The 72,089-nt window shown below is 33.4% G+C and overlaps 1 protein-coding gene, 1 long non-coding RNA gene and 1 other non-coding gene across 3 annotated transcripts; 2 read left to right on the top strand and 1 right to left on the bottom strand.

Moving 5' to 3' along the window:
* Positions 1-25,707: 25,707 nt before the first annotated feature.
* LOC130938469 (small nucleolar RNA R71) lies at positions 25,708-25,811 on the bottom strand. The gene has a single exon (XR_009069632.1). It is a non-coding gene; the product is annotated as a small nucleolar RNA R71 (small nucleolar RNA).
* Positions 25,812-28,881: 3,070 nt separating this feature from the next.
* LOC130935059 (uncharacterized) lies at positions 28,882-30,365 on the top strand. Its single transcript, XR_009067787.1, has 3 exons — positions 28,882-29,838; positions 29,905-30,023; positions 30,135-30,365. It is a non-coding gene; the product is annotated as an uncharacterized LOC130935059 (long non-coding RNA).
* A 33,674-nt stretch (positions 30,366-64,039) lies between these two features.
* LOC130936011 (hydroxycinnamoyl-CoA:piscidic acid hydroxycinnamoyltransferase-like) lies at positions 64,040-65,601 on the top strand. The gene has a single exon (XM_057865975.1). The coding sequence runs from the start codon at positions 64,119-64,121 to the stop codon at positions 65,484-65,486; it is 1,368 nt and encodes a 455-aa protein (XP_057721958.1). The 5' UTR covers positions 64,040-64,118; the 3' UTR covers positions 65,487-65,601.
* Positions 65,602-72,089: the final 6,488 nt, after the last annotated feature.

Genomic DNA, 72,089 nt, shown 5'->3' with positions numbered 1-72,089 from the left:
AAAAGTTAATTATCTTTGATGGTTTATATGAATCTTTTTGGTCGAAGTCGAATATTTGCATCTTTAGTTAAACCTAATGATGAATGACAATATGAATAGACAGAAGAACATCAAAAAGTGTTTGAATTGGTCAAAACTTATTTGTTCAAAGCACCAGTGATGACAATTGTTCGTCCTCATGAGCCTTTAAAATTGTATATTACAGCCTCTATGAATACTATTGGATGCATGTTGGCTTAGGATGATGAGGAAGGACATGAACACGCCATTTATTATCTTAGTAGGATGTTAACCGATATAGAGACAAGATATTCTCTTATCGAAAAATTGTGTTTATCTCTTTATTATGTTTGTACGAAGTTAAAGTGTTAGATGGTTGCAAAAACTGTGAAAGTGTAGATTTCGCTCCCAAACTATTAGATATCAAATCATTTTTTATTTGCTAAAAATCGAGAAAACATATATATTTCATGAATATATAATTATATATGGAGCTCTGCATCATAATAAAAATAATAATTAAACAGGTGTGATTAACACAAAGTTTTCATTAATTCTTTTATATGACAATAATACTTTTAATTATTTTATATCGCAGAGATGTTGCTACAATTTTTGTTTTTTAAAAAATCATTTTGAATGCAATATCGAAAATGAAACATTATTGGCCATATATATGTAAACCAGTGCACTTATACATACCGTACCACAAAGATTTCATATAAACCAACAACCATTAATGGAGTGGGTACCTCTTTTGCTCCATCAATATTTTTTTCTTCTTATTCATATATTTTATTTTATTTTTGATAAGATGGACTATTTATCTTCATCAATAATGCTGCCCTGAATAAATGCATGATATTGATCTGTACATTTCTGTACCAGTTTCCGGACGGGGGATGTGGTCCTATATAATTTATATAGTAATATTGTTATTATCACGGGTGTTATTTATTTTGTTTTTCCTTTTAATTTCTTCCTCTGTTTGGAGAACTATATATATTAGATACGACAACGATTTGCTTGAAAACGAAATTGAAAATTACATTGAGATACAATTTTTGTGGTAATTTTTTTCCGTACACGTAGTTGAAAGAGAGACCTTGAAAATTGAAATCTATTGTCTATCTATCATATATTAAATATTCTAATTACGATGACCATTTGCTTGAAAACGAAATTGAAATTATGTTGAAATACAAGTTTTATGGTAATTTTTTTCCGTACACGTAGTTGAAAGAACGACCTTAAAATTTAATCTCTGTCTATTGTATATATATTATTAATTTTATCATTAAAATATATCATATATTATTGTATTATTGTAATTAAAATTAATTTTTTATAATTAATAAATTTTTTTTCTTTATCTTTTTTATTCTTTCATCCACTTCTCTCGTTTATTCTTATACTATTCTATTTCTTTTATATATAATTCTTTTATATATAATTACTAATAACTAATTATAAATTTAACAATCAAAATATATAACATAATATTCTCTAATTATAATTAAGATTAAAAATAAAATATTAAAATTGAAATTGAAATATAACTATATTATATTATATTACTAATTTAACGATCAAAATATGTTACATGACATTCTCTCATTAAAATTAAAATGATTTTTTTTTCAAAATTAATAAACTCTCTTTCTCCATCCTCTTATATATCTACTTCTCTCCCCTTCTCTATTTTTTTTACCCTTTTCATTTTATATATAACTTATAATTTATATTTTGTAATACTAATTTGATAAATCAAAATGTATCACAAGATATTTTTTCATTACAATTAAAATAAAAAAAATTTATTCATCAAAATTAACATATTCTCTCCTTCTTTTTTATCTTTCTCTCTCTTTTCTCTCTCATCCCGGTCTCTTTTTACATTTCTGTTTTACAAAAAATAAAATGAATAAAATAATATAATTCAAATAAAATAATAAAATTATAAGATATATGTTATATTTATAATTAAATATAATTAAAAAATTAATCTCTTAATATTATTCATATTAAAATATATTATTATTATTATATGTATATTTTCTAAATTTTTTATTTAGTTTCAAATTTTTACTGTTTAAATATATATTTTTACTTTTTTTTAAATATTATTTTTACTTTTTTTTAAATATTTATTACATATAATTTAGAAGAAATACTAATGATGTGATTAATAATTAGTTAATTAAGATTTGGTTGTTTAAAAAATTTAATTTTGAGTTAATTTTTATAACTATTAATATAAATTTTTTTATACCGATATCTAATTATATATATAGTATTATTTTTAAATAACAAACATAAAAATTAATTATTTTTATTTGTGTAATAAATTTAATATCTAATCAAATATAAAAGTATACACATTAAATTCTTTTAAAATATAGATATCGAATATTAAAATTAATTATTAACTAAAAAATTTATTATTTAATTTTTTTTATCTATTGAGATCTTGATCTTCTTAGTCTATAAAGACTTCTTCTTTTATATATATATTTTTATAAAAAGTAAAAACAATTTGATTATATAGTTTTTTAATTTTTTTTATAATCTACTATAATGTCAAGATAAAACTGATGTAGTTAATATTAGGTTTAATTACTCTGTTGGTCCCTATAGTTTGGTCGAATTTTTAATTAGGTCCCTATAGTTTTTTTCCTTTTAATTGAGTCCCTATACCAATTTTTTTGTTTTAATTGGGTCCTTAGTCGCAGTCAACGTTAAATAAAACGTTGACCTGTGTTAAAGTTACGAAAATACCCTTGTGTCTAACCCTACATAATCCTTGGCCTATCCTGAAACTCCAGAATCGTATTCTGTTCATCGTTCTCCTCTTCTCCCTTTCTTCTGATTTTTTGCTGAAATTTTCTCATCTTGCATGGATTCCACCCAACGTTCTTCGAGAATATCGAGTTCAAGAACTCTCAACAAGAAAAGACATTTGTGTTACTGTGGGGAGGCAGTTGTTGTTCTGTCTTCTTCTGAAGTGGCCAGCCATGGAAGGAGGTACGTAGCTTGTGGACGAGTGCCAAGGTGCAGTTTTTTCGAGTGGATTGACAATGAAGATGATATGAAAGGTGAGTGGTTGAAGCAGAAGGAGAGGAGGAGTCGTTGCTTCTGTGGAGACTCTCTGATTCTGAAAAGTTCTAATACACCCAAGAATCCAAACAGAAGGTTCATGTCTTGCCCAAGTAGAAGATGCAAATTTTTTGAGTGGGTTGATGAAGAAAAGAAGGTTCGTGATGCTTGCTTATTGTCTTCAGAGTATCACTCTGGTCAGGTAGAGGGTGAAATTAGGGGTGAAAATGCACAAGAAAGAAGGGTTGATAGACTTAGTGTTGACACGGAGAGGTTGAAGGTTGAGATTGGAGAAGTTGACGATTGTGTTGGAAGAATCTGTGTAGAGTTGAATTCAGTCTAGGAGGAACTTCAAAAGTTGGAAGAAAACATGAAGAAGCAGACCAAGATGCAGATGATGTTTTTTTTTTGTGTAATCCTAATAGTTGCAGTGCTATGTGGTAAAGTTTATTGATGAAGTGGTCAATGTTGGCTTTAAAAAGAGCAGTTACTGTGAAGTGTATGTTAAATTATTTAGATTGAATGGATGAATTTTTTTTTGTTTGCTACTATAAATATAATGTGATATTGAATGAAAATATACATAACTAAAAACAACTGCTATCAGCCAATCACAGATGCATCATTAGCATAATATAATTCACAAAAGTGGTCCTTAGAGTATTCCACACATTACATAAGTTCAGTAGATCCAAGTTGCACTAGAGACAAGATAAATGCTCCACCTAAAATGAACTACCAAAAGTGGTCCACCACAAAGCAAAATAAACTAAAAAAGTTATGTTCCCAATACCAAAATACTTCCACAGTAGACTATAATTCACAAAAAAGCCCTACATAAATCCATAGTAGGAGGAGCTACATAACCCTAAAAGCATCAATCATCCGTGAGGTCTATGTGTTCAGCAGGTTTGGCTACTCCATTTGTTCTTCCCATCTTCAATCTTTCACTTCTTCTCATCCCAAAAGTTCTAATCTTAGGCAAAGGCTGTGTAACTGGTGCTACTTGTGAAGTTGGCTGAATGAGTGGTTCAATGAAGGGAGTTGGTTGAGTTGCTGGTGTATGTGGAGGATTTGCAGCAGCTCCAGTAGCAGGTGCACCAGATCCAGCAAGGGGTGAGTCATTTGCAGAACCAGATCCAGTAAGAGGTGACACAGTTGTAGATCCAAATTCAGCAGCAAGAGTATTTGGTGCAGGGGCTGATGCAACAACAGCTAAATTTTTAAATCATTCCATCACTAAATCCAAACAATTATGTAGTATCGAATAACAAAATATAGTTATACCTGTGAAACTAGTTGTTTTTCCTCTGCTAAGTCCAACACCCCTTCCTCTGCCTCTCCCCCTTGCAGCAGATCCAGCAACTAATTCAGTAGCAGTAGTAGGTGAGCCATTTGCAGCATCAGATTCAGCAGCAGCAGTGTCATTCGTAGCAGCAGATTCAGCAACAGCAGTAGTTGGTGCAGAGGCTGATAGAACAAAAGTGTAATGGTTAATTCATTTCATAATAGAACATTATCAATCCTCTAGTACCAGCAACAAATCCTAGAAGTACCTGTTACAGTAGTTCCTCTTCCTTTACCCCTTCCTCTACCCAGTACCGCACCCCTTCCTCTGCCTCTCCCCCTTGAAGCAGCTCCAGCATCTTGTGCACCATCAGATGCAGCAGCAGCAGGTTCAGGAGCTAATGCAAGTTCCCAAGAATCAAGACAACATTATAGAAAAGAACTGGTACAATCAAGACAACATTAGAGCTCCGTGATGGAGCTCTAATGTGAACTCTGATTCTTCCATTGCTACACAACAAAAAAAAGAAAAATACTGATTAGTCATCCCCTAATCAAACATCACCAACAATGATAATGACTTCAACGCCATAACGTTCGGCAACTTTTGAAAGAATGAAGAATGAAAAAAAGGTGTAACTCGTACCTTTGCAACAACGACGACAGTAGCTACTCCGATAAAGAAGGCGACGATAGACAACAACAAACCTCGATCATACAATGGTGGAATGCAAACTCATTCTCCAACTATCAGAAACGGAGAGGGAGTGAAGAAGAAGGGTTTTTTTTTGCCTCAGTGAAAATGAAGAGTTATTCCTTTATTAAGGAAGGGGCAATTTTGACAATACATAATAAGTAAATACACTAAGAATAACAAAAAACGTTTATAATTGGGTATATTCTATTTTGAAACAGAATATTCCGTTACTCCTAACGTTTCTTGTCACTGTAAGGACCCAATTAAAACAAAAAAATTGGTATAGGGACTCAATTAAAAGGAAAAAAACTATAGGGACCTAATTAAAAATTCGGCCAAACTATAAGGACCAACAAAGTAATTAAACCTTAATATTACGAGTAAAAACACTAATAATTACATAAGTGAATAAAAATAAAAGTTAATGCTAGTGCTTATTTATCACACAAAAAATGAGGTGATCTTTCTACTTAAATAATATAGCTCCATTTAGTTTATTAGGATGACATACAATAATTTAAAATTATTTTATTTAATTTAATACATATAATTTTATATATGTAAGATTTATAATTATATATTTATTATATATAATAATTGTTTAATTATTTTAATAATAATTACAAAATATAAAATAAAATAAAAAATAATCAAATAATATAAAATAAAATAATTTTTTAATTATTTTTTATTATTATTCAAAATTTTTTATCAATTAATTATAGCTGCTGCAATACGTACTTAATATAGTCATGTTAACTTGTTAAGTTGTTAACTGAATCCGGCCTCTACTTAATTACTTTGTTTTCTAATTCTCTATTCAATAATTGAGGTATAACGAGCTAGAAAAATATAATCATTATGATTTGAGTATTAAACCAAGGTAGCTATATATCTGTGAAAAAAATTATATTCTAATAATATAGTATTTATTATTTTTTAATATGACTAATGTTTTAATAATAATTTTAAACTAAGAAGATAAAATAAATTAAACAAGGAACATAAATTAAAAACAAAGATATAATATATAAAATTAAATAAAAAAAAAACACCCACGCACACCCCACAATATAATGTGATGTTCGTGTATGCATTTATGATATATACATTAAACATATACTTCTAAGTAATAAAGGTAAACTTAATTAAAACGGAAACATTAATTAAAATTATTAAAATTTTAAAAATTATGATTTTTATATTTAAATTGGTTGTTATAATAAATTTTTGCTATGATAAAATTGAACTTTAAAATTAATTTTTTTCTTTTTCTTGAACTTTAAGATTAATTTTTTTTCTCTTTCTTTTCATTCAGACATTTATCAAGATAGCAATTTTTTTTATGTTTTCAGTAAAATAAAAAATATAAAAATATCGTATATTATGGATAGAAGGAGGATTATCTTTATATGTATCATTATTTTTTTTTATCTAAAGCGTCTATCAAACATTAGTATTAACGAATGAGATTAAGTCATTAATAATTTATAAATAATTACAATTAGATTATGATAGAAGTTTAAATTACAATAAATTTTTAACATTTTTTCACTTGGCTTAAGTCTAATCACATTTTCATGCCTTATATAATTATTTTAATATAGTAAAATATTTTGTGTGAGTTACTGTAGTTATGCATTAAATATGAAACACATTTTCTTCTATATACTACAACCACTAGCATTTTACTATACAAATTACATAAATAGCACAAAATTTTATATCGGTCCCATTAAATTTTTAAATCACTATATTATAACTTATAAAATAATATTACTTTAATTAAAAACAACAAACTATCAATGTTCAGAAAATAAACAAACATAATGAGCTTGGAATGTTAACATCATTCAAAAGAATAAATAAGACCTGTTTTATGTACATGTTTTTTAAATGTCTTTGGTTGCAATTCTTTAGTCAATGGATCAGCAATTATAAATTCTATTCTAACATGTTTTATGAACACTCTTTGTTTTCAAACTTTTTTCTTAACGTCAAAGTACTTTATTTCCATATGCTTGGCACCTTTAGAGTATCTATCAGTTTTGGAGAAAAATATTGTTACAGAATTATCACAATAAATTTTCAATGGTCTAACAATTGAGTCAACAATACCAAGTCTTGAAATAAAATTTCACAACCATAAAGCTTGATTGTAGTTTCAAAACATGCTACAAATTTTGCCTCTATAGTAGATGTTACAACACTTTGCTTAGAGCTTTTCATGATATGGTAGCTTCTCAAAATAAGAATAAGTAGTTAAATGTAGACTTTCTTGTATCAATACACCAAAATCTGAATCTGAAGAACCAATTACTTCTAATTGGCTAGACTTTTTATATACGAGCATATAATTTTTTGTACCTTAAAGATACCTTAAAACCTTCTTTGTAGTTTTCTAATGATCCATTCTAGGATTATTGTGATACTTTTTTAGCATTTCTACTGCAAAAGTAATGTCCGATTTCATGCAGATCTGCACATACATAAGACTACCCACTACACAACTATATGAAATTACTTCCATTTGCTTCCGTTCTATATAATTCTTAAGGCATTGCATAAAACTAAATTTATACCTTTTTAAATTGATGCAATTCCTACAAAATACTTTTTCATATTAAACTTATTTAGAACCTTATTTATATAGGCCTTTTGAGACAATCCTAACAATTCTTGTGATCTATCACGAAAAATTTCAATTCCTATCCCATAAGATGCCTCCCCTATATCTTTCATTTTAAAATTCTTAGAAAGATATTCTTTAGTCTCACGCAACATTTCTAAATTATTTGTTACAAACAAAAAGTCATCAACATATAAGACTAGAAAGATGAACTTACTTCCACCGACCTTTCGGTATATATATACATCAACAACATTTTCTTCAAAATCAAACGAAAAAATGATATTATTAAACTTAATATTCTATTGTCGTAAGGCTTGTTTCAGTTCATATATTAATTTTTTAAATTTACATATGAGTCGATCTTTTTCTTTATTTAGAAAACTTTCAGGTTGATCCATATAAATTTCTTCATCAAGATTACCATTCAGAAAGACAATTTTACATTCATTTGATGTAGTTCTAAATCATAATGAGTCACAAGTGCCATAATGATACGCAATGAATCTTTCTTAGAAATAAGTGAAAATATTTTTTTATAATCAACACCATTCTTTTGAGTAAATTTCTTAGCAATAACAAGTCTAGTTATTTATCGTTTAACATTGTCTTTTGAGTCTTGCTTAACTTTTAAAGACCCATTTACAAAATCAATATATTTAGCACATTCTAACAATTCAACAATATCCCAAATTTTGTTATCTTCTATGAATTTTAACTCTTCTTTCATAACATCAATTTATTTTTCGAAAGCATCATTATTTATGACTTGTGTAAATAAAACTAGATATTTAGATATTACAATGTCTTTTTTTTTTGTAAATAAGGCTCATAATAACTTGGAATAGCTGACTATCTTCAATAGTTAATTTTTTCATTAGAAATATTATTATTTAAATTTTGTTTATCACTACTAATGTGTTTAGCAATAGTTGGAACAATTCTTTGAATAGACATGAATAAAGGAACACTAATATGTATAGGAACATTAATTTTAATTTTTTTTATTTTCACATATTGATAATTTTCACTCTCATTAATTTTATCAGTTTCAAAGATTTTGGCATTGCCAATTTTTATAATTCTTGGACTATCATTTGGATAATAAAAAATATACCCTTTAAACTTTTTTAGATAACCAATAAAATAGTCACTCACTGTTTGAGAATCTAATTTTTTTGTGGATTAAATATTCTTATTTTTGTTGGATAACCCCAAACATACAAATGTTATAAACTAAATTTTTTATTAGTCCATAACTCAAGAAATTTTTGAAATGGTATTACTAGAAACTCTATTTAGTAAATACACAACGGTCTTTAATACATATATACATCTACAAGAATTTGGGTAAAAAAAATTGCTCATCATACTTCTAACTATATCTATTAATATTTGATTACGCCTTTCTGCCACACTATTTTGTTGTTATGTATATGACATTGTGTATTGTGCACATATACCATATCTTTCTAGAAATTTTGCAAATGAACCAGGACATTGTCTTACTTCATTATATTTTACATAATATTCACCACCTCTTAGGCATGGAAACGGGTCTCCATGGGGGCAGGAACATGTCCCCCGCCCCCTGCCCCCGCCTCCGTCACCACAATTCCCCCACGGTTCCTGTCCCGTCCCTGCCACGGGTAATGGGGACCCTATATCCACCGGAGATCTGGATATCCGCAAATTTTACAAATTAACAATCTCAAACACAGAACAATAAATAATTTCAAATACAGAACATTAACAACTGAACAAATCCTAAATTTTCAAATCAAAATTCAACAACAATTGCCTAAACAGAAATAAAACTCAGAAGATTAACAATTTCAAATACAGAAAATTAGCAATTGAATAAATCCTAAATTTTCAAATAAAAATTCAACAATAATTACAGAAATAAAGATACAAACATAGAAGATTAGCAATTTGAAACATTAAACAAATCCTAAATCCCAAATGTTGAAAAAAAATCTCGAAAGAAACTAATAAGAGAGAAAGGGCCTTATTGATGCGGCGACGACGAGGCTTCGGCTGGCAGCGACGATGAGCGGCGAAGAGGCTATTCGAGGTGATGACAATTGTGCTGGTGGCGGTGACGATTCTGCTTAAGGAGGCAGCGACGAGGAAGACTGATTAGGAGACTGCAATGATGATGAACGAGCAAAGAGCAGGAGGCGGCATGACGAGGCAGCAACAATGAGTTAGAGGGTGGTAATTTGCGATGTGAATGAGGGAAGGAAGCGGTGATCAACGATGAGGCTTGTTAGCAGCGGAGAACCTTGGCGTGGCTAGCCAGGTGACATGGTAAGAGGAAGACGGCGGCGACACTGTTGTTGGAGAAGAGAAACAGTAGCTAGAGGTAAAGGAAGAAGGAAGTGGCTACTGGGTAACATTTGGGGCTGGGCATTTATGGGCATTTATGTAATTTTATATTTGTGGGTATTATACGGGTACCCACGGGGCGGGTGCCTCTTCCCTGCCCCCGCCCCATTTAATAGACGGGTACCCGTCCCTGCCACCCACCGGAAAAAAACGTTCTCTGTATCTACTCTCCGGCGGGTAAATCCCCGCGGATACCCGTCCCGTTGGGGAAAATTGCCATCCGTACCACCTCTATCTAACCTAACAATTTTTACCTTTTGTCTAATTGCCTTTCAACTACTTTAATATAAATCTCAATAGTATCAATTGCTTGAGACTTTTCTTTAAGCAAATAGACATATCTATAACGTGAAAAGTCATCAATGAAAATGATGAAATATTTTTTTACACTAATAGATGGAGTGTCAATAGGTCCGCATATATCAGTGTGTATAATTTCAAGAAGCTGACTATTTCTTGTGGCACCTTTCTTATTTTGTTTGGTTTATTTTTTCTTAATACAATTCACACATAAATCAAGATCAATAAAATTTAAATTTTGTAAAATCTCATTCTTTATTAATCTTTTCATTCTTTTCTTGGATATATGACCCAAGTATTTATACCACAAAAATGCATAACTTTTTTTGGGCATATTTAGCCTAACTACATTATTCTAGTATTCAATAAGCAAGAATTCAAAAACTTGATCAAAAAATTTTAATCTATATAAGCTATCAATTAAAACACCATCACCAACAATATCAGAATTTTTAAATAAAGTAAAGCAACCATATCCACTATAAAAAAACATAATTGTTTAACTTTAAAATAGAAATTAAATTCCTAGACATTGAATGTACATAAAGAGTCTTAGATAAATCTAAATGAAAGCTTGTATCCAACACCAAGTGAAAAGTTTCTATTCCTGTAATTGGTGCTTTCACATGATTTTTCATGTAGAGGAATGTCTTACTTTAGCTTGTGGTTTGGATCGTAAAGAATCCCTGCGTTACATTAGATATATGAGTTGTAGCACTAAAATCAAGACACCAAAAATTATGAGGAATATCAATTAAATTTGATTCATAAGTACATACATATATTTTAAATATACCTTTTTTTTCGAACCATGTTTTACGTTTAGGATAATTTTTTTGGAAGTATTCTTTCTTCTTACATAAATAACACTATTTTACATAGGCATGTCCTTTCTTCTTAAAATTATTGGGCTTTGTATTTAATTTATTTTTTTATTTTCCAGTTCCTTGAATCAAGCTGACAGAATAACCACCACAATTCTTAAGTCTATTTTCTATCTGAATGAACATTCCAATCAATTCATTAATGTCCTATTTTTTCTTCGTGATATTATAATTAATTTGAAAATGTAACGATGTAACTTCTAGCACGTCATGATCATACTAAAAGTACGGTGCTACTGACTTGCTTTCTTTTATTATCTATTTAATATCGAGCCTTTATATCAATATCGCATTTTAGTTTTTAAGAAAATTCTAAAAAATTTTGGTTTTTATTTACTAAAGTCATATATCAAAGATTTATAAGTAATAATAATCACATAAATATTATTAACAATAAATGTTATACAAAAGAAATAAAATGAAATTTAAATACAACATACTAAACCTACCCTTCTATATAAAATAAAACTTAAGCAACAAGAGCAATGGGAATTTATAAAAGTATCAAGAATCGTAAATAAAATTTACTATTTGTCCATAGTTTCATATTGAGTCTTCAAATTTGTATCATTGAAAGAGTGAAAAATTTTTGGGGTGAGAACAAACCACATATATTCTCAGTAGGAAGAGCGAATGCCGTGAGAATAAAGAAATAAAATACAAATAATTTTTTTATAACTTTAAAATAGATACTTTTATTTAGCCTTTAGAATTCTAAACTTACTTTAAAGACTTTAGTTAGTTTTTTCAAATTATGCTACTTTAAATAAATTCCAGTCATGTTACTCAGTTTTAAATTACATTGATCAGTTCTCAATTACAAAAATCAGTTCATTTTTTACCTTAATTTCATTAGTCATTCCTCAATTACACAAATTAGATAGTTCACATATCAGTTCTCAGTTATTTTAATGCTTGACATATTCAGGAACCAACAAATACAAGTAGACACACAATAGAAACATACAAACAATTAACACATAAATCAATTAGCAAGGAATCCACAAATAATACAACACTGCAACACATGAATACGCAAACAATTCAGACTAATGCATATGATGAATGCGTTTACTATGTAGACCATGAGCTCATGCGTCGATTGTCTACTCGCAACCCAACGTTACCCAGGGCGAATTTCGAGTATGATTTCTCTACTGAATTAGTCAGCATGGGTATCACATGTAAAACCCAGAACTTTTAAAAAAGGGCTATCATGAGCTAATTTCAAATTCAATATTTTTGTAACTTTAATTTCAGAAATTTCTTTATTAAAGATAATATTAGCAAGTTTTGATTAATTGAATTTGAAATAAATTAGGATTATTATCCAATTTTATAATTATTGAATTATTTTCTACATTTAAATTATAAAGTTGATAGTTATGAAATAATAAGAATTTTATATGATTTTGATTAAATAATTAATATTTTAAATATTAATACTGTTGTTTTGGAAAATAAAGAAATTAAGTATATTATTTCTAATTTTTCAATTCGAACATTTTATTGAAAATAATTTGTGAAATTGATGAACGAATAGTATTTTTATACACTATTATTGTTGGGTTAAAATTTATTTCTAATTACTATATTGTCTCTATTTTTATTTGAAATTACAAAATTACCCTTGTACCTAATTTTACCCTAATCCTAAAACTCAACACACACAACTCTAACCCTAATTTCCCTTCCTAGCCGCCACTCCATAAATAAACACTCTCCACCCAAACTTGAGTTACACGCACAGCCACCAGCAGGAAAAAAAAAAGAAAGAAAGAAAGGGAGAAGAGGGATGACGGGAAGGGGGAAAGGGGGAAGGGACCGTGTTACTGCTGCTGCCCAATCCGCGCCGCCATTATTGCCCGTCCATGGAGCCATGAGTCACGAGTCACGCCTCTGTCACTGAGAGGAGGAAGGAGAAGACGCGATGCTGGAGGAGCCGCACCTAGTCCCTGTTGCGTCGCGTCGCAAAAGAGGGTCATCGGGGGAGAGTGGCGCTGAAGAGGAAGAGAGGCCAAATGTGGGGCTTCATCGTCATCCTCGTCGCTGACTAGCTCGCCGTTGCTGCTGTTGTGTCGCGCCGTCGTCATCCTCACCACAGAGCCGAGTCATCGTGGTCCATGGCGGGCCAAAGAGAGAAGCTCAAACAGGTGAGAGAGAGAGAGAGAGAGAGACGTCGAGAGGGAAAACGCGATGAAGGAGACGTTTCCACCGTCGTCAAGCTGCAATGCCGTCGCCGTCATTAGTTGGGGTCAATGTCAGTGTCGATGATGGAGCCTCGCCGAAGCCTGTGTAGTCGTCATCCTTGCCAGCAGCGAGAGAGAAGCAAGATGAATCCCTCTGTTTCTGTTGTTCTGGTTCGCTAAGAAAGGGAAGATGCCGCCATTGTGCTTTACGCGTCGTCGACGAGCACGGAGAGGAGGGACTGTGTCCGCGTCATTGCCTTTTGAGGGGTTTTGCTTGGCCGCCGTTGTGCTACACTGCTTCACGGTGGCTGAGCTTTGCCACCCCTTGCTCTTTGGGCTTGTGTTGATGCAGAAACCACTGCAAGAAGAGGAGCAGGCTGAGTTACCGTGATTCGGGCCGCCAAGGATGGTTCTGTGACTTTCAGGACTACCGCCGAAGCTTCGGGCTGAGCCTCTACTGCCGAAGAACGCCACCGTCGTCGCCAGAAAACACTGTCGGTAAGGTTTTTAAGTTGGTTTTCATTTGTTTAAGATTCCGAAAACTTTATCATCTCTGTATGTGGGTTTTAGTCACGATCGCCGGAGTCCGATCGCCACTGCCGCTTGAAGTGGCTGTCGTGCTGCCACTGAACCGGTTCGGAGACCACCGTTGTTTCAGTTCAATCGTTCTTTCTTTGTTTCGGTATGCATTTTCATTTCGAAATCTCCGCATTAGTATTCTGTTGTGTTTAGTTAATGAATTTGAGCTTTGGTAATGTGGGATTGAATCCTGATTATTATATGTTGCGATTAGAGTCGTTGTGGTTGTTGAGAAAGTAAGTGGAGCTGAGGTTTTGGTTGTAGTCGATTCGGGTCGAGACGAAAGGAGTCAGTTAACGAGTATGGGTTGTGGTTTCAACGTGTCGAGGTAAGGGTTTTTCTAAAAAGCTATTGTATATCTGGAATTGTTATAAATGAATACTGGTGTGAGAATTATATACTTTTAGTGATTGTACCTGTCTTACATATTGTTCGGCTACTTTGGATGGATATGATTATATGTTTTGATTAGATTATTGTTTGGTTTTGATAAATGAATTGTTGCTGAACTGTCTCTTTAAAGTTTTGGAAATGAGTTTAATCGATTGATAATGATTTAATTTTGAAATGGTTTCCTTGAGATATGAAAATGAGGTGACTGTTGGATTTAGCTTGCTTTTGAACTGATTTTGGATTTTGGACCGTTGAAAAGGATTGTGGAATGGTTTAGTTGAGACTCGAACTGGGTGGCAAAGTCCAAGTTTTAGAGGAGGTATTGCTAAAATTTCTATAAAAATCTTAGACTTTGTTTGAAAAGTTATTTAGAAAGGTTTGGATTTGAGAAATTATATTATTTGATTTATTAAAGAAATATTTATGTTTTCAAGCTTAATTTATGTAAGTAAACTATATGTATTGAGTTTGATTTATTTAGAAATGAATTGTTTTATCATTTGAATCACTGAAGGCAAGTATTATGTTCTAATATTGATTTTAATATAAAAAGGACTTTTGCTTTTAGTGAGACTTAGAGGTTTCGTTCAGAGGAGCTTTTAGTGATTTTAAGGGACATTGGACTTTGACTGAATAATTGCGTTTGTGACATTTTGATAGTTAGGGTATTACATTATGATATCAGAGCGGTTATTCCTGTAGAGCCTAAGAAATGCACCAACTATGCTTCAATTTCATACTCTAAGTGTCTTTCATGCAATAGTCTTGTCGAATGACGAGAATTAGAGCTTTATGCACATGACGGTCTATTGATTAATGCTATTAGCCTTGTATTGCATAATTCCTTATATTAAGTTTGGCCCGCTTAATACTAGTGAATTATGTATATGAAAGAACTAATGGGTTATCATAGGTGATATATGAGTTTTGGGTAACGCGATTCGCGGGTTTTGGGAACGTTTGAGACTATTTCTCGAGGTTACTCAGTATGTGTCTTGAAATTCTATTGGAGTCGATTTTTTTCCTTCCTAGCCTATCTTGAAGTTCTTGTTGCTCTTTTCTTTTGGAAAGTAGTTTGGATTTCCAACCCTATTCGTCTATTCATATGCATTCTTGTTTGATTCTAATTGCATACGCTTGTTGTAACACCCTAATATTCAAATCCTTATGCTCGAGTCATAAGTCAATGATATTACGGTGGTACGACTCTCAGGTGGATATTTTTTTTATATATATATATATATAGTTAATTTCGAAAGGAGTATTAATCGAGAAGCCTGAAAAGAGTAGAAATAAAATTGCAAAGGCGTATCACTCACGTTTCGACAACGAAAAGGTAGAACGTGAAGCCGAAAGCGATATACGGACAAGGCATAAAGGAGCTTAAGAGATAGATAACAGATAGATATATATAACATAAGTAATAGCCACTAGTCGCGACCCGCGAAGTTTAGGTCGGCTAGGGTACAGTATGAAGGTAGTTGACAACAGCATATCCTAATCTCTCCCAAAGAAAACACAAGAGCCTCTATAGGCAAGTTCAAAAGAGTTCAATACATAATATAACATCTTCAAAACAAAGGTGGAGAGATTCTAAGCAAAACACAAAGTAGAGGAAATAAAGATCTTCGCCGTCTCTCAGACGAACCTCAGCTCACTTCTGAGCACCTGGACCTGTATCTGAAAAACAAGAGATATATACGGAATGAGAACCCCGGGCCCATGGGTTCCCAGTACGGTAAAAGTGCCAAATAAATACAATGCACTGCAACAAAAACTCACTAAGCATCCTAAATTCCTTTTCACCAAGTATCCAGCCTAGATTCTCACTAATCCATGAATAGGCATCTGTTGTAAGGGGATTCTAAATCTAGTTCATGTTACACATGTTTTCCCAACTCGCTGATTATTTCACGAATCAGACTCAGGATCATAAGCAAAACCATTACCAGTTGTTCTGCCTCAGCAACTTTATATCAATATATCATACCCTCGCCTGGAGCTAGTGAAATCACATCACTGCGTCTACCCAGGGGGCTCAAATGATCTCATTCAAAAAATCATCATCATTATGCAATCGCATTATCAATTCATCTCATCAAGAACAGCCCCCAACATCCACCAACACCATCATGAGGGATCTCTCAGTTGTACAAACACAAGCAATACAGACAAGTAATACACAAATAAGGGACAAGTAGAACAAGTAGCATATAATCAGGTAACATAGCATATATGATGTAGAAATCCAAAACAAATAGGCAAACCCAAACAAGTCAAACATATGCAAATGATGTATGCCTGCCCTATGGCTGATGATATCATCTGTCGGTTATCAAGCCAACCCGACGTGTCCGGTAGCTAACCCGGGCACAGTCTCTCTGTTGCGTATTAATATCATTAGAGGGAATATGTGCCCTGTCACCATTAGAGGGTATCTGCGCCCTGTCGCCATTAGAGGGTATCTGCGCCCTGTCGCCATTAGAGGGTATCGGTGCCCTGTCACCCTTACAACCAGAGAGAAAACACAAGCATTGACCCGGAGCAAGCGGGACGAACCACAACCCTTGCTACTACCCAGGTATCTGAGTTACATTCATTCAAAACTCCATAATTAACTCATTTATCATAAACATCATTTTTCGTCTCATACCCGGAGCAAGTGGACTAGCCACTGCTACTACCCAGGGAAACTCGTATCTCAGATAGTGGAAGTGCAATTCACAATTATCAATAATTCAGCATAAACATGCATGAATTCTCATCCATGGATCAACATCCATATCAGTCATCCGGCTCACGGTTAAATCCATAACCAGCCAATATTCATAGCATACACAGCTATTCCGGCTCACGGTTCAATCCAGAACCAGCCAATATTCATAGCATACACAGCTATTCCGGCTCACGGTTCAATCCAGAACCAGCCAATTCATAAACAATTACGGCCCTTCGGCCAATGGCATAACAAACACTTCCACCACCATCCTCCACATCTCACATAATCCTCAATGATCCTCATTGATTATTCATTTTCCCCTTGCTTCACTCGCAAGTTACCTCATTCACTAGCCCTTTTCTAATAGCTAGGCATATCATAAAGATTTAAGATATAAGTGGTGAGATCGGAGGCTTAGAAGTATGAGATTTGGCTTTTAAAACTCAAATATCAACTTTGCCATGAAAACAATGCCACGCGTACGCGTACTCCACGCGCACGCGTGGATGTCCTTAAAAACTCATCGACGCGCAAGCGTCATGCACGCTAACGCGTGGATTAAAAATTTGCCAAATCGACGCGCACGCGTCAACCACGCGTACGCGTGGATACTCTCGTGCCCCAGGCACAAAGCTGGCACAGTTCTGGCACAACTCTCTGGAAAATGGCTGGGCATTGGGTGCAGCACTATCGGCGCGCCCGCGCACATCACGCGCACGCGTGGATGGCGCTTTCTGGAAGATCGGCGCGTACGCGCCAAGTGCGCCCACGCGCAAGGGGTTATTCTGCTAAAAATTTTCTAAGTTAAAAACTGCAGAATTCACAGATTCAACCCCCAATCTTCCGACGGACATAACTTCCTCATTTTAAATCGTTTTTCACCCGTTCTTCGAACGGCATGGACATCCCGGATCCAATTTCATTTTTAAACAGATTTGGCACAAAACAAAGATCCGTAGTCCAAGTTATGTCTCGTCAAAATATGCCCAAAAACCATGTTTTCGTATAAAACCACAAAGTGCCATTTTCAAAACAAGCCATTTTCAACTCTTTTCAAAATCAACCAAAACATGCCAATTTCAACCCTTTTTGAAACCAATCAAAATATACCAAAATCAACATCAAGCCTCCTCAACTCATACATTAACACCTTACCACAATTCACAAACCGCCATATAACCATCTTTACCCATTTCAAACAAATGGCTAAATTACAAACATATCAACATGTCATACATCCTTCCTCATCCCAATTTCCAACAATACTATTTCGATTCAACCATCATTATACATGATCAATATCATACTCACTATCACGTGGTTTCATCCCCAAATCAACCTCAATCATTTCTCAAGCATATATCACAACATACATATCTCTCATGCATTAACATACCATCAAGGCATCAATAATCATACTCACATATATGACCACATAATATATCTCAACCAAAATCAAACATACCTCATCTATACTATTTCACCCAAAATTTACCAATTTCCACACTTCAACTCCTCAAACCTCATTATTCAATAACCAATCCAATCATTCATATATTCATTATATGAAATTCATCCAATCACTTGTGTCATCATACAATGCACACATCAACTTACCTTCCTTACCTCTTTCCGGCCTCCGGCCCAAAATATACGGCCTCCGGCCCAAGATATACGGCCTCCGGCCCAATTTCACAATTTAAATGCATAAATCACAAATCAATACTCATTACCCAATATATCAAATTTTCAATACACCAAGCATACAAGTCCACACAATTCTCAACCCAATCATCAATTCACATTACATACCAACTATGCATATTAGCACCAACCATTTACACAATCCAAACTTAATCCTAGGGGCATCTAGCCTAGGAATTCTCATCACACCACACGGTACTTAAATGAAACTTAAACCGTACCTCTTGTAGCCAAATCAATTGAGTCTCTTCTTTGGAAGTCTCCACCAACCTTAGCCCCAAGCCTCACCAAAGCTCCTCAAGCAACACCAATCTCCCAATTGTGTACCAAAACCATCAAATGCACTAACATAACCAATATGACATACATGCATCAACCTAGGGCTCATAAAAATGATAAATCACAAGGGTTTGAGCACTTCTTACCTCAGCCCATATGAAGTAGGGATAGAACTCACTTAGAATCCATGTTGGAGTATCCCTAAACACCCAAAATCACAAGATTTCAACACTAACTTCCCAAAAACGTGTAACAGTGGGGAATTTCGAAAACTGGGCAGAGATGAATGGAATACTCACCACAAAACTTAGATAGAAATGTAGAGGATGAGAAGAGCGACGCGTGGCCGCAAACGGCTCGTCAATCGGAGCTTCGTAGCTCAAGTTATGGTGATTTGAAGATCAAAGAGAGTTAGGTTTTCTCTCTTCTCTTCTCTCTCCCAATTTCAGCGCCCAACACCCCTTCTTTAGGGCAAAATGAGCTGAAATGTTCATAACTAATGTTTATATATGTTGGGTCTTGGGCCCACTTAGGCCCAGTTCACTTATTTTTGTCCGTTGGCCCAATTTTGGACCAAAACCTTTAAGATTAGCGCTCTAAATCGCACTTCAAATATTTCTACCTCCCCTAATTATAATTCCTCATTTCTTAATCTTATTTACTCATAAACAACTTTCTCTGCTGCAGCACCAGACAGGTCTCAGCCGGTACTGCCGGTCAAAATTCCACTGCGCGCTTTTACGCAGAAAACTATGTCTTCCGACTCGGAAAAATTCACTGAATCCAAATATCATATTGAAATCATCAAATTCCAATTGCCAAATCTTCCAACCATATTCGCTCCTACTTAACTCATTATTTAATTAATTTTGGTTAGACCGGGTATTACACTTGTTTCAAATCCTTTTTCTATCTATCTTTCTCTGTTTAAATTCTTCTTCTTGATTCACGTATTCTTTGATATAGCTTTGAGCTTGTTTAATGCGCTGTGCCTTTTAACTCTTGATTCTGAGTCCATTCTTAGAGAAATTGTTAATTCAGTTGTTCTCTTTTTTTTACAGTGATTACAATCAATTTTGAAATTTCTATAAAATTGCTGTTGATTCGATATACACTTATCTATATAGAACCCTGAAAATTCCTTATACAGTGTAACAGCTATTTATTTCTAATACTTTGCCTGTACTTTTACTGGTTTACAGAACTACACTTACTTTAAATACAATTTAACTTTTTAATAAATTTACTACAATTCCAATTCATATCTTTATTTGATTATGTATTTAGGTATTTTTCAAAATTTTAGAAAGAAAAGATTTTTGCCCTTATTCCGATTGATCTCGTTTGACAAGTTTCGCCTAATTCATTTTTTTAATTTGAATTTAATTTAGCATGATACATTGCTTAGGCAATTGTTGTTCTTTTGAAAATATTGGGCTCACATCTTTCCTTTTTAGCATGAACTAATTCCTTAAGTCTTTGTTTCTATGGATATCATACTTGACTTTGTTTTCAACTAATCTTTTACATCTTGTGAATATTACCATTGATCTTGGTTTTTCTTCTCTTGTGAATGTCATCCTTATGTGAGTCAGCTTGATTCGTTCAATTTAGTGCATCATTTATCCTCTCATTGTCTCTATCAAAATTATTAGTCAAAGATTTATTCTTGAGAAATTACTAGCAATTGAGTTGTCTTTTCCTATGACTTTTGTATTCTTTTGGATCAATTGAAAACTTGTTTGATGTCTCATGCCTAGTGGACCTTGTTGAACTCCCTTGATTTAAGATCCTTTCTTGTATGGCTTGACTCCTTTTTAAGTACATCCCAATTTTCTTGAATATCCTTCTGAGATGGTGATTTCAAGTATACTTTTGGAGTCTTGTTTCGAATTTTTTTTAGAAGTTTTGAATTCTTTTTGAAGAAGTTCTAAACTAAATTTATTTTTCTGTTGCCTGATTGTAATTTAAACCATTGTTCAATTTTGACAAAGTTCATTTAAAATTGGCATGCGCTATTCTAAATGAAGTTTTGAAAAGCTTCCTTGTTTAGTGGGAACCTGTCCATTTGTAACACACCACTTATTTCCTTTACCAATTTATAAGCAAATTTTTACCTCGGATTTTCTTTTCTAAATAGAGTTTAACCTTCTCTTTCATCCTTGCTATAATTTTATACATGCTTGTTTGAATATGAACTTTGAGAATTTTTGAACAAGCATTTTATTTTCTTCCGAGTTTTATGAATTACTTTTGGTTATGTTGTGCACCTAACTATCTTTTTAAAATATTTGAGGAAATATTTTAGCTCTAAGCCAAACCTGCACGCATTTTGTTTTTTAAAACACTACGTAATCTACTTCAACATGAAATTGTATTAAAGTAAAGCCACGTTTATGCTTTAGTTACTCTCTTGAAGAATGTTTGTTGCTTAACTTTCTTTTAGACTGCGAAGTGATTTTTCCACAAGTTTTCGACTCTTTTAGGAACAATGTATTCGGAAGTATTTTAATCGTGCTCTTGAGTTCTGTGAGCTTTGTCTTGGATCTGAGATATTCTTTTCTGTAAACCTCACACTTCTTCGACTCAGCTTGAATTTGTTTCAAATTAATGCACTGATTTTTCTTCTTATTTATCCTATTGAATCTCTTTGATCCAAGGGTTATCTTTGAAGTTGTCAATTGATTTATTTCTAGAAAACTTCACTGCTTGAGCATCCTTATTTACCTGGAATTGGATACATGATGAGCGGATAATTTATACGCTTTTTGGCATTGTTTTTAGGTAGTTTTTAGTAAGTTCAAGCTACTTTTAGGGATGTTTTCATTAGTTTTTATGTTAAATTCACATTTCTGGACTTTACTATGAGTTTGTGTGTTTTTCTATAATTTCAGGTAATTTCTGGCTGAAATTGAGGGACTTGAGCAAAACTCTAAAAAAGGCTGACAAAAGGACTGCTGATGCTGTTAGAATCTGACCTCCCTGCACTCAAAATAGATTTTCTGGAGCTACAGAACTCCAAATGGAGCGCTCTCAACGGCGTTGGAAAGTAGACATCCAGAGATTTCCAGCAATATATAATAGTCCATACTTTATTCGGAAATTGACGACGTAACTTGGCGTTGAACGCCAAGTACATGCTGCTGTCTGGAGTTAAACGCCAGAAACACGTCATGATCCGGAGTTGAACGCCCAAAACACGTCATAACTTGGAGTTCAACTCCAAGAAAAGCCTCAGCTCGTGGATAGATCAAGCTCAGCCCAAACATACACCAAGTGGGCCCTGGAAGTGGATTTATGCATCAATTACTTACTTCTGTAAACCCTAGTAGCTAGTTTATTATAAATAGAACTCTTTACTAGTGTATTATACATCTTGGGACGATTAACTCTCAGATCATGGGGGCTGGCCATTCGGCCATGCCTGAACCTTTCACTTATGTATTTTCAACGGTGGAGTTTCTGCACACCATAGATTAAGGGTGTGGAGCTCTGCTGTACCTCAAGTTTCAATACAATTACTATTACTTTCTATTCAATTCTCTTTTATTTTTATTCTAAGATATACGTTGCACAACACTTTGATGAATGTGATGATCCGTGACACTCATCATCATTCTCACCTATGAACGCGCGTGACTGACAACCACTTCCGTTCTACCTTAGGCCGAGCGCATATCTCTTAGATTCCCCAACAGAATCTTTGTGGTATAAGCTAGATAGATGGCAGCATTCATGGGGATCCGAAAAGTCTAACCTTGTCTGTGGTATTCCGAGTAGGATCCTGGGAATCCGGAAAGTCTAACCTTGTCTGTGGTATTCCGAGTAGGATTCCGGTATTGAATGACTGTGACGAGCTTCAAACTCCTGAAGGCTGGGCGTGATGACAAACACAAAAGAATCAAGGGATTCTACTCCAACCTGATTGAGAACCGACAGATGATTAGCCGTGCTGTGACAGAGCATTTGGACCATTTTCACTGAGAGGATGGGATGTAGCCATCAACAAGGGTGATGCCTCCAGACGATTAGCCATGCAGTGACAGCGCATAGGACCATTTTCCCGAGAGGATAAAAAGTAGCCATTGAAGACGGTGATGCCCTACATACAGCTTGCCATGGAAAGGAGTAAGAAGGATTGGATGAATGTAATAAGAAAGTAGAGATTCGAGAGGATTCTAGCATCTCCACACGCCTATCTAAAATTCCCACCATTAATTTACATAAGTATTTCCATCCTATTTTATTTTCTGTTTATTATTAATTTTCGAACTCATCATAAACCAATTTAATCTGCCTAACTGAGATTTACAAGGTGACCATAGCTTGCTTCATACCAACAATCTCTGTGGGATCGACCCTTACTCACGTAAGGTATTACTTGGATGACCTAGTACACTTGCTGGTTAAGTTGAACGGAGTTGTGGAAAGAAAGTGCTGAGTTAGTTTTTAGGCACATGCCAAAGAGCCATTATTGTTGATCACAATTTCGTCCACCAAGTTTTTGGCGCCGTTGCCGGGGATTGTTCGAGTTTGGACAACTGATGGTTCATCTTGTTGCTCAGATTAGGTAATTTTCCTTCCAAAAATCTTTTTCAAAAATTTTTCTTTTCTTTTTCATTTTTCTAAACTTTATTTTCGAAAAAAATTAATAAAAATCCAAAAAAAATCATAAAATCATAAAAATAAAAATATTTTGTGTTTCTTGTTTGAGTCTTGAGTCAATTTTTAAGTTTGGTGTCAATTGCATGTTTTAAAAATTTTTCTTGCATTTTTTGAAAATTCCATGCATTCATAGTGTTCTTCATGATCTTCAAGTTGTTCTTGATAAGTCCTCTTGTTTGATCTTGATGTTTTCTTGTTTTGTGTTGTTTGTTATTTTTCATATGCATTTTTTGTTTGTTAGTGTCCATGCATTAAAGATTTCTAAGTTTGGTGTCTTGCATGTTTTCTTTGCATCAAAAATTTTTCAAAAAATATGTTCTTGATGTTCATCATGATCTTCAAAGTGTTCTTGGTGTTCATCTTGACATTCATAGTGTTCTTGCATGCATCATGTGTTTTGATCCAAAATTTTAAGTTTTGGGTCATGTTTGTGTTTTTCTCTTTCATAATTAAAAATTCAAAAATAAAAAATATATCTTTTCCTTTTTTTCTCTCCAAATTTTCGAAATTTTGGGTTGACTTGGTCAAAAATTTTCAAAATTAGTTGTTTCTTATAAGTCAAGTCAAATTTTCAAAAATTTAAAAATCTTATCTTTTCAAAATCTTTTTCAAAAATCATATCTTTTCCAATTTTTCCTCTTTTTTGAAAATTTCAAAAATCTTTTTCAAAATATTTTTCAAAATCTTTTTCTTATCTTTATATCAAATTTTCGAAAATCCACTAATAATTAATGTGATTGATTCAAAAATTTGAAGTTTGTTACTTTCTTGTTAAGAAAGGTTCAATCTTTAAGTTCTAGAAACTTATCTTGTAATTTCTTGTTAGTGAAGTAAGTAATTTCAAATTTTTGAATTAAATCTTTTTTATCTTTTATCTTATCTTTTTCAAAAATTTTATCTTTTTCAAAATTTGATTTCAAAATATCTTATCTAACTTCTTATCTTCTTATCTTTTTCAAATTTGATTTTAATATCTTTTTCAACTAACTTTTAACTTCTTGTTTGTTTCTTATCTTTTTCAAAACCAACTAACTACCTATCCCTCTCTAATTTTCGAAAATACCTCTCTCTTTTTCAAAAATTCTTTTTAATTAATTAATTGTTTTAATTTTAATTCTATCTTATCTTTTAATTTTCGAAAATACTAACCCCTTTTTCAAAATTATTTTCGAAATTCTCTTTCTCTTTTCTTCTTCTATTTTATTATTTATTTACTAACACTTCTCTTCACCTTTCTTCATCTAAAAATCCGAACCATTCTTCTTCACTCTTCTCCCCTTTCTTCTTCTACTAACATAAAGGAATCTCTATACTGTGACATAGAGGATTCCTCTTCTTTTCTTGTTTTTCTTCTCTTTCATATGAGCAGGAACAAGGAAAAAGGCACTCTTGTTGAAATTGATCCAGAACCTGAAAGGACTCTGAAAAGGAAACTAAGAGAAACTAAATTACAACAATCCAGAAACAACCTTTCAGAAATTTTCGAACAAGAGAAGGAGATGGCAGCCAAAAATAATAATAATGCAAGGAGAATGCTTGGTGACTTCACAAAGCCAACGTCCAAATTTGATGGAAGAAGCATCTCCATTCCTGCCATTGGAGCCAATAATTTTGAGCTTAAGCCTCAACTAGTTGCTTTAATGCAACAAAACTGCAAGTTTTATGGACTTCCATCTGAAGATCCTTATCAGTTTTTAACTGAATTCTTGCAGATCTGTGAGACTGTAAAGACGAATGGAGTCGATCCTGAAGTCTACAGACTCATGCTTTTCCCTTTTGCTGTAAGAGACAGAGCTAGAATATGGTTGGATTCACAACCCAAGGATAGCCTGGACTCCTGGGATAAGCTGGTCACAGCCTTCTTGGATAAATTCTTTCCTCCTCAAAAGCTAAGCAAGCTGAGAGTGGATGTTCAAACCTTCAAACAAAAAGATGGTGAATCCCTCTATGAAGCTTGGGAAAGATACAAGCAGCTGACCAAAAGATGCCCATCTGACATGTTTTCAGAATAGACTATATTAGATATATTCTATTATGGTCTATCTGAATTTTCGAAAATGTCATTGGACCATTCTGCAGGTGGATCTATTCACCTAAAGAAAACGCCTGAAGAGGCTCAAGAACTCATTGATATGGTTGCAAACAACCAATTCATGTACACTTCTGAGAGGAATTCCGTGAATAATGGGATACCTCAGAAGAAAGGAGTTCTTGAAATTGATGCTCTGAATGCCATATTGGCTCAGAACAAAGTGTTGACTCAACAGGTCAACATGATCTCTCAAAATCTGAATGGATGGCAACATGCATCTAACAGTACTAAAGAGGCAGCTTCTGAAGAAGCTTATGATCCTGAGAACCCTGCCATGGCAGAGGTTAATTACATGGGTGAACCTTATGGAAACACCTATAACTCATCATGGAGAAATCATCCAAATTTCTCATGGAAGGATCAACAAAAGCCTCAACAAGGCTTTAATAATGGTGGACGCAATAGGCTGAGCAATGGCAAGCCTTTTCCATCATCTTCTCAGCAACAGACAGAGAATTCTGAACAAAACACTTCTAATTTAGCCAATCTAGTCTCTGATCTGTCAAAGGCCACTTTCAGTTTCATGAGTGAAACAAGATCCTCCATTAGGAATCTGGAGGCACAAGTGGGCCAGCTGAGTAAGAAAATCATTGAAACTCCTCCCAGTATTCTCCCAAGCAATACAGAAGAGACTCCAAAAGGAGAGTGCAAGGCCATTGATGTAATCAATATGGCCGAATGCACAAGGGAGGAGGAGGACGAAAATCCTAGTGAGGAAGACCTCCTGGGACGTCCCTCAAGCAAGAGGGAGTTTCCTATTAAGGATCCAAAGGAATCTGAGGCTCATACAGAGACCATAGAGATTTCATTAAATCTCCTTCTGCCATTCATGAGCTCTAAAGACTATTCTTCCTCTGAAGAGGATGAAGATGTGACTGGAGAGCAAGTTGCTCAATATTTAGGAGCTATCATGAAGCTGAATGCCAAGTTGTTTGGTAATGAGACTTGGAAAAGTGAACCTCCCTTGCTCATTATTGAACTAGATACCTGGATTCAGCAAATTTTACCTCAAAAGAGACAAGATCCTGGCAAGTTCTTAATACCTTGTACCATAGGCACCATGACCTTTGCAAAAGCTCTGTGTGATCTGGGGTCAGGGATAAATCTTATGCCACTCTTTGTAATGGAGAAGCTGGGGATCATTGAGGTACAACCTGCCTTGTTCTCGTTACAATTGGCAGACAAGTCATTGAGACAAGCTTATGGAATAGTAGAGGATGTGTTAGTAAAGGTTGAAGGCCTTTACATCCCTGCTGATTTCATAATCTTAGACACTAGGAAGGAAGAGGATGAATGCATCATCCTTGGAAGACCTTTCCTAGCCACAGCAGGAGCTGTGATAGATGTCAACAGAGGTGAAGTAGTCCTTCAATTGAATGGAGACTACCTTGTGTTTAAGGCACAGGGCCATCCCTCTGTGACAAAAGAGAGTAAGCATGAAGAGCTTCTCTCAGTTCAGAGTCAAGAAGAGCCCCCACAGTCAAACTCTAAGTTTGGTGTTGGGAGGCCATATCCAAACTCTAAGTTTGGTGTTGGGACTATACAACATTGACCTGATCACCTTGTGGCTCCATGAGAGCCACTGTCAAGCTATTGACATTAAAGAAGCGCTTGTTGGGAGGCAACCCAATTTTATTTATCTAATTTTTATTTTATTTTATTTTATTTTATTGTTATTTTGTGTTTTATTAGGTGCATGATCATGAGGAGTCACGAAAAAAATATAAAAATTAAAAACAGAATCAAAAACAGCAGAAGAAAAATCACACCCTGGAGGAAGCACAGGCTGGCAAGCGTATATCAAATTTGTCTCTATTTTCGTCCACCAATACATTCTCTCAAATCTATGAGTATTATCCTTGATATTTGTCTCTATTTTCTAAAATCTTGTATCCTTCTGAGTAGACTTGAGAATTATTTGATATCACGTGCGACCTGTAAACGTAGTAATGCGATGTGTTAGTTCTTTAAGACGTGATATGTGTATATGGAAGTTGAATCGGTAGGTGTACACCGTTATGAGTTGTAGGTGTTTTGTTCCTTGTGAAAGAGTCTGCGGGTGTTAGACTTGTGACCGGTTGTGGGGTTGTTACATGAATGATGGAGTTGGAAAGTTGGAGCTTTGAGATTGATACGAGATTAGTGACGGATGTTAAGCACGTCGTTTTAACCCCATCATGTTTTATAGCCTTCGATGCCTTGCTTTACTATCACATGTTTGAACCATGTCATCTTTTGCATTGAGCCTATCTTGTAACGTTTGTTTTGCAATCACACTCATGCCTTTGTATCTTTAAGCATACGACAATCCAAGTATTTGAAAACCGTATATATGTTTATATATTGAGATATTTTTGCTTCTTCCTTAAATGTGTTCAAGAGTGAACTGTTATGAAATTTCTTTCGTTTTGCATCAATTTTCGAGGACAAAAATTTTTATAAGGTAGGTAGAATGTAAGATGCAGAACTTTTGAAAATGGGCTATCATGAGCTAATTTCAAATTCAATAATTTTGTAGTTTTAATTTCAGAAATTTCTTTATTAAAGATATTAGCAAGTTTTGATTAATTGAATTTAAAATAAATTAGGATTATTATCCAATTTTACAATTATTAAATTATTTTCTATATTTAAATTATAAAGTTGATAGTTATAAAATAATAAGAATTTTATATGATTTTGATTAAATAATTAATATTTTAAATATTAATACTTTTGTTTTGGAAAATGAAGAAATTAAGTATATTATTTCTAATTTTTCAATTCGAACATTTCATTGAAAATAATTTGTGAAATTGATGAACGAATAGTATTTTTATACACTATTATTGTTGGGTTAAAATTCATTTCTAATTACTATATTATCTCTATTTTTATTTGAAATTACAAAATTATCCTTGTACCTAATTTTACCCTAATCCTAAAACTCAACACACACAACTCTAACCCTAATTTCCCTTCCTAGCCGCCACTCCATCAACAAACACTCTCCACGCCCAAACTTGAGTTACACGCGCATCCACCAGCAGAAAAAAAAAGAAAGAAAGAAAAGGAGAAGAGGGCTGACGGGAAAGGGGAAAGGGGGAAGGGGTCGCGTTGCTTCCGCTGCCCAATTCGCGCCGCCATTGTTGCACGTCCACAGAGCCATGAGTCGTGCCTCTGTCACTGAGAGGAGGAGGAAGAAGACGCAATGCTAGAGGAGCCGCACCCAGTCCGTGTCGCGTCGCACATAAGGGTCACCGGGGGAGAGCGGCGCGGAAGAGGAAGAGAGGCCGAATGTGGGGATTCGTCATCATCCTCGTTGCTGACTAGCTCGCCGCTGCCGCCACTGTTGTGTCGCGCCATCGTCATCCTCATCACCGAGGCGAGTCATCGTTGTCCATGGTGGGCCAAAGAGAGCAGCTCAAACTGCTGAGAGAGAGAGACGTCGAAAGGGAAAACACGATGAAGGAGACGTTTCCAACGTCGTCAAGCTGAAACGCCGTCGCCGTCATCAGTTGTGGTCACCGTCATTGTCGATGATGGAGCCTCGCCGAAGCCTGTGTAGTCGTCCTCCTTGCCAGCAGTGAGAGAAAAGCAAGATGAATCTCTCTGTTTCTGTTGTTCTGGTCCGCTGAGAAAGGGAAGATGTTGCCATTGTGCTTCACGCATCACCGACGAGCACGGAGAGGAGGGACTGTGTCCGGTCACTACCGTTTGAGGGGATGTGCTTGGCCGCCGTTGTGCTGCCATACTTCACCGTGCCTGAGCTCTGCCACTCCCTGCTCTTTGGGCTTGTGTTGATGCGGGAACCACTACAGGAAGAGGAGCAGGCTGAGTTACCGTGATTCGGGCCGCCAAGGATGGTTCTGTGACTTTCTGGACCATCGCCGAAGCTTCGAGCCGAGCCTCTGCCCCCGGAGAACGCCACCGCCATCGCCGGAAAACACTGCTGGTAAGGCTTTTTAAGTTGGTTTTCATTCGTTTAAGATTCCAGAAACTTTATCGTCTCTGTATGTAGGTTTTAGTCACCATCGCCGGAGTCCGGTCGCCGCTGCCGCCTGAGGTGGCTGCCGGGATGCCGCCGAACTGGTTCGAAGACCGCCGCTGTTTCAGTTCAGCCATTCTTTCTTCGTTTCGGTAAGCGTTTTCATTTCAAAATTCCTACGTTAGTATTCTGTTTTGTTTAGTTAATGAATCTGAGCTTTGGTAATGTGGGATTGAGTCCTAATTATTATATGTTGCGATTAGAGTCGTTGTGGTTGTTGAGAAAGCAAGTGGAGCTGAGGTTTTGGTTGTAATCGATTTGGGTCAAGACGAATGGAGTCAGTTAACGAGTTTGGGTTGTGGTTTCACGTGTCGAGGTAGGGATTTTTCTAAAAAGCTATTGTATATTTGGAATTGTTATAAATGGATACTAGTGTGAGAATTATATACTTTTAGTGATTGTACCTATCTTATGTATTGTTTGGCTACTTTCGATGGATATGATTATATGTTTTGATTAGATTATTGTTTGGTTTTGATAAATAAATTGTTGTTGAACTGTTTCTTTAAAGTTTTGGAAATGAGTTTAATTGATTGATACTGATTTGATTTTGAAATGGTTTTCTTGAGATATGAAAATGAGGTGACTGTTGGATTTAGCTTGCTTTTGAACTGATTTTGGATTTTGGACCGTTGAAAAGGATTGTGGAATAGTTTAGTTGGGACCCGAACCGGGTGGCAAAGTCTAAGTTTTAGGGGTGGTGCTGCCGAAATTTCTATAAAAATCTTAGACTTTATTTGAAAAGTTATTTAAAAAGGTTTGGATTTGAGAAATTATATTATTTGATTTATTAAGGAAATATTTATGTTTTCGAGTTTAATTTATGTAAGTAAACTATATGTATTGAGTTCGATTTATTTAGAAATAAATTATTTTACCATTTGAATCACTGAAGGCAAGTATTATGTTCTAATATTGATTTTAATATTAAAAGGACTTTTGCTTTTGGTGAGACTTAAATGTTTCGTTCAGAGGAGCTTTTAGTGATTTTAAAAGATATTGGACTTTGACTGAATAATTGTGTTTGTGACATTTTGATAGTTAGGGTGTTACATCACATGGGTGTCCCCATGTCAGTCAGATACCAAAGCCACACAGGTTTATCCGTCTCAATCAGGCTAAAATCATAATTATATAATTGCTATAGCATGTGAGAAATAGGATACCATATGATGAACCTATATCAGTTAGATACCACTTGCTTTTAAAGTGGGCGTTCCCGCATCAGCAATTGACACAAAAGCTCAATCAAACAACCAATTCTCAAATATAATTATCAGTTTTTAGTCATCTGTTCATCATTTACAGTTTCTTAATTATCTTTCTCAATCATCGTTTCTCATTCTTTTTTTTTGTCATACCTCCGCATCACCAAATAATCAACTATACCTCCGCATCACCATATAATCATTCACACTTCCGCATCACCATATAATTTTATACATTCTTCTTTATCACCAGAAATGTACGCTTTCATCCATTCATCAATCATAACATCAAAACGTTTAGTTTATAAGTATTCAAACTCCTTCAACATTTAATCAAGATAAAATTCCTCTTTCTTATTATTTAAAACCCTTTCTTATCCTTTTTAAGCATTCTTTCAAGCTACTTTCAAGCACTTTAACTTTAATCTTAACACTTTAAAAGAATACCCGCTTTTCAATTTCATAAACAATCAATAACCATCATCAAACAGGCCTTAATATTCATTTTCAGTTATCGAATATCAAACCTATCAATTAAGTATCTAAGACGCAACTCACATAATTTATTTTAATTAAATCTTTATATTTTTTATTAAATCCTTATATTTTTATAAAAATTCAGACATAACTTCTCCTAAATTAGACTTAAACCACCCTTACGAATTTTCTCTTTCTCAACAATTCACCAGCCTTTCATTAGCAATTATCATAACAACAAATTTCCAATAATCAGTTTATCATAATTCAGTTTAACAACTAACACCCTACCATCAATTACAAATCAGAATTTCTAGCAACTTTAAATCAATCAGAAAACCAAAAACAATCTCATTAGTTAATCACTCGCAACAATGAAACCAATCACAGCCATAATCCAAACTCAATTCATTAATGATCCAAAACGACAATTTTTTTTTCAATAATTAACTCCTCATATTTCAATTTAACAAGTAACACCAAATTAATCACCGTTCATAGACACAATTCAATCAATTCACATCACAATTTCATCACATTCAATCATATTCAGAGTCACCAACAACCCCAATTTCATCAATTCTCATCAATTAGTTATATAAAAATATTTATAAATTATTTGTAATTACTCAATAAGCTTTTTGGGCATTCTTAAATTAAAACCTTTAATTTTAAAATGAACCTATACCTCAATATCGCAATTAGGAGAAATTCGAGACGGGATTGTGGCGGCAGTGACTGAGCCAGCAAAAACAGTAGCAAAAACAAGAGCGGAGGTGAGCAGGGGATAGTGGCATTTTCCGGTGTCAATGACGGTGTTTTCCCGCGACCAGCGGCGCAGCGACAAACCTCCCTCTCTTCTGCGAGTTTGCCTCCCTCTTCACGTTATGTTCAATTCTTATCAACAGTAGTAACTTCTAATCGACGGCGATGAGACAGTCTCGTTCTTCTCCTTCTCTCTCGCGTTCACATTCCGACGAAAGTGGTGGCCTCTACGGCGACAACAGCGAGGCACAGTAGCGACGCTTTAATCGACGGCGAAGAGACAGTTTCGTTCTTCTCTTTCTCTCTCGCGTTCACATTCCGACGAAAGTGGTGGCCTCTACGGCCACAGCAGCGAGGCACAGTAGCGACGCTCTCCCCAACAAGCCTTAGCAGCGGCAGCTTCCTCCGACGATGGCCCAGACGGCGGACTCCTCTAGCTCCCTTAAGCTCGTGCATCTCTTTCTCTTCACGTCTCTCACTCTTAGCGAATGGTGACGGCGACGCACGAACGGCGGTGACGGGACTTGGCTCGATGGTGATGCATGATAACGGCCCCATAGACGATGACGGCGGCTCCTCCTTTCGTGTCTCCTTCTCTCTCACGCTCGTTTTCTCTCTGCGTTTCTTCCTCCATTTTTGGTTCTATGTGTGTTGAGTGAGGTGAAAGTGTGAGTCATTGGGTTATAGAAGAAGAAAAGAACGCGTCTTTCTGAGAAGAAAGGGAAAGCTATGCGTGTGTTACTGCGTGTCTGTGTATGTGCGGCTAACTCTAAGGTTAGGATTTGAATAAAATACACACTAGTAGTTTAGCAATTTTACAAAATCATTGGGATAATATAATACCATAAAATTATTTTGGAAACACAATTTTATTTATCAACATACTAATAAAACTAAATAATTATTTTCAATTTAAAAGCTAAAATAATCTAATTAATCATCTTTTGTAAAATATAAATTTAAATCCAAAACACCAATTACTCCAATTAAATTATATATTTTTCATTTTTTTCAATTACTCAAATTTTAATTCTAATTATGTAAAGTATCCAATTACAATAAAATTATATAAAAAATATTAATTAACTTAAACTCAAAATATTTATAAAATCAATTTAATTATTTTTGATAAATTAGTTTCTAAAAATAAGGAGCTCAAATTAGTAAAATAAATTATAACTTATTCCTATTTAGATTTTTCGAAAATGCGAGTTGTTACAGAAAAGTTGTGTACTCAGAAAGTAGTGAGTGCAGAATAAACTGTATCATAAAGGAGCCATCAACTGTCATACCCAGTAAATTTAATTTTTTAACAATATTAGTCATCTCAATAGTTTACTCTTGCATGCTCTTACACTCATCAAACTTCATAGTCATAAGCTGTGACATTAATGTATTAATGAGTGACTTATCAGCAGATCGTAAACGGTTTTCTACAAACACAGGATATTTTTTAGCATTCTGTATTTATAAAAAGGTAGTCTTGATATTATTTACAGTAGTCATTCGTATAAACATAAGGCTGTTAGAACTCTTAAACTCATTGTTCTTATCTTCAACGGTCTCATGTCTCAAACTCATAGTTCTCATTCTCATCATTATTAATGATAAATTTTTTTTCAAAAGTGACAAGCCAAGATCTAAAAGATCTGAATGGAACTTCACTTAACTTGTTCACTCCATTAAGAAAAGTTTAAGTCATTAAACATGATAATATGAAACTTACGAATGAATTGAAATACTTGTAATTTAATCTAATTTAATCATATAATTCTCATACTAATTTTAATTTTTATCATCTACTCAGATTACAGAATATAACACAGCATATCATAGTTTATTTTTGGATAAAATTCTACAGTATACTAACATATAAATAAGTGTCATATTCATCATATTTGAAGATTAAATTTTTTTACTAAACACATATACTATCTTTGAACAATATATATATTTGACTAAAAAATAATAAATGTTTACTCTTTAAGTTTATTAATAATAGAAAAAATTTTAAATAAATTTAATTCTAAAATTAATTAACACATTATTAACTGTAATGACATTTTACATTATAACTTTGTCACTTTTATGTACATAAGTAGTAAATAATCAAAATAAATTTAATACTATAAATAAAATATTTATAGATTTTCATAAAATTAGAGTATATTATATACTCAAAATAAATTCATAGTTGTCATCAATACTAAAGATAAACTCAAGACTAAATTCATATTTGAGTATAATTTATGACAAAATTAAAATTTTCAAAAAAAATGTAAAACATATACAATCACAAATTCAATTTTAATGACATAAAAATTTGAAATCCACTTAATTAAAATCCTACTATAAATAATTAATCTAAAAATCAGAATCGTGAGTATCATCTTTGTATCATAATTAAACCAAAGAAAATCACAAGATTTCAAAATACATGTTCTGATACTATATGTAAAACTTAATTTAAACGGAAGCATTAATTAGAATATTAAAAGTTGTGATTTTCATATCTAAATTTGTTGATATAATGAATTTTTGTTATAATAGAATTAAACTTTAAGATTGGTTTCTATTACTTCTCCGTTCTTTCAAACATTTATCAGAATGACAATTTTTTTTGTATTTTCTTGTACTTTCAATCAAATAAAAACTATAAAAATGTCGTATATTATAAATAGAGAAAAGACTATCTTTATATATGTCATTATCTTTGAATCTAATACGTCCATTAATTATTAGCATTATTAGATGAAATTAAGTTATTAATAATTTATAAATAATTATAATTAGACCATAATAAAAATTTAAATTATAATAATCTTTCAACAATAAATAAATTTATTGTAAATATTAAATTTCAAATAGAAAATATTACTAATTGACTCAAATAATAAGCGAAAATATTTTGTTGGATTCAGAGTTAAAAATCCTTTCTTCCACTTCAATTTCTTCTGTGATCCAAATGAGTGATAAAGTATTCTTCTTATTTCTTTTTGTCTGAATTTGAATTTTCATTATTTCTTTTCTTTTATGCTCTTTTTTTTCTATTTTTTAAGGAAGGGAATCAAGGGATGCGGCAGCCTTCATTTGAAAATCTTATAATGTTGTGGAGAAAGCTTCACCACCACCCATCACTCATATCTGTCTTTGATTATTTTTAGGCCACGTATTAATAATTCTTTTCCATATATTTTCAATGCTGCATAATAGATTAATAGTAGTTCCCATCATAAAAAAAAAAAACAAGAAAATAATTATATATATATATATATATATATATATATATATATATATATAATGAATTTTGTATAACAAACTTAAAATATTTCTTTTTTATAATTAGTGTAATTAATTATCAAAACCAATTGCTTATCATTTAATATTTTTCTAGATAAAATTAAAGAACTTATTATAAACGCTATTGTTGATAAGTGTTTTCAGTTATGCATATTCTTAAATCGTATCATTTTGATAATTAGTTTTTTTTTTTTGTTTCCCACGGTATCCCCCAACCCGACAGGTCAAAGACTAATCCGCCGCGGTACTGAGCTCCATTTAAGGGTTTGCCGCTGGCCAATGGGTTGCTGCATGCACAAAGCGGGATTCGAACTCCCGACACTTGCTTAAGCGGACTAGTGAGCTAACCACTAGACCAACCCAACTTGGTTATTTTGATAATTAGTTAAAGGCTAACAATTGTCACCAAAAAAAAAAAAAAGGCTAACAGTTGACTTCTCAACTGATTTCACTTTTGCCCTTTCATATTAGCTATGTTTTATGGTTTACAATTATTCTCAATTTAAAAATTTATAGCCATCTGTCATCTTTAATTTGTACCTAAATTATTGATAATGAATTAAATATTAGAGGTATTTTTGTTTTTTTAATAAATATTAAGGGAAAAATATTTCATACAAAGTATATTGAAAGTAAAAACAAAAGTGTATTATTTTTATATTTTTGAAATGAAAATATTAAAAATAAAAAAAATAAAAAATAAAAAAAATATAATCCAATTGAGTATGTAGTTGTAAAGATTTAAAAGAAAATGGCACTCATCTCTCTTGAGAAATTTTATTCAAATAACACATCCTTCTGTTTTATTACAAATTTTATAGTCTCATTTCTTACAAAATTAAAATAAGCTGCATTTCAACAAATTTTACAAAAAATTCATTCGATTGTAATTACATATAGGCATATTAGAGATAAAAATTTGGTTTGTTCAAATAATAATAGTAATAATAATAGAAACTATATATGTGCTTTATTAATATAATAAATTTATTTGTTTTTAATATTTTACCACATGATAAAATATTTTGATTTCTAAAAAAAATATTTAATTTAATATTATATATTTTCCATCATTAATAATAGTACAAAAAAAAAAGCAGTTCCTTATTGCATATAATAACAAGCTGTGAAAGCGATTGAAAATTACGTTTCGGAAAAAGGAATCTAGCAAAAATAAAAGGGTGTACGTGGCCGAAAGTAAGGGACCATACAACCACAAACGAATATCCACTAAAGCGATTTAAGCGAATCTTTTCCAACTTCAAAGGATTAAAATGGCAAAAATTATTTTTTCTGAACACTGTAAATTTACATTATTTATTCAAAATAATTTTATTATTAATATATTTTAATAAAATTCATGATATCTTTTGAAGTTATTTTTATTATTTTAAATTTCTCATCAAAATCTTTGAAGTTTATCACAAAAATTGAAAAGACTTCCATCACTTTTGAAAAGAAATAATTTAAAAATAATGTTATACATTTAAATTTTTTTATAAATCAGATCTAACTAAATTAAATAATAAAATCTAAAATAATATTAATTATAATTAATTTATGTTATATTAAATTAATTTAATTAAATTTAATTAACAAAAATACTTGATTGTATAATATTATTTATAATTTAGAAAACCAAAAAAAAAAAAAAAAGAAAGAGAGATTCCATCATATAGAAATGTTTAGATAAGTGTATTCTATCGGATTCTGCAGATCGATATCCTTCGGGGACAGTTTTATGGAAGCTTGCATAGACACGTTGTTCACGAGTTTTAATTTATTAGCTACTATTTTCTTAATTTATTTAGAGAAATATTTTATGTATATTATTTTATTTTATATACTCAATTGATATATTTTTATTATTAGATAAAATTCAATTTAAATAATTTCATATTTTATTATACAATAGAAAATATATATTGAATAAAAATATTAAAAAATCCTATTTACTGGTAATTCTCAAATAAAATAAAATTAAAAACACGTGGTTGGACTACACACTAACGTGGAGAAATAATATAGGTTTTGCTCCTCCAAGGACGAAGAATATATATAATATATATAATTAAATTATGTTAGTCTAGTAGTTAGTTTAATAATTTATTTAAATAAATATTAGAAAGTTTAAATTTTATCTTGTATATGTAACAACTTATTAACAATAAATTTTTAAATGGAGTTCTGATTTGCAATAAATTAGTTATTGACTTGTCATATTAGAAATATCGTGAGTAATATATATATATATATATATATATATATATATATATATATATTTGCTACAAAGGGAACACATTACTTTTAAGAATGACTATTTAAGTGACATTATTTTAAATATTAATGAGACAAATTTACTAAAGTTATATAACATTTCCATTCAATTTACATATAATTATTATGATAAAATCAAATACTTTGTGCATTATTTGTTCGTTTTAATTATCAAAACATGTTATCTTTCTATTTAATTAGTGTTAGAGATATAACCATTAATGTTACCTTCTTTTATCAGCTTAAGTTTTTGGGATGAGTGGTTTCATGACAATTAGTAAAACGATCACCTAATTATGTTAGTTTATTAGACTCGTTGGCCGTTGATATATCATATCATATATTGATTTATGTATTTTTTTTGGATCGTCATGAAAATTTCCTTATTCTCATGTAATTTTTTTTCCGTTGACATACCATGTAAATGAAGTTCTCATATGATGTTGTCTCCTTGGATTCGGCTAGCCTTCTTCTTCTTTTTGATTTTGTTATAATGGATATTTCGTTAGCCTTCTCAATTTTGATTAACTCCTTTTTAAAATTGTTACTGTCGTTTTTTCATCACTAAATAAATGTCATCTTTAATTGAGTTTTCATTCTCCAAATTTTGAGAATTTCATCTTCGAACTCTATATTCTCTCCTTCGCTGCTATAGTTTTGCCCCAAACTAGTCTTATTCTTTTTTTAGTAAAAAAACTATCTTACTTCTCATTTTGTAAATTTTTTTTATTCTCTTTTTGTTTCTATAACTATTCGCATTTGCTTTCTTATCCTTTACACATTTACCAAATTTTATATATACTCTCAATAGTCTTTTAGGTTTCATCGATTCGTACTCTCTTTTTTTTCTATTTGTGACATTAGGACAAATTACAACTCTACTCTTAATTTTTTTTACTTTTACTTGATACATAATAGAGACTTCGATTAACTTTTTCAAAGTTAGGTGGATATAGAGATCATTCCGCATGGAGTTTAGTTCAAATCTCAAGCACCAGCCAAAAAAAGAAGAAAGAGCCAACCATCTAAATTTGTAGCCGACCTATCATCATCAAAAGCAACAGCAGTAGCACAATTAGCACCACTACCATTCCAGCCGATTTACCAGCTTGTTCTGTAGCTCTTTTGGATAATAGAATGCACAGGGTATCGCAATAAACGATGCTATGAGTACCTGAAGAAGCTGGTAAGTAATAGGAACATGTAAAATCCGGTCAACTATAATTAATTAAATAATAAATTAAATAGGAGCAAATATGGTTAGAAAATCTAGCAATCGGAATCATATAATTTAAATATGATATTTGGACTTAGTAAATTTTTATGAGTCGGAAAACATAGTTTTCTGTGTAAAAACGCGCATTGGAGTTTTGACCAACAGTACTAGTTGAGATCTGTCTGGTACTGCAGCTAGAGAAAAATTGATTATAAGTAAATAAGGATAAGAAATTAGGATTTATGATTAGGACAGGTAAAAATATTTAAAATGCTATTTAAACTATAATCTTAAAGATTTTGGCTCAAAGTTGGGCCAACGGATTAAACCAAGTGATTTGGGCCCAAGCGGACCCAAACCTAGCATATATAAGCCTTAACTTAAAGCTATTCAGCCACCATAATTCACATTTAGTGTGTTTGTTGCTGAAATGAAAAGAGAGAGGTGAGAAGAGAGGAACCCTAACTCTCTTTGATCTTCAAATCACCATAACTTGAGCTACGGAGCTCCAATTGACGAGTCATTTACGGCCACGCGTCGCTCTTCTCCTCCTCTTCGAGTCTATCTAAGTTTTTTGGTGAGTATTTAACTCTCCCCTGCCCAATTTTCGTTTTTTCTCTTGTATTTTGAATTAGGTTTGGATTTTGAGAAAATCTTGTGATTTTGGTTATTATGGATGCTCTAGTATGAGCTATTGGTGATATTCATCACAAAATTTCGTGGGTTAAGATAAGGAATCTTTTAATCCTTGTGATTTATCATTTTCATGAACCCTAGGTTGATTATAACTGTAAAAATTGATTATGTTAGAGTATTGGGTAATTTTGGTGCACAATTGGAAGATTGACATTGCTTGTGGAACCTTGATGAAGCTTGGAGCTAAGGGTTGGTGGAGACTCTTAAGAAGAAGCTCAATTATTTTGGCTACAAGAGGTACGGTTTATGTTTTATTTAAGTACCGTGTGGTGTGATGAGAATTCCTAGGCTAGATGCCCTTAGGATTAAGTTTGGATTGTGTAATTGGTTGGTACTAATATGCATAGTTGATATGTAATATAAATTAATGATTGGGTTGAGAATTGTGTGAATTGTATGTTTAGTGTGTTGAGAATTTGATGAATTGGATAATGAGTATTGATTTGTGAAATATGCATTTAAATTATGAATTTGGGCCGGAGGCCGTGAATTTTATGCCAGAGGCCGGAAAGAGTTAAGAAACGTAAGTTGACGTGTGTATTGTGTGATGATATAAGAGATTGGATGGATTTTAGATATTGAATGTGTGAATAGTTGGTTTGGTTATTGGATAATAAGGTTTGAGGAATTGAGGTGTGAAATTTGATAGTTCTGGGTGAAATTGTGTAGATGAGGTAGGTTTGGTTTTGGTTGAGTGTAATTATGTGAATGTGGTTGGGTTGTGGTCATTTGGATGAGTGGAAATGAATTTGACTTGTGAACATTGGAAAAATGGGTGGTTTCTATTTTGGGTAAAAACTAATTTTTGACCAACTTTGGCGGTCTGTAACTCAGTCCACGGAGTTTAGAATTCTTCAAAAATGGATTTTTACGAAAGTTTATTCAACGATCTTTCCAACAGTTCAAAAATGGTTGAAAAAGAAATTTTGTAGAAGAAGTTATGTGTGTTGGAAAGTTGAGGTTTGAAAATATAATTCTGCAGCTTTTTAATTTAGTAAATTTTTTGGCAAATCGTGCTTCCACGCGCACGCGTGGCCGACTTGCATGTGTCACTCTCAAGTTTTACTCCCCCACGCGTGCGCCTGGCCGACGCGTACGCATCAATGCACTAATGCAAATGCCCAGTAGAAAATCCCGAGAGTTACGCAGGTACTGTGCTGGTTTTGTGCGAGGAGCACAAAATGCACCCACGCGTACGCGTGGACGATGCGCACGCGTCACTCTGTTTTTCTGACTTTCACGCGTACGCGTGACTCCATTTTCAGCAAAAAGAGATTTTTTAGTCTTTAAAGCCAAATTTCAGACTTCTAAGCTTCCACTCTCATCCTTTAAGTCCTAAATCTTTGTAGTATACCTAGTAATGAAAAGAAGTTAGGACATGTGGTAACTTGTGGATGAAGTAAAGTGAGAATCAATGATGAATGATGAGTAATAATGATTGTATGAGTTGCTGAGGGTGATGGTAGAAGTGCAGTGTATAGTGTGAGCCGAATGACTGTGATAAAAATTGAATTATGGCTGAATATGTATATGTATATGATTAATTATTGAATGTGCTAAAGGAATAATGATGAAAAATTTTGAATGTGATGTGTGACCTCGGGTAGTAGGCAGTGGTGTTGTCTACCTGCTCCGGGTATGAGATGGGGAAGGAGGATTATAATAAACAAGTTTAATTATGGAGTTGAAATGAATGTATGTTTGAGATGACTGGGTAGTAGCAAGGGTTGTGGTTCGTCCCACTTGCTCCGGGTCAGAGATTGTGACGCCTGGGTAATAGCGGCAGTAGTGGTGATTCCACTCGCTCCAGGTTGAGCTTTTAAACACATGCATGGGTAGATGCAGTGGCATTGATCCACCTCCTCCAGGATGTGATGAGATATATCTGCTTGGGTAGATGCAGTGGCATTGATTCCAATTGCTCCAGGTTTAGTTTGCAACCCCTGGGGTAGATGCAGTAGTTTGCCCCTACTTACTCCCAGTCGAGGTTGATTTGAGATTTGTGTAATTATCTGAGTTTCAGATTTTCTTGGGTAGATGCAGTGGGTCGGCTCTACTTGCTCCAGGTTGAGATCCGATATTCTATTGACCCTATGTCGTAAGTGTGGCCGGACACTGTAAAAGTTCCGGATGAGCTCGCCCCCGTGAATAAATACCAGTATGGGTGTTGTGTGATTATGATTATGACTGTGAATAACTCGAGTTAGGGATGCACGATAGAGGGACAGTCTAATGGTTAGCTACCAGGACTTGTCGAGTTGGCTTTGTAACCGACAGATGAGACTCATCAGCCATAGGGCAGGCATGCATCATTTGCATATGTTTGAATTGTTTGGGTTTGCCTTTTTGCTTTGGATTGCTATATCATATATGCTATGTTACCTGACTGTACGCTATCTATTCTACTTCTACCTTAACTGTGTATTATTTGTCTGTATTGATTTTATTTGTACAACTGAGAGGTCCCTCATGCTAGTGTCGCCTGACGCTGAGGGCTGTTCTTGTTGGAATGGAATAATGATATGAATAATTCAAAATGATGATTATTGAATGATCTAATTTGAGTTTCCTAGGTAGACGCAGTGGAGTGATTTCACTTGCTCCAGGTAGAAAATGAGATAATTTGAGCTCCCTAGGTAGACGCAGTAAAGTGATTTCACTTGCTCCAAGTGAGGATATGAAGTAATGATATAGAATTGTTGAGACAGAATAACTGGTGATGGGTTTTGTTTATGATTTTGATTCTGATTCGTTGGAGAGTTAGGAAGTTGAGAAGCATGAGGAAGTTGAATTAGCTTTAGCATTCCCTTATGACAGTTGCCTATTTATGGATTAGTGAGAACATAGGGTGAATGTTTGGTGAAAGAAAGTTTAGGATGCTTAGTGAGTTTTTATTACAATGCATTGTATTTATTTGGTACTTTTACCGTACTGGGAACCCATGGGTCGGGGGTTCTCATTTCATATATATCTCTTGTTTTTCAGATACAGGTCCAAGTACTCAGAAGTGAGTTATGGTTCATCTGAGAGATGATGAAGATCTTTATATTCTCTACTTTATATTTTGCTTAGAATCTCTCCACCTTTATTTTGAAAAGCTTATATTATGTACTGAACTCTTTTGAACTTGCCTATAGAGGTTTTCATGTTTTATTTCGGAGAGATTAGGAGGTACTGATGTCATATACTTTTATACTGTATCCTAGCCAGCCTACACTTCGCGGGTCACGACTAGTGACTATTTACATATGTTATATATATCCATATATTGTCCTTCTCTTACTCTTCTTTATGCCTTTATTTGTATACCGTTTTCGACTTCACGCTTTATCTTTTAGTTGTCGATGCGTGAGTGATACGACTTCGCGATTTTATTTTACCTAATTCCAGGCTTCTCGTTTAATACTTCCTTTCAATCCTAATTATAATTATGTATTATAATCCACCTGAGAGTCGTACCACCTTATTATCATTGACTTATGACTCGAGTATAAGGATTTGAATATTAGGGTGTTACACAACCCATCTCCCGAGGAGCTTGACACCTTAGAGACAACCTTAGGACATAGTGACGAAGAGGATTAGGCAGTGGACTTAGAGTCGTCCCAGTCACACTAGCCTGAGGACCTGCCAGCTGGAGGTGAAAATTCATAGAGTTTTACTTTTCCCTGACCATAATGAGTGCACAGTGGACCGTGCAGAATTCAACTATGGGGGAGGATTGGATCAACATTGGGGTGTAATATTCTTTTTCCAAACACCTTAACTTTTAAAATTTTTCTATTATTATGATTTTTTTTAGATTACTTTTAGTTATTTTCATGTTACTTCATGAATGCTCTTTTAGTTATTTGCATTTTGCTTGGTTTATATATAATTTAGAACTTTGTTTGCATAATTTATTTAGCTTGATTTGGAAATATATCTTTTTGTTTTAATTGTGATTGGATGAATGTGAACAACAGGATCTATGTATTTTCTCTATATGCATGTGATGATTTGGAATAGTAGAAAATAGAAAAAAAACCTAGAATTTTAATTTTCATCCAACCATCTTTTGAAAAAAAAATAAGTTTTAGGCTACTTGGTTAGAATAATAAATTTTTAAAGAAATTTTTCAGAAAATCCCATTAATTTGAGTTAAATCTTTTCATTGGATTTGCTTAAAAAAATTGTGGAACATAGATTAGTGCTTGAATACATAACCAAGTGAGATTTAAGCTCCTTAATGTGTGGTTGCATTATTTTGACTATTATTTCATTCTTGTATGTGTTATTTCTTCTATAATTGCAATATTTGACTTGTTTGATTTTTTATGTCCATTATTTCATGTATGTATGCATTTATATGATTGAAGTCATTGTTTATATAAGCTCACTTATCCAAATAGTCTTACCCTTCTTACCTACCATTGTTAGTCAATTTGAACTTTATTGATCCCCTTTGTTCTTAATTTTAGCACAACACTACCCCTAAACGAAAAATCATAATTGTCGTAATTTGATCTTTGGTTAACTTAGACTAGTGGGTGAATGCATTATCTAAGTGTGGAGAAAAAAAGATAAATATTGGTAAATAAAAATGTGTGTTTTGGGTTTATTAAAAATTTTTAAAAATTGGATACATATTCATGCATTAAGTACTTGAACCATATGTGCTTATCTTTTGGGAAAAAAAAAGTATATATTATGTATATATTCAAGAAAAAAAAGAGAAACAAAAAAGGAGATAAATAATACTCCAAAGAAAAATTTTAGAAATAGATGCATATTTGATGTAAATTGAAAAGAATGCATAGTGTGTGTGAAAAGTGAGTCATGGGTAGCTAGATTCATGAAGTAGGATCAAGTAGGTTATTATAGGTTACGTGGAGGTTTAAACTAATCAATGATTCAAATTTCTAGTCTACTTGATCATATACATCCTCACCTTTACCCTAACCCCACTGCAACCCTTTAAAGTCCTCATGATATTTGTATGCATACATTGAATATTTGTTGATTGTTAGAAGAAGAACAAGTTTTATAAAGCAAGGTTAGAAGAGAATTATGTGAATCAACCTTATACACTAGAGCGATTTGACAATGAACACATCCAGTAAGGGATCAATTGCTTGATTTTATGTTCCACCTATCATGAAATATTGTCTTACAAGTTTGTTATATTTTTAGAACTCAAATTGATTAATAGGAATGAATTGATTACTATATTGTTTTTGACCCTCTATGTTTATATGTGTTCTTAAAAATTGATTTATTTTTAACTAAGTGAAAGGAAGATAGAAGTAGGTAGAATTAAGTAGAATAGTTGAATAAATATAGATAACTTGCTTTAATAAGTGTTGACATCTCTTGATCTTATTGGTGGACGAAATTGTGATCACTGTTCTTTGATCTGATTCATTGTAATTGGATTTATTCCATAATTGTCCTTATTTGAAGTCACAACTCCGTTCAACTAACCAGCAAGTGTACTGGGTCGTCCAAGTAATAACCTTACGTGAGTAAGGGTCGAATCCACAGAGATTGTTGGTATGAAGCAAGCTATGGTCACCTTGCAAATCTCAGTTAGGCAGATTAAATCTGTTTATGGTGAGTTCGAATATTAATAATAAAATAAATAATAAAAAGGGATAGAATACTTATGCAGATTCATTGGTAGGAATTTCAGATAAGCGGAATGGGGGTGCTGTAGAGCTCTAGGACGCCTGCTCTCCTATTCCTTCTACCCAATCCTTCTTACTCCTCTCCATGGCAAGCTTTGTATAGGGGTTCACTATCAGCTGTGGCTACTTTCATTCCTCTCGGGGAAATAACCTGTGTGGCTGTCACTCGCACAGCTAACCAGTCTGGAGGCATCACCCATGGTTGATAGCTACATCCCATCCTCGCAGTGAAAGCTAATGCACGCACTCTGTCACAGTACGGCCAATCACCGGTTGGTTCCCGCTCCTACTGGAATAGAATCCCTCTTTTGCGTTTGTCACTAACGCCCAGCAGGTTAAAGTTTGAAGCACGTCACAGTCATTCATGAACGGAATCCTACTCGGAATACCACAGACAAGGTGAGACTTTCCGGATTCCCAGGATCCTACTCGGAACACCACAGACAAGGTTGGACTTTCCGGATCTAGATGAATGCCGCCATCTATCTAGCTTATACCACGAAGATTCTGTTGGGGAACCTAAGAGATATACATTCAAGCCTTGTTACACGCAGAACGGAAGTGGTTGTCAATCACGCGCGTTCATAAGTGAGAATGATGATGAGAGTTATTAGCTCATCACATTCATCATGTTCTTGAGTACGAATGAATATCTTGGAATAAGAATAAGATAGAGAATTGAATAAAAGAAATAGAACTTCATTAATCTTTGAGGTACAGCAGAGCTCCACACCCTTAATCTATGGTGTGCAGAAACTCCACCGTTGAAAATACATAAGCAAGAGGTTCAGGCATGGCCGAATGGCCAGCCCCCTAAACGTGATCAATGATCTCCTAAGATGAAGAATAAAATAAAACTGAGATCAAAAGATGCCTAATACATCAATAATTCATCCTATTTATAATAAACTAGCTCCTAGGGTTTACATGAGTAAGTAATTGATGCATAAATCCACTTCCGGGGCCCACTTGGTGTGTGCTTGGGCTGAGCTTGATCTATCCACGAGCAGAGGCTTCTCTTGGAGTTGAATTTCGAGTTATGATGTGCTTTGGGCGTTCAACTCCGGATCATGACGTTTTTCTGGCGTTTAACTCCAGAAAGGAGCGTGTACTTGGCGTTCAACGCCAAGTTGCGTCGTCATTCTTCGAATAAAGTATGGACTATTATATATTGCTGGAAAGCCCTGGATGTCTACTTTCCAACGCCGTTGAGAGCGCGCCATTTGGAGTTCTGTAGCTCCAGAAAATCCATTTCGAGTGCAGGGAGGTCAGAATCCAACAGCATCAGCAGTCCTTTCGTCAGCCTTTTTCAGAGTTTTGCTCAAATCCCTCAATTTCAGTCAGAATTTACCTGAAATCACAGAAAAACACACAAACTCATAGTAAAGTCCAGAAATATGAATTTAACATAAAAACTAAGGAAAACATCCCTAAAAGTAGCTCAAACTTACTAAAAACTATATAAAAACAATGCCAAAAAGCGTACAAATTATCCGCTCATCACAACACCAAACTTAAATTGTTGCTTGTCCCCAAGCAACTAAAAATCAAAAATATAAAAAGAAGAGAATATACTATAAAGTCCAAAATATCAATGAATATTAATTTAATTACATGAGCGGGACTTGTAGCTTTTTGCTTCTGAACAGTTTTGGCATCTCACTTTTTCCTTTGAAGTTCAGAGTGATTGGCATCTTTAGGAACTTAGAATTTCAGATAGTGTTATTGACTTTCCTAGTTAAGCATGTTGATTCTTGAACACAGCTACTTTTGAGTCTTGGCCGTGGCCCTAAGCACTTTGTCTTCCAGTATTACCACCGGATACACAAATGCCACAGACACATAACTGGGTGAACCTTTTCAGATTGTGACTCAGCTTTGCTAGAGTCCCCAGTTAGTGGTGTCCAGAGCTCTTAAGCACACTCTTTTGCCTTGGATCACGACTTTAACCACTCAGTCTCAAGCTTTTCACTTGGACCTTCATGACACAAGCACATGGTTAGGGACAGCTTGGTTTAGCCGCTTAGGCCTGGATTTAATTTCCTTGGGCCCTCCTATCCATTGATGCTCAAAGCCTTGGATCCTTTTACCCTTGCCTTTTGGTTTTAAGGGCTATTGGCTTTTTCTACTGCTTTTTCTTTTTCTATATACTCTTTTTAGATCCCTTTTTTTTTTTTTTCACTGCTTTTTCTTGCTTCAAGAATCAATTTCATGAATTTTTCAGATCCTCAATAACATTTCTCCTTGTTCATCATTCTTTCAAGAGCCAACAATTTTAACACTCATAAACAACAAGATCAAAAGACATATGCACTGTTCATTCATTCAATTGTCACCACATGTACTTCTTGTTCTTTTGAATTAAAACATTTTTCTTTTAAGAGAGGTGAAGGACTAATGGAATTTGTTCATAGCTTTAAGGCATGGTTACATACTAATGATCATGAAATAAAGACACAAAACATAGATAAACATAATAATTAAAAACCGAAAACAGAAAGAAATAAAGAACAAGGAATGAATCCACCTCTAGTAGCGTCTTCTTCTTGAAGGACCAATGATGTTCTTCAATTCTTCTATGTCCCTTCCTTGCCTTTGTTGCTCCTCCCTCATTGCTCTTTGATCTTCTCTTATTTCTTGAAGAGTGAGGGCGTGTTCATGGTGTTCCACCCTTAGTTGTTTCCACATTATGGCTCAAATCTTCCAAGGAGGTGCTAAGTTGCTCCCAATAGTTGTTGGGAGGAAAGTGCATTTGAGGCATTTGTTGATGGTGAACCTCCTCTTGTTCTCCTTGAGGGCCGTGAGGAACTTCCCTTGTTTGCTCCATCCTTTTCTTGGTGATGGGCTTGTCTTCTTCTATGGAGGCATCTCCATCTATGATAACTCCGGCTGAATAACATAGATGGCATATGAGGTGAGGGAATGCTAGCCGTGCCATGTATGAAGGCTTGTCAGCTATTTTGTAGAGTTCATTGGCTATGACTTCATGAACCTCTACTTCTTCACTAATCATGATGCTATGAACCATGATGGCCCGATCCACAGTAACTTCAGATCGGTTGCTTGTGGGGATGATGGATCTTTGAATGAACTCCAACCATCCTCTAGCTACAGGCTTGAGGTCCAGTCTTCTTAGTTGGACTGGCTTGCCTTTGGAGTCAACTCTCCATTGGGCGCCTTCCACACAAATGTCCCTAAGGACTTGGTCCAACCTTTGATCAAAGTTGACCCTTCTAGTGTAGGGGTGTTCATCACCTTGCATCATAGGCAAATGAAACGCCAACCTCACATTCTCCGGACTGAAATCCAAGTATTTCCCCCTAACCATTGTGAGATAATTCTTTGGGCTTGGGTTCATACTTTGGTCATGGTTTCTAGTGATCCATGCATTGGCATAGAACTCTTGAACCATGAGAATTCCGACTTGTTGCATGGGGTTGGCTAAGACTTCCCAACCTCTTTTTTGAATTTCAAGTCGGATTTCCGGATACTCATTCTTCTTGAGTTTGAAAGGGACCTCATGGATCACTTTCTTCTTTGCCACAACATCATAGAAGTGGTCTTGGTGGCTCTTGGAGATGAATCTCTCCTTCTCCCATGACTCGGAAGTGGAAGCTTTTGCCTTCCCTTTTCCTTTTCTTGAGGAAACTCCGGCCTTGGGTGCCATTGATGGTGAATGAAAAATAAAAAGCTTAGGCTTTTTACCACACCAAACTTAAAATTTGCTTGTCCCCAAGCAAAAAGAAAAGAAGAGTAGAAGAAGAAGAAGAAAATATGGAGAGAGGGAGAAGAGAGGGTTCGGTTATGTGGGAGAATGTGGGTTTGTGTTGTGTGAAAATGTAAAAGAAAAGAAGGGTATTTATAGGGAGGGGGGAGGGTATAGGTTCGGCCATGTTGGGTGGGAAAGGGTGGGAAATTGAATTTGAAAGTAGTGGGGGTAGGTGGGGTGTATGGGGAAGAGGGGTTGATGTGAATGGTGAATGGGGTAATTGGGAAGAGGAATTGAGGTGATTGGTGAAGGTTTTTGGGAAGTGTGACATTGAGAATGAGATTTGGATTAGAAGAGTGTGATTAGGATTAAAAGGAATGTGGTAGGTGGGGATCCTGTGGGGTCCACAGATCCTGAGGTGAAAACAAATACCATTCTTTCACCATATAGGCATGTAACATGCCTAGATGCATCATTCTGGCGTTCAAACGCCCATTGATGCTAGTTCTGGGCGTTAAACGCCCATGTTATGCACGTTTCTGGCGTTGAACGCCAGTTTCATGCTTGTTTCTGGCGTTCAGCGCCAGATTGTCCTCTGTGTGCGCATCCTGGCGTTAAACGCCAGGTTGTTGCTTGTTTTGGGCGTTCAACGCCAGAAAGATGCTCTGTTCTGGCGTTGAACGCCAGAAAGATGCTCCTTCTGGGCGTTGAACGCCAGCCCGTGCGCCTCCAGGGTGAAAAATTTCTTTCTTCTGTTTTTGACTCTGTTTTTAATTTTTTTTTTATTTTTTCGTGACTCCTCATGATCATGTACCTAATAAAACACAAAAATAACAAAGAAACAAAATAAAATAAAATTAGATGAATAAAATTGGGTTGCCTCCCAACAAGCGCTTATTTAATGTCAATAGCTTGACAGTGGCTCTCATGGAGCCACATGGTGATCAGGTCAATTTAGTGTGTAGTGTTCCCAACACCAAACTTAGAGTTTGGATATGGGGTTTGAACACCAAACTTAGAGTTTGGTTGTGGCCTCACAACACCAAACTTAGAGTTTAACTGTGGAGGCTCTTCTTGACTCTGAACTGAGAGAAGCTCTTCATGCTTACTCTCTTTTGTCATAGAGGGATGGCCATGTGCTTGAAACACAAGGTAGTCCCCATTCAATTGAAGGACTAACTCACCTCTGTTGACATCTATCACAGCTCCTGCTGTGGCTAGGAAAGGTCTTCCTAGGATGATGCATTCATCATCTTCCTTCCTAGTATCTAGGATTATGAAATCAGTAGGGATGTAAAGGCCTTCAACCTTTACTAGCACGTCCTCTACTAATCCATAAGCTTGTCTTATGGACTTATCTGCCAATTGTAATGAGAACAAGGCAGGTTGTACCTCAATGATCCCCATCTTCTCCATTACAGAGAGTGGCATAAGATTTATCCCTGACCCCAGATCACATAGAGCTTTTTCAAAGCTCATGGTGCCAATGGTACAAGGTATTAAGAACTTGCCAGGATCTTGTTTCTTTTGAGGTAGAGTTTTCTGAATCCAAGTGTCTAGTTCACTAATGAGTAAAGGAGGTTTACCTTCCCAAGTCTCATTACCAAACAGTTTGGCATTCAGCTTCATGATAGCTCCTATATATAGAGCAGCTTGCTCTCCAGTCACATCTTCATCCTCTTCAGAGGATGAATTTTTTTCAGAGCTCATGAATGGCAGAAGGAGATTTAATGGGATCTCTATGGTCTCTAGATGAGCCTCAGATTCCTCTGGATCCTTAATAGGAGACTCCTTCATGCTTGAAGGACGTCCCAGGAGGTCTTTCTCACTAGGATTTTCGTCCTCCTCCTCCTTTGTACATTCGGCCACTTTGATTAAATCAATGGCCTTGCACTCTCCTTTTGGATTTTCTTCTGTATTGCTTGGGAGAGTACTGGGAGGAGTTTCAATAACTTTCTTACTCAGCTGGCCCACTTGTGCTTCCAGATTTCTAATGGAAGATCTGGTTTCATTCATGAAACTGAAGGTGGCCTTTGACAGATCAGAGATTATGTTGGCTAAATTAGAATTGTTTTGTTCAGAGTTCTCTGTCTGTTGCTGAGAAGATGATGGATATGGCTTACTATTATTCAGCCTTGCACGTCCACCATTGTTGAAACCTTGATGGGGTTTTTGTTGATCCTTCCAGGAGAAATTTGGATGATTTCTCCATGATGAGTTATAGGTGTTTCCATAAGGTTCACCTAAGTAATTAACTTCTGCCATGGCAGGGTTTTCAGGATCATAAGTTTCTTCAGAAGCTACCTCTCTAGTACTATTGGATGCATGTTGCAATCCATTCAGATTCTGAGAGATCATGTTGACCTGTTGAGTCAACATTTTGTTCTGAGCCAATATGGCATTCAGAGCATCAATTTCAAGAACTCCTTTCTTCTGAGGTACCCCATTGTTCACGGAATTCCTCTCAGGGGTGTACATGAACTGGTTGTTTGCAACCATGTCAATGAGTTCTTGAGCCTCTTCAGGCGTTTTCTTCAGGTGAATAGATCCACCTGCAGAGTGGTCCAATGACATTTTCGAAAATTCAGAGAGACCATAATAGAATATATCTAATATGGTCCATTCAGAAAACATGTCAGATGGACATCTCTTGGTCAGCTGCTTGTATCTTTCCCAAGCTTCATAGAGGGATTCACCATCTTTTTGTTTGAAGGTTTGAACATCCACTCTCAGCTTGCTCAGCTTTTGGGGAGGAAAGAACTTGTCTAAGAATGCAGTGACAAGCTTATCCCATGAGTCCAGGCTATCCTTGGGTTGTGAATCCAACCATACTCTAGCTCTGTCTCTTACAGCAAAAGGGAAAAGCAAGAGTCTGTAGACTTCTGGATTAACTCCATTTGTCTTTACAGTGTCACAGATCTGCAAGAACTTAGTTAAAAACTGGTAAGGATCTTCAGATGGAAGTCCATAAAACTTGCAGTTTTGTTGCATTAATGCAACTAGTTGAGGCTTAAGCTCAAAGTTATTGGCTCCAATGGCAGGAATGGAGATGCTTCTTCCATCAAACTTGGATGTTGGCTTTGTGAAGTCACCAAGCATTCTCCTTGCATTATCATTATTATTTTCGGCCATCTCTTCCTCTTGTTCGAAATTTTCTAAAAGGTTGCTTCTGGATTGTTGTAATTTAGCTTCTTTTAATTTTCTCTTCAGAGTCCTTTCAGGTTCTGGATCAACTTCAACAAGAGTGCCTTTGTCCCTGTTCCTGCTCATATGAAAGAAAAGGGAACACAAAAAAAAGAAAGAAGGAATCCTCTATGTCACAGTATAGAGATTCCTTTATGTTAGTAGAAAAAGAAAGGGGTAGAAGAAGAGGAATGGATTCGGATTTTTGATGAAGAGGGGTGAAGAGAAGTGTTAGTAATTAAATAATTAAATAGAGGAAGAAAAGAGAAGAGAGAATTCGAAAACAATTTTTGAAAAGGAGTTAGTGATTTTCGAAAATTAGAGATAAAATAAAATTAAAATTAAAATTTAAAACAATTAATTAATTAAAAAGAATTTTTGAAAAAGGGAAGAAATATTTTCGAAAATAGAGGAGGGAAAAGTAGTTAGGTAGTTTTGAAAAAGATAAGAAACAAACAACAAGTTAGTTAGTTGATTGAAAAAGATTTGAAATTAAAATTGAAAAAGATAAGAAGATAGTAAGTTAGATAAGATATTTTAAAATCAAATTTTGAAAAAGATAAAATTTTAAAAAGAATAAGATAAAGAGATAAGATAAAAGTTTTAAGAAAAAAGATATTTTTGAAAAAGATTTAATTTTTAAAATTACTTAACTAACAAGAAACTACAAGATGAGATTCCAGAACTTAAAGATTGAACCTTTCTTAACAAGAAAGTAACAAACTTCAAATTTTTGAACCAATCACATTAATTGTTAGCTAATTTTCGAAAATTACATATAAAGATAAGAAAAAGATTTTGAAAATATTTTGAAAAATAATTTTTGAAATTTTCGAAATTTATAAAAAAAATGAAAAAGATATGATTTTTGAAAAAGATTTTGAAAAGATAAGATTTTTAAAATTGAAATTTTGACTTGACTTGTAAGAAACAACTAATTTTGAAAATTTTTGACCAAGTCAACCCAAAATTTCGAAATCTTGGAGGGAAATAAGGAAAAGATATTTTTGATTTTTTGAATTTTTAATTATGAAAGAGAAAAACAACAAAAATACTTTTATGCATGAAATTTTTAGATCAAAATAATGAATGCATGCAAGAATGCTATGAATGTCAAGAAGAACACCAAGAACACTTTGAAGATCATGATGAACATCAAGAACATAATTTTGAAAAATTTTTGATGCAAAGAAAACATGCAAGACACCAAACTTAGAAATCTTTAATGCATGGAAAATATGAATGCAAAAATGCACATGAAAAACAAGAAAAGACACAAAACAAGAAATCATCAAGATCAAACAAGAAGACTTGTCAAGAACAACTTGAAGATCATGAAGAACACTATGAATGCATGGGATTTTCGAAAAAATGCAAGAAAAAATTTTTAAAGCATGCAATTGACACCAAACTTAAAAATTGACTCAAGACTCAAACAAGAAACACAAAATATTTTTTATTTTTATGATTTTCTAATTTTTTTGGATTTTTATTAATTATTTTCGAAAATAAAGTTTTGAAAAACGAAAAATAAAAGAAAAATTTTTGAAAAAGATTTTTGAAAAGAAAATTACCTAATCTGAGCAACAAGATGAACCGTCAGTTGTCCATACTCGAACAATCCCCGGCAACGGCGCCAAAAACTTGGTGTTGTTGCCGGATTAAAAACTTGGCACCATTGTGGGTTGGAAACAATTGTTTGAATTGTTGTTCGAAATTGATTGTTCCCCGGCAACGGCGCCAAAAACTTGGTGGACGAAATTGTGATCACTGTTCTTTGATCTGATTCATTGTAATTGGATTTATTCCATAATTGTCCTTATTTGAAGTCACAACTCCGTTCAACTAACCAGCAAGTGTACTGGGTCGTCCAAGTAATAACCTTACGTGAGTAAGGGTCGAATCCACAGAGATTGTTGGTATGAAGCAAGCTATGGTCACCTTGCAAATCTCAGTTAGGCAGATTAAATCTGTTTATGGTGAGTTCGAATATTAATAATAAAATAAATAATAAAAAGGGATAGAATACTTATGCAGATTCATTGGTAGGAATTTCAGATAAGCGGAATGGAGGTGCTGTAGAGCTCTAGGACGCCTGCTCTCCTATTCCTTCTACCCAATCCTTCTTACTCCTCTCCATGGCAAGCTTTGTATAGGGGTTCACTATCAGCTGTGGCTACTTTCATTCCTCTCGGGGAAATAACCTGTGCGGCTGTCACTCGCACAGCTAACCAGTCTGGAGGCATCACCCATGGTTGATAGCTACATCCCATCCTCGCAGTGAAAGCTAATGCACGCACTCTGTCACAGTACGGCCAATCACCGGTTGGTTCCCGCTCCTACTGGAATAGAATCCCTCTTTTGCGTTTGTCACTAACGCCCAGCAGGTTAAAGTTTGAAGCACGTCACAGTCATTCATGAACGGAATCCTACTCGGAATACCACAGACAAGGTGAGACTTTCCGGATTCCCAGGATCCTACTCGGAACACCACAGACAAGGTTGGACTTTCCGGATCTAGATGAATGCCGCCATCTATCTAGCTTATACCACGAAGATTCTGTTGGGGAACCTAAGAGATATACATTCAAGCCTTGTTACACGCAGAACGGAAGTGGTTGTCAATCACGCGCGTTCATAAGTGAGAATGATGATGAGAGTTATTAGCTCATCACATTCATCATGTTCTTGAGTATGAATGAATATCTTGGAATAAGAATAAGATAGAGAATTGAATAAAAGAAAATAGAACTTCATTAATCTTTGAGGTACAGCAGAGCTCCACACCCTTAATCTATGGTGTGCAGAAACTCCACCGTTGAAAATACATAAGCAAGAGGTTCAGGCATGGCCGAATGGCCAGCCCCCTAAACGTGATCAATGATCTCCTAAGATGAAGAATAAAATAAAACTGAGATCAAAAGATGCCTAATACATCAATAATTCATCCTATTTATAATAAACTAGCTCCTAGGGTTTACATGAGTAAGTAATTGATGCATAAATCCACTTCCGGGGCCCACTTGGTGTGTGCTTGGGCTGAGCTTGATCTATCCACGAGCAGAGGCTTCTCTTGGAGTTGAATTTCGAGTTATGATGTGCTTTGGGCGTTCAACTCCGGATCATGACGTTTTTCTGGCGTTTAACTCCAGAAAGGAGCGTGTACTTGGCGTTCAACGCCAAGTTGCGTCGTCATTCTTCGAATAAAGTATGGACTATTATATATTGCTGGAAAGCCCTGGATGTCTACTTTCCAACGCCGTTGAGAGCGCGCCATTTGGAGTTCTGTAGCTCCAAAAAATCCATTTCGAGTGCAGGGAGGTCAGAATCCAACAGCATCAGCAGTCCTTTCGTCAGCCTTTTTCAGAGTTTTGCTCAAATCCCTCAATTTCAGTCAGAATTTACCTGAAATCACAGAAAAACACACAAACTCATAGTAAAGTCCAGAAATGTGAATTTAACATAAAAACTAAGGAAAACATCCCTAAAAGTAGCTCAAACTTACTAAAAACTATATAAAAACAATGCCAAAAAGCGTACAAATTATCCGCTCATCACTTATCTTCTTAATATTTAGCCTGAGGACTTGTTATTATCTGAGTGTGGGGAGTAGATAATTCATATTTTATGATAATTTTTGAGTTGAAAAGAGTAAAATTTATCAATTTGACTAGCACTTATTCATTATAATTGCATGATTTTGTGAATTTTATCCTGTACTTAATTGTTAGTGAACGAGTTCAGATGGACAAAGACCCTAAGGCAATGACAGCAGTATCATTAGAAGAATGCAACATTAGGGCAAAAGGGGTGGCAGTTGAATTTTTTGTTACGGCAAAAGGGACTGTTGGAAATAGTATAACATTTAATGTTTAATGAACCATTGTTGGCATCGCATTCCCTTGCACAAGTGCATTTATTAGTATAAATTTAAATACGGGTGTTCAATATCTGCTTTGACCTGAAATTCGACTCAAACGCGAAACATTTTTTTTGGTTTAAATTTGTTCTTTTTACATGGTATCATTTTCACGTAAGATTTGAGTTGTTCTTCGAGAAAATATGACCCGATACTCGAAGTCATTTTTTATAATTAAGATATATCATGTTAAAATTGGTAATAAAATATTATATTTTTATACTTTAATTAATATTTTTATATTATATAGTATTTTTTTGTTTTAAATAATTTATTTTGGTATAAATATTATATAATATTTATTAAATTCAATCTTTGAAAAATAAAATTTTATTAATTTGTTATATTAAATTTACAAAATTATATATACTAATTATATATCAAATCAATATGTTTGACACTAGTTTATTTCTATTTAATTTAGAATCGGATTCAAATATTTAAAATAGATCTAATAAAATACTTGGATCTAATTTGAGTCTAATTATATTCAATATGACTTGATCCATGTACACTCGTAATTTTAAAAATAAGAGTAAGATAAAAATGTGCATTATAATAAATTTTAAGGTGATTATAAAAATAACTCAAACAAAAAGATTTTTGTAATTTATCATGTTTTATTAAAATAATTTTGAAAGATATTATTGATAAAATAATCTCTTAAAAGTTAGTAATTTTGACAAAAATGACCAATGATCAACTAAATTAGATGATATTAATATTAAAAACTGACTTGATTAACAAAAAATTATATAATTACAAAAGTTACCCATATTTTAAATTTTTATAAAATCCCTAATTTTAATTGTTTAAAAACTCTAATATACTAATTTATCTCCTTTTTCCTCACTAAAACTCTCATCTTCAAAGATTATCATCATCATCATCCTCCTCCTCCTCCTCCTCCTCCTGGATTCATCAATTTCTACTAGCATTTACACCAATGAAGAACTAGCCTACGATCTCCACTCTCTAATGCTCTGTCTCTTTTCTCTCTGTGACAACACCATTTTCGACGGCGTCGACCTCCTATGTTTCACATTACAGTGTTCTCCTCCTCCGCTCCTCTTCATGAAGGCATCTTCTGCTTGTCTTCTCATTCGTTCTCACCATGACATTTACAACTAATAAATTAAAAATATAAAATTGAGAGAGAGAGAGAGAGAGAGAGAGAGAGAGAGAGAGAGAGATTATGTGTGTGGATGAAGGAGGGTGATGTCATTGCCAGCTTCTTCCTACTTTGCCAGGAGCCTTTGTTCTACCCTATCCATCGTTACTGCTGTTGCACATTATAAGAAAGACAATGAGTATCGCCGAATTTAGCATCTCAAGTTACTGTCAATTTTACCGACGAATTTATGGAGGGTTATGTTGTAAAATTTGTTACGTGAAATTGTTACCGGCGGATTTACTTATCCGACGGTAAATTCGTGGATAATATTTGGAGAAAAAAGGTACAAAATAGGCACAAAATTTTTTGTCGGAGTTACCATAATATTGTTAAGACAGTAACACATTAGTTAAGCGTTGCATTTTGGTGACATGCAGCTCCGACGGTGAATCCAACGGTAATCAGGTCTAAAATTGAGAGCGGAAAGTCTCTCCCCCTTTATTTTGAAAACTCTCTTTCTCTCTCTACCCAGTCCAGCCCCCTTCGCCGCTGCTCCAGACACTGCAACCATTCTAGTCCCGCCGTCGCCGGCCTCGCTCTCTCGCCACTTCTCTGTTTCTCTCTCTACCTATCCCATTTGCCACCGCTCCAGATTCAAGCACATCCACACTCTCCATCTCCATTACATCTATTTTAGAATTAGAAACAGAATTTCATTAATTGTTAGTGTGTTATCTATTAGTTTTTTATTCTATTAGTGTGAGGAATTTGATTAGTGAGGGTTGTGGCTGTTGAATGATTCTGAGTTAGCTGGAGTGTTATATATTTTTTTTGAGAATCAAGATGACTGACAATGTTGTTCCAGGAATCATGCTTGGTTTGTATGTTTGTGTGTGTTAATTGTTAAATTAGAATATCAGAATATACACTACTTAACTATAATTTATGATTTAGGGTCATGTTAAATTTTGGGCATGTTAATTTAGGGTTAAGTTAATTTAGGATTTTTGTTCTTGATTATCATATAATAATTTAGGATTTATTCTTACTTGTTTGATCATTACTTGTGTTTTGTTTACTTGTTTTTGTTAGATTAAAAAATCATGGGCTATGAGAAAATTTTTATTTAATTTTTGATATAAATTCTATTGGTTTGAGTAATTGGTTTGTTTGGTGGGTTTGTTTGAATATGTTAAGGTTTAGGATATTATTCAACCCTTGTATGTTGGTTTGGATGGAATCTTTGAAGGGTGGAGAAATCCAAATTTTAGGGGAGATTCTATCAAAATTTTTATAAGATTTTGAGTGAAATTGAAAAATTAAAATTATGTTTTTGAAAGTCTTAAAATTATGTTTAGGGTTCATAGATATTTGTGTTAATTATGACATGAATTGGTTACTCCTTAAAATTCTTATTTGAAGTGTTTTGGGTAATTTATTATAATTATTTGTTATTCATACCTTTTCTCATATTTGTTATAATTATTTGTTATTTCTTGAATTTCTTCTTATGTTATTATTTATTGGTGTTTGTTATGTTATTAATATGCTTACTGTATTGAGTATATTAATATGTTTAGAGTTGGTGAATTTAATTGAGTTTTGATTACTGTTAGTAATATATTTACTATGCAGACATGACGACAGGTAGCAGAGGTAGGTCGAGTGGGTCACGTGGTCGTGGTAGAGGGCGGGCTTCCATTGAATCTCCAAGGACTGCCCAGTCATTGCCCTCTACCCCAACTACCCCGTCGACCCCTGTGACGTCACAGGCTGGTCCAGTAGACCAACAATTCATCATGGTCCTAAACCCAAACTACGTGCCTCCTTATGTTATGCTCCTACAGATCTAGTGACGACAGAGCCGGCGGTGGGTGATTCCTCCAGTGCCCCCCAGTAGGATTTTCCTCCACCACCGCCCGTTATCCGACTGAGAATTTGTTTCGATGGCATGCAGGCATAAGTACATACAATTTTTTAATCTTACGTTTGTTAATATTAAGTTTATGCATTTTTATGCGTTTGTTAATTTAGGTTTTTTCTCTGCTAGGTTTGCACCAAACTCCAATGCTTGCACACAGGAGATCTCCGACGTCATTAAGTCGATGTATGACCACCCATGGCCGACTTACACACAGATCCCAACTTAGACCAGAGATCAATGATTTTAGAAGTGGACAGTAAGAACCCAATAATGTTGAATTAATTAATTGTATTTGAACTGTATTTTATTCCGACTAACTAATATTGGTGAATCACTTTGTGTGGTTGAAATTCATATGGGATGCGGAGCATAATCTCATGATCAGGAAGATCTAAGACCACCAGACAGCTAAACATTTTTAGCATATGTTGAGCAATGTTCGTAAGGAGTGCGACCACCTAACGTCCTGGATCTGTCCAACCATCAAGAAGGAACTGGAGGCCTATTCATAATGAGGGGTTCAAGCATCACTGTCTAACGAACGTCGCTAACAGGGCTTCGCTCAGGGTCGTCGAAGTATACATGTGGGTCAACGACCTTCATGAAGATAAAGAGCAGAGTGGTAAGAATTTTGTCATTCTTTAATATTTTATTAGTTACTTGAATTAGTTGTTCAATTTATTCATTTATTTTATTGGTTGATATATTACTTTGTAATCTAAATCGTTGGACCGTGAGGCAACACTGGTGAAGACCTTTAAGTATACCCATACTTTGAAGACCAACAAGGAGAGATTTTCAGACGAGCAGTCAATAGCCCATTATGTAAGTTTAAATTAATCTTAAGTTTCAAATTTGTTTGGTTTAAAGTCAATTATTCAACTATTATCCTAATCACGATGTGTGTGACACAAGAGGATTACACGCAGAGGTTTGAGGCTGTGACCCAACAATCTCAGCCGCCTAGTGGGAAGGATGAAACCAACTCCGAGACCTCAGTGGTAGATCCTGATAGGATTTGGCACGAGATTGCCTCTGAACCCCACAAGAATTGTTGCTTCAGGTTGGCGTCGTACATCGCCAGTGGTCTTCTCTCCTCCGCATTAGCGGCTTCCTCTGCCTCTGCCACTAGCCCTATTGATCCCTAAGAAGTTGTCAACTTGAAGAGCTTCACTAACAAGCGGAGCAATTTGAGCAGAGGTATAACGACCTTTTTGCACGTGTGGGAGGACTCATTGCCATCAGCTCAGACTTGACAGAGAAGTTGGAGCAGCTCTATCGGTTGTGAAAACAGATAGAAGAGTACAACCAACAGATGCGCGCTGGAGCCAACAGTGCTGGAGGCAGTGGCATTGCTGGTTCCAGCAGCAATGCTGCTGGTGTGGCACCGACATCAGCACCTACTCCGCTACCTCAGCAGGGGGACCACGATGACGACAACGATGATTATCAGAATCTGTAGGAATTTCATTTTTTGTTTATCTACTTCATTGTATTCTATTTTTGTGATATTTTATGGTATTCAGACCATTTATTTTTAATAAAATAATTTATTGATTTATGCTAATTTTATATTTCTGTTAACAATTTTGTTAACAAAAATTTTAATTTGGCTACTAATTATGACTTAACTTTGCCAAAAAAAATTAAAAATATTATCCGACAGTAACTTGGTGCCTAAACACGTGAAATGGCACCAATAAGCAGTTTTCGAAAAAAACTGACAAAAAGTATGTAATTAATTAGCATCGGATAAAAAAAATCTGCCAGTAAATAATTTTCGGTGACGTTTATACCATCAACTTCAGGACAACAGTAAATTCGACGGTAATTTTATTACCAACAAATTTATTTGATAAATATGATGGTACTTAACTTTTTCTTGTAATGGCAGCCATTGTCGAGTCATGGTGCTGCTATTATGACCTTATTGGTGTAGTTTAGCCAACTATCATCTCAATTTGGGAAAAACCCTAAAATTTAAGTAAAAAGTGAAATGTTGCTATACCTCTAATTCTAATGTTGAAAGTAGAAGGAGAAAGATGAAAATAAAAGTAGAATGAGTTGGATTTGAATTTGAATTTATTATTATGTTGTTTGTTGATAGAAGCACGATGAGTAAGAAGATACTTCTTAAAATTATAATAATAACTGTTGGGGCTTTTTTTTATAATAATTGTCAGAGCTTTTGTAACTATAATCATTTTTGTTTGTCAAGTCATTTTTTTTGTTAGTCAGGTCAACGTTTAATGTTAATGTCATTTAACTCAATTAATAGTTGGTCATTTTTATCAAAATTAATAATCTTTTATAAAGACTATTTTGTCAATAACATTTTTGGGACTATTTTTTTCTATGTATGAATCTTTCGAGTATTGATTTAATAATTATCTCAAAATCAATAATTAAATCTTTTAGAAGAAAATATATGATTTAGATTTAACAGAATACTAATATTTCTGCTTTTAACTCATTTTAAATGTGTTTATAGAAGATTTTTAGATACAACACTTTTTATGTAACAAAAATGATTTATTTCTTTTTCAGTATAGTTGTTGATATAATTAATAAATATAAAGATTTTGCTAAGAACATGTTTTAAAAATTTTTAATATAAAAATATTTTATTAATAAATAAAATATTTAAATTTGTTTTTGTAATGCATTATAGTGTAAAATGGTATGTGCATATGAAAAATTAACTACTAAATCAGTAATGTGCACATTAAATACATATATTATTTAATTATTTTAAATGTATATTTTATATTTTAACATATATTTTATATGAGTGATTAATTTGATAACTAATTTTTAGTATATGTAACATAATTATTTTTAAAAAAATTGAAAAGAATTTTCAATTAAAATAAATTTAATTATATTTTTAGTCCAATTATATTATTTAATTATTATTTTTAATTATATTAAAAAATTGAAAAGAATTTGGATTTATTATTATTATGTTGTTTGTTGATAGAAGCATGGTGAGTAAAAAGATACTTTTTAAAATTGTAATAACTGTTGGGATTTTTTTTTTAATAATAATTATTGAAACTTTTGTAACTATAATCATTTTCGTTTGCCATATCATTTTTTTGTTGGTCAGGTCAACGTCATCCAACTTAATTAATGGTTGGTCATTTTTGTCAAAATTAATAATCTTTTATAAAGGCTATTTTATCAATAACATTTTTTGGACTATTTTTCTTTATGCATGAATCTTTTAAGTATTAATTTAATAGTTATCTCAAAATCAATAATTAAATCTTTGAAAAAATGACAAATAGATCCTTGACTTTTTGATCTATAGACATTTAAATGTCTGAAGATTTAAAAATATAGTTAAGTCCTTGACATTTTCAAAACCTAGACATATTGATCCTAGGTCTAATTTGTCTCAAATTTTAAGAACTCTTCCACGTGTGCATCCATATATATCACCTTCGATTTTTCTATTGAGTCTGACAGATTCAAGGAAACAGAGAGATCGATTTGTCCAGATTTTAAAAATGTTAGAGGCTTAAATATATTTTTAAATCTTTGGAGACTTAAATGCCTATGGATCAAAAGATTAATGACCTATTTATCCTTTTCTCTAAATTTTTTAAAAGAAAAATATATGATTTAGACTTAACAAAATGCTAATATTTCTACTTTTAACTCATTTTAAATGTGTTTATAGAAGATTTGTAGATACAACACTACTTTTCATATAACAAAATAATTTATTTCTTTTTTAGTATAGTTATTGATATAATTGATAAATATAAAGATTTTGCTAAGAATATGTTTTTAAAATTTTTAATATAAAATTGTTTTATTAATAAATAAAATATTTAAATTTGTTTTACTAATGCATCATAGTGTAAAATGGTATGTACATATAAAAAATCAATTACTAAATTAGTAATGTGAACATTAAATATATATTTTATATTTTAATATATATTTTATATGAGTAACTGATTTGATGACTAATTTTTAGTATATGCAACATAATTATTATTAAAAATATTGAAAAGAATTTTCAATTAAAATAAATTTAATTATATTTTTAGTCCAATAACTTAACATTATATTTTAATAGTTCAATACCTTTAGTTTAATAATTTAATATTATATTTTTAATTAATATTTTTAAATATTATTAACTAATTACTGATAAAAAATAATAAATTCTTCTAATCTTCTAATATTTATTAGAATATCTTAATTAAAGAACAAAATCAGAAAAATATCAAAAGAGGATTATATATATTATTACATAACGAACGTACTTTTAGCGTACTCTTATTTTATATATTAGTAAAAACTTTGTAATCACATAAGAAAAATATGAATAATAAAAATAATATTTTTTTAAATAATTTTTCATTTCTTTCCTAAACTCTTTATACGATGATTAGAGTATTGTTCAAATAAATGTTTTAAATTTTTTTAATCAATACACTACATCTTTTTAAACTTTCACATAACCCGTCAATATTTACCGCAGTATCTCTAAATAATTACGAAGCAAATCCAATTATATCAGATCCCAGATTTGTGTTTTATTATACAATAACAAGTTGTCAATTAAAAACTCGTGGTTGAATTAATTCTAGAGAGCTTATACCCTATAAGCAATAATCAACTATAAATACACACACATGCTGCAAGAGAAGGAACCGCAGACACACAAACCAACCAAGAAACCACCAACAACACCTCTCCCCCCACCCCAAAAAAGAATGGTGAACATCCAATCTTCCTACACGGTGACGCCTTCAGAGCCCACACCAGAAGTGAGGCTCTTCTCCCTCTGCGAGCAAATCAAGCTTCGCACCCACGCTCCCTCCTTCTACGCGTACAATCCCACTAACTTCGACAAAATCAACATCCACAACCTCAGAGACGCTCTCAGCAAGGCCCTCTCCATCTACTACCCTTTCGCTGGCAGACTCTGCTGGACACAGGGTGGTAGATGGGAGATCCATTGCAACGCTAAAGGAGCCTTGCTAATTGAAGCTTCCTGCAAAGGGAAGACACTCGAGGATCTTCGAGACTTTGTTCCCAACGGTTTGGTGACTCAGCTCATTCCCAACATCGATTATTCTGCTCCGCTTGAAGATACCCCGATCTTGGCGGTTCAGCTCACCAGATTCAGCTGCGGCGGGGTCACCGTCGGCGTCGCCATGTGCCGCGGCGCACTCGACGGAACTGGCGGTATGAGGTTCATAAACACGTGGGCCAAGCTCGCCAGAGGGGAACCTCTGGACGAATCTGATCAGTATCCTTGCCATGACCGTACGGAGCTGAACTCTCGAAAGATGAGTACGGGTTCCGAGTTCAGTGACAAGAATGGTCATGACCATTCTGAGTATGGAACCCCGCCCCCATGGCTAGGTTCATTGGGAACCGAAGACGCTAAAGTCGCCGTAGAAGTCATGAAGCTCACAGGAGAGCAAGTCAAGAAGCTCAAAATGAAAGCCACGTCCACCAACGGTAACGGTGAAATGACGAAACCCTTCTCGAGTTTCGAGGCCATTGCGGGGCATTTATGGAAATCTGTTAGCAAAGCAAGATACGAAGGAAACAGTGCACAGCCAACCAGGCTAACGACTTTGGTTAACTGCAGGAACCGTCTAAAGCCACCGCTTCCTCCGGTGTACGCGGGGAACGCGGCTTTTCCTACGACGACCCCTACTTGTACCTTTGGCGACCTTATAGAGAACCCTGTGGGGTTCGCGGCCACCAAAGTGAAGGGGGCGATCGCCAAGGTGGACGACGAGTTCGTCAGATCCGCTCTTGAATACATTGATAATGTAAAAGATATGAACTTGATAAGGTACAATTTTCACTATCCTGCCAAGAGTGTTCATAAGGGACCTTCCAAAGGGAATCCGAACTTGTTCGTAGTGAGTTGGATGAATTTCTCATATGAGCATGCCGATTTTGGTTGGGGTGTACCTTATTATTTTGGACCTGTGTATATGGATGCTGAGGGTAAAGCCTTTTGTCTCAACAAACCTAATGGTGATGGTATGGTACATGTGGCTATCTCTTTGGACTCGGCTCACATGCCTGCTTTCAAGAAAATCTTCTATGAGGACATATAATAAGTTTTTTTTCTTTATTTTGTAATTTTTTTCTTTTGGAAAAAAGACCCCTTCTTTGTACCACTTTCGGCTGTTGTTTATTTATTTTTGCAAGGACCTTGAGATTCGACTTAAATATCACGGTTGGTTGGAATTTTTTACTATTTTTACTTTATAAATATTTTTTATCTTTAAAATTTGGATTTTGCTACTATATATTCTAAGACATAGATTAAATATATTATAAAAAAATATTTTATATTATTTATTACAAAAATAATTTTTTATATTTTTAATGTATAAAAATAATAAATAATATTAAAATATTTTTTATGGTATGTTTAATTTATATCTTTAAGATATAGGATAATAAAATTCTTAAAAGTTTTTATAAAAAAACAAATAACAATAAAATTAATAAAAACTTTTCTTTTATTTTTAACTCCTGCTTTTACTTTTCTCATAAGATTTTAAAAGTTGAAAAAACTAAAAATAAAAGTACAAATAAACATGTCCTAAATCTGACATGTGCCCATTTTTATTTTTAATATTAGATTAACAATAGTGTTTTTTAAAATTGTAATCTACTGTGATATTTTTTTAAAATATGGGATGATTTAATTTATGGAGTACAAATCGGATTCTTCAATTTTTTACTGTCGATTTGTGTTTAAAAAATAAAAAAGATTTAGAGTACATAAATCAGACCGCCCGATTTTTGTACTCCAAATTTTTTTAATTTTTTAAACATAGATCAGACAGTCCGATTTGTATACCTCCCATAATTTTAAAAGATACAAAAAATTATCACCTTAAGATATAACACTCTTCCGGCTTCTATATTCAAATTTTTTAGCCCTCACATGTGTGTTTTTGAAAAATGTTTTCACGAGTAATATATATATTAAAAATTAATTACTAAATTAATTATTAAAAAATTAATTATTACATATTTATGTATATTTTATTTATTTTTGATATATACTATATATGAATAGTTAATTTTGTGATTAATTTATTTGTTTCTATATAACATGATTGTATATTTTTTTCCAATCATCGTATTGTTTTAGGGATGCATTGAGTGATTGAATTTTGTCCATTCTCCAACTTAATTAAATAAAAGTAGAATTTAATTATTTTATATTTTAAAAGTATATATAATTAAAATTTATTATATTTAATATAAAAACTATTTTTTAATAACATTTAATAAAATATTTTTTGTGATATTTTAAATATATTTTTTAAAATAAAAATATTTAATAACAAAAAATTAATAAAATAATTAAAAATAATTTTATTTAATATTTATTAATTATTATTAATTATTATAAATATTAAATAAGATAGAAAGGTTATCACCTGTTCCACTGTACGGATTTGGAACTTTTCTCTTCCAATCAGTTGATCCGTGCAGATTTAATATAATTAAAGTGAATGGTGTTGATTCGGTGAAATGAATGTGTTGTGAAAATGCATCAAAAGAGGACCATGATGGGCAAAAAACCGGTCGTCTCGTTGTGTGTACTTGGAAGATTTGAATCTTAACTTTGTTGACAAAGCTGGCACAAGAGGCATAAGACAGGCAGCTTGAGAAGATTGTGTGAGTTGGGGTTAGCTAGAGGAGCCGAGTGGAGATTATTTTGGGCCGTGGACACTGTGAGTCTTTTGTTTGTGATGACAATATAATGGATGAATAGAGGGCTAGACTCTTTTGGGCACAACAAAGAGATAGTGAGATAGAAATAAATTTTGATGAGCACAAATTAGAAAAAATAAAAAGCTACGTAAAAATCTGTAAGGGGTTTAACCGATTTTGATGTGTATTTTTAATTAATTTTTTATTTTATGCAAATAATTATATTTTGGAATGAAAATTCTTTTGAGATAGAAGTGTGTATGAAGTCTAAAAAAAATAAGTTATTATTAAGATATAGTGAAAATTTTAAGTATGTAAATGCAATTTTATATTTTAATGTTAATTTAGATACATCATCAGTGTATAAAGCTGACAAAAATCTTTTGTAAAATTATTTATTTGGCCATAGTTAAATTTTTTTTTAAACGTAGGTTAATAATTGAAGCGTAAACTATGAATAAAGTTAAATCAATAAGTAAATTAAAAGATTTAATTAGAGAAATGATTAAATTATCTAAATTAATAGATCAAAAATTAATAATTCTAACTAATATTACTTCAAACAATACTAAATTTTTTAAATTAATATAAAATATTTTTTCTAAAATCTCAAATTTAGAATAAATTTTATTTAAGAAATTCAAAATTGAAATAAGAGTCGTTAGACTAAAAATAAAATAATTAGCAATAAGAATTGATAGATCAAAATATAAATCTTTAAAAATTAGATCAAAGAAAAAAGAGTTATAAAAAAATTATGAAAATTATAAATAAAAATTTAACTCGTAAAAAATGTTTAAATTTGCAAATGTAAAAAAATTTCATAATAATACTAAATTAGTATTTTTGCCTATAATATTATTTTTGTCCGTATTGATTTATATGTATTTTTTAGTGTTTTTATGTAATAGATAATATAATTATCTAGTATAGTCAATTATAAGCAGATAAAATTATTTTTATTTGTTGGTATGAATGTTTTTTTAAGATGATATTCTATGATGTAATTTTGAATTTTAATTATAATTTTTTTAGTTTATGTTTAGAAATAATTAAAGAAAAAAGTTAAGAAAAAATGATTAAGAATAAAAATACAAAAAATATAATATAGAAGTATAAATAAACTTTATTAATCATAATATATTAGAATGTATACCAAATAAGTATTTGTTGTTGTCTTAAAACTAAACATACTTAGAGATATTTTAAATAATTTATTTGATCCCAAAGATATAAAATAGAGTAATATTGATAATAAAAGTGTTATTGAATATGTTTAAGTAAATCTAACGTTATATATTCTGAATATTTATAATTAAAAGTTGTTATTATAGCTATTTTAATTAAATATTAATTATAACTATCATATTTTAATTCAATTGAGATGATAAGTATGAAATTTAATTGATTAGTGATATATTATAGCGGATTTAAATTTTAAAATTATTGATAATAAATGATACTCATAAATAAATACAAATGTTTTAAATATTAGAATTTATATTTTTTAAATCATTATTAGGTTGAAATTTATTTATTTATTGTCTTAAAAAATTATAGTTATTATTTATAAAAAATTATTGATAACTTTTACAAACAATTAAGCCTGTTATTGAAAGCCAACAATCCAAGGGGCAGCGAACCTCTTATAGCTGCCCATTTATGTCATTTAATGTCTAATTTAGAGGATTTTAGAGTGTTTTAAAAAGTTGCTAAACGACAAAATTAATATGAAAATCTTTTGTTTATTGGAACAGCCATGTTCCATAAAAGTACTTGGAACACCTGATAATTTTTCTAAGATAATATTTAAAATATTTTTTCCTAGCGTGCCGTTTTTTAAAACATGTTAGCAAGACCTATAAAAATACTGCATGTTGGGCTTCGGACCTGCTGATGCTGCTTTGGAATAAAAATATGTTCTCTCTCCTCCCACAGCAAACTCTACCAAATAAATATCGTAGAGTATTAGGAATTAACAGATTTTATAATTTGTACTTATTAATTAATTTTTAATAATATAAAATTTTATCTAATAATAAAAAAATTTTTATTGACTAAATATTGATTAAATTTTAATAAAAATATTAGATTCTAAATTTTTTTTTTATAAATAATTATGCCACTCTCCCAGACACTCTGCCACATTAAACTCTACCGAGTAAATAATTATGCCACCATCGATCTAAAACGTGAGTGCCCGGTGATGTAATAAATGTAGCCATTACTTCCTTGGACTCATCTCACATGTGACTGTGAATGCTTTCAAAAAATTGTGTTTTATAATTTCTTGTACAGATTTTATAAAGATTTAACTTGTAGTTATTTTGATGGACACATGTCGGCTTTGAGAGGTGGACCAACAATGTTAAGGATTTTCTTAATATAATATGGTAAATGCTATGATAGCTTTGAAATTTACTAAAAAAAAAATAAATAATATTTAATAAATTTTAAATATTTTAATTTTTATTTTAAATATTTTATTTTTTATTTTTAAAAATAAATTAAGTAATTTAGACATCATAATAAAAAAATACTATAAAACTCACCTAATAATATTCCCGTAATTATGCAACTGACCGAGTGATGCGATAGATGGAGTTAGACAGCGTTAATGAAGCTTTGAGCTATCAGAGCTATGTATCTTTTATTTTTGAAAAAGACATTGACGTATTAGTTGTTCACTTAAAATCATTGTTATAAGAATCAAAATATCATTATATTAATTAAATGAGTTTATCTATCTTATTTTATGCTCTGAGAACATAGGTTAAAATTACAAATTAAAAACATTTTTATTGAACATATAAAATTTAAATTTTTAGTATATTTATTTTATATTTATTAAATAAAATAATTTAAAATTTTTTATTAATAATAAATTTATTATGTGTCTTAAAGACACCTATTAACTAAATCTTAATTAAATTTATCATTTTATACGAGGTTGATTTATATCAAGATGTTTTTTTTCCCTATAATCTGTATTTTGTTTGGATTTGGAAAATACATATTCTGAAGTAGATAAAAATGGACCGATGCACTAAAAAAATTTAGTTAGACTGCATATGTAACTAAAGGAGTTTTCCTCTTTAATTTATTTGGTTATTAATTATTATAGTATATGAAAACTAGCTAATGAGTACATTATTTTCCTTCTTATCAGCAATTTTATTAAATATTCAGTTTTGTCCATCCTTATTTTTGTTCTTGATCTAATTTAGGAGCTTTTAATTCATCCACGAATAATTGAAATGGAATTACAGTGTTATTGATAGTTAAACTTAGAAACTCAAATTTTATGTTTTACATAACTTATCTTCATCAAAGAACAAATGAATAATTTAATTATCATTAACTATTAATGCAATTAACCAAAGGACAATAATTACTTAATAATCATTAATTTTTTAATTTATAAGAGGAAGAAGAAGATATCACTAGTAAAAGCAAGTAAGAGGGAATCACTAAACATGAATCCTACAGACTCATCAAGTTTTTTCCAATCCATACATCACTCTACCTTTCTGAGCATAGACTGATTACCCACTAGTTTAAAGAAAACTTTCGGCAATAAAATTGACCAACTAGTAGAATTTACTCATGTTCCAGAAGACTCCTGTTCCGAGGGTTACCTGAAACTGTAGGTCGATCTTGGATGAGATCGTCTGTGTTGGTCGGAACCGACGTGTCCGGCAGGTGGGTATCGGTCGGAGCTGGTGTGTCCGACTTGTTGGACTTGGAGGTGGTGCTGATCCTTCGTCCCCGGAGGGTGGGGGGTACCTGCAAGAGACTCCGATGCTTAAGTTAGCAAGGGTATTAAGCAGGTATTGAGTAGAATCAGAGTATGAGTTATACCTGGGTGCTCCAGTGTATTTATAATGGTGAGATGTGACCTCCTGTGAATAAGATAAGTTAGTTATCTTATCTTATCTTTATCTTATCTTTAAGTGAGGTCATCTTTAAGGGAACCGCCTTTATCTCTATGGGCTTGGGCTGCCCTTGGATTGGGACGTGTTCCTCTATTTGGGCCCTTTGTTTGGGCTTTCCTGTGACTTGGCCGAGCTCTTTGAGAAGAGGTCGGATTGTCCTGACCTGAAGAGGTCGGTCGCTTTGTCTGTAGAACATCCCGGATCGGACAGCTCGATCCAGGGTATGAACAGTGCCCCTGCTTGAGCTCGGTCTTCTGAGGCCGAGTCTTTTGACTTCGGTCCTTTCTTCAGTGAGGTCGAACTCAAGCATTTTGTCGATTCCTTTCTCTGTAGAGTCCTTTTTTTGAATGTAGAACGTTTTCCTCTAAAAGCGCGCGCTTTTTGTATTACCGCTTTTTTCGGAACGCAAGTAGTTTTAATATCCGCATTTAATTGGCATTAATTGCCCCATTCTCTCTTGGCTTTTATTTTGAATCTCTTAATCAAAAAACGGTTTCTCTTCTTCACTTTTTCTCCGTAACTCCTCCCTTTTCTCTTTCATTTTCTGTTTCTTGCGCAGAGTTTGTAATTTCTTCTTTGTGACGTCTGTTCTGCTACTGCGTTTTCGGAAGAGGGCTGATTCCACATTTTCTTCTTCTGTCTTTGCATTCTTCCACTTTGAAGGGGTGGCTTTGTTGCTTCTGCTCTTCAGCTTTCTTCGAGGTTTTTCTTCTATTCTCCAGGTTAGTCCCATTTCGTGTTTCCTCGTTTATTTCTGATTTTTGCGATGGAGTTTTCCTTTTGATCTTCCTTTTGGAGAAAGTTTGGATCTTTCTGTTTTTATCGTGCTTGACTTGTTGCATGCTATGGTTTTTTTCTCTTTTTCGGTGCGAATCTTTTGTTTGCTTGAATCTTTTTCTTTTGCATGTTGCCGCTGTTTCTGTTTGTGCCTTGGATGATTATTTTTGCTTGATTTTGCAAAGTTTGTGCCTTTGCTGTTTTTTCATTGGCCTTTTTGGTGTTCTGGTGAACTGTAGCAGTAGTGTTGGTAAACTGTAAGAGCAATGC

Source organism: Arachis stenosperma, chromosome 6 (assembly GCF_014773155.1).
Source record: "Arachis stenosperma cultivar V10309 chromosome 6, arast.V10309.gnm1.PFL2, whole genome shotgun sequence".
NCBI lineage: Eukaryota > Viridiplantae > Streptophyta > Magnoliopsida > Fabales > Fabaceae > Arachis > Arachis stenosperma.
The sequence above is the reverse complement of the archived record's forward strand: the minus strand, read 5'-3'. Positions and strand labels throughout refer to the sequence as shown.

What these genes read in the sequence shown, in the direction of transcription:
- LOC130936011 (XM_057865975.1), top strand. Translation starts at nt 64,119, where the DNA reads ATGGTGAACATCCAATCTTCCTACACGGTGACGCCTTCAGAGCCCACA.